Below are 71,600 nucleotides of genomic sequence, written 5' to 3' on the forward strand. Positions count from 1 at the left end.
ATCAATGGAAGAGATGGCAATGGTTGAAAAATTACCAGAGATTGATTTGATGACAAGGGGATGATAATAGAGTCAGTGGCAAAATCAGAATTTGGATTGGGAGGTCATTCTATTTGATGGGAGCCCACTTCTATTTTTTACAGAGTGTTTATAAGAGTATGAAGAGAAATCATGTTAGAGTGGATTTGGCTTTAAAAGTCAAATAGTAACTTATTTTTTTGTCTTTATTCAAAAAAAAATTCGCATTTGTTAGTTTTGCGTCAAATTTTGGTGGCTTATTGATTTGTCTCGGCGAGAGGAATTGGAAAAAGTATAAATTTTTGATCAAAATGCAAAAAAAAATTAATAAAGACAACAATAAGTAAAATAAGTTGTCTTTTGACTTTTTTTTTGTCTTTATTTTAAAAATTATGAGTTTCTATTTTCTATTATATTTTTTTTCCTTTTTCGATTCCTCTCGATGAGACGAATCAATAAGTCACAAAAGTTTAACGCAAAATAATTAAATGCAAAAAAATTTTTGAATAAAGACAAAAAAATAAATCACCGGATATTTTAATCCAAACCTACCCTTATCAACAACAGACTTTGTCCTGAACTTTTTTTTTCTTTTTTGAAAACGTCCTGAACTTTTTTTAGTTCAAGAAAATAAAAGCTTGAGTCAATTGTCTAGCTAGTGGTCTTGAGATAAGAGCCATCGAAGTGTAATGTTTAGGATTTGAATCGTCCAGTTTGAAAATGCTATTTTTTCCCCATTTGTGTTAGTAACCAAATTGCTTGGACACCAATCATTGCCTGATCGACTTTTATTAGTGTAAGATACTTTTTTTTAACAAAAATGCTACTTGCACAACCGTTGTGTTGGTTGTGTACATAATTCTGACCGTCCAGATGTATTTAGACGGTCTAGATTTTAAGAAAACTCTTCCAATGAAAAGTTTAACTTTTATGGGGAAGAGTTTGAGCGAATCTTGACCATTTATTATAGTAATGGACAGCTAGAGATTGGTTGTGTCTTGTATTTTACACAACCGTTATGAGTGTAACACTTTTGTGTTTTTTAAAATTTGGGATTTCACTTGTCACACCGCCTCTCTGTATAGCTCCATCCATTAGAAGACCCATAATATAAAAATGTGAATGTAAGAAGAGTGATACATTAGTAGATAAACTTGAAGCTTGTTCTTCATGAACTTTTTTTGGTATTTATTTTGTCTTTTGCTTTTGTGAGATTCACCTTACACCATTTAAATTGGCTATTTGTCTGACGAAAGGTGTCTAAGAAGTAAAAAATTATGACTAAAAAGAAAAAGAATTATGAGAGCAAAAATTTAGGAAGAACAGGCCCTTGATGCAAATGAAGAATTATAGAAGAATGTCTTGTAATGATTTCTTGGCTCCCCGAATCAAAAACTAGTGGTTTGATTTTCTTTGGACAAAGGGTTTAACTCACCATCCCAATGTACGGAAGAATTTATATGGCAAAGGGAGTTGGAGACATCCCAACTAAGAAACTACTGCAAACTACTCCAAATGGATTATTCCAAAATCCAATGACCCAATTCTAGTGGAGTAGTAAATAATTTTAGGCCCCAAGCCCAAACCCAAGAAAGCTTAGCCCAAGACCCAAAGACTATGGGCCTTATAGACCCACCTAATTTTCTTTCCCCTAGTACTGTAACACTGAAAGTTACACACCTTTTGACAGAAGGCACACCACCACACTTTGAATGTCAATTTCTCATTCAAATGTTAATGGTTTAAACAAGACCATTTTCAACAGTTCACACACAGAAAAAATATTCTTTGTTGTAAGCCATTAGCTTCATCACGTGGTGCTCAACTCCTTTACAATCACAAATTTCGCGTGATTGAATGCAATTTTATTGAATTGCTACTCACATGAAACACCAAAAGTTTGGGATATCCCATGGGCTTTCACTACATACTTACAGTCTTCTAATTTTAGGAAAATTTAAATAATCATCCTATTTAGCCTTGCCATGTAAGAATTCATTCCGCCTATTTTTTATACTTATGTTTTCATCCTTTCATTATGTAAATTACCATTATTACCCTTTACACTATTTTATAATACACACACACACACACACACACACACATATATATATATATATATAGAGAGAGAGAGAGAGAGAGAGAGAGAGAGAGAGAGAGAGAGTTTTACTGATTCCTAAATTTGTGGGATTTGGATGAATATGGAAGCATATGCAATTAGGTGAGATATAAAAGGGAAAGATTTTCAAAATTTCAAATATTCCAACAAATCCTACTGATTTCTCGTTCCATTTAGTGCGGAAGTTATCTTAAGTTCAACCCGGTTTTATTTTCATGGTAAATTATTTGTATCATTTACCATGTGTAGTAGGCCGAACTCGGCAAACCAACTCCATCAAGGCTCGGCCTGAGCCGAGGAAACCAGTCGTCGGTTCTGCGTTTGCATTGCGTCGGCGACCTAGTGGATTCATGTCAAAGTCGGCCACCATTTTGGGGTTACCTCGCAGACAATGTTCGCCCAGCCTAAATTCGCTTCGGGCTCGGCCTACCTTCGAGCTAGGCAGCCAGCAAGTTCTTCTGAGCTCGGCCACCCGCGCGGCCACGTGCTTACCCACGTGCGGAGACGGTTACGCCGTGGGGCAATCATGAGCGCACATGGATCATGCCAGCTCACCCCCAAAAGCGGTTACCAGATCTGTTCGGTGACGTCACAGTGACATCGCCTGGCCCGCGCAAGGCACGTGCCTGTGCTTAGAGAGCAAGTCAGGGAGACTCTATAAATACTGAAGAAGAACGCCTCTGAAAGGTACGCACTCATACACGCGATTACCCACACAAAACCCTAAACTCTTCCTACTCTTCCTGCTCATACTTATCCTCTCGCCGGAGGGCCTTGCCGGGCAACCCCCGGCCAGGTCTTAGTCGTGCGCTCCCTGTGCAGGTTAGGGGAAGAAGGTTCAATAACCATCGAACCACCAGCGAAGGAACGAGGATCAAGGATCACGGGCCACACACCATGAAACAGGTTTTTCTATTACGTCCATTTCATGCTAAATGATTTGCACCGTCACCATGAAATGCCTGTTCGAATCATGAAAAAAAAATTAATGTATCCATGGTGTTTTACGTCTGAGCAGATTTTGCTTTTGCTTTTCTCCCACTGCACTTATGATGGTTTTAATTTTCATGGTAAATTATTTGCATCATTTATCATGAAACGGATTTATCTGTTATCCCCATTTCAATTGACCATCAAGTTGCGCCACTTAACAATGAATTATGGTTCGCAACCTTATTTAATGAAAAATGGACTATTTTCCATCAAAACTGACATTGGGGTATATAACATGATAATTTGACCATATTTTTTGCATGTATTGATCATGCTAAATTGCTTATCCACAAAGGTCATATTTTTTATTTTATGAAACATGGTTAAATTATCATCAAAACAGGTATTAACATGGTTAAATTACCATCATGATTCCAGCGTTTCATGACCATTCCTAATTTAGCTTGAAACCGATTTAACAAACATGACATACTCCCAAAATATTATCATTGAAATCATGAAATATAATCCACACAATTGAGAATCAAATTCATTTAGGAAAACATGACATATCTACATCATGACATGCTTCCAAACAACAAACCCAACACGAACTCTTTCAAACTCGACTGTGGCAACAATGTACGGGTGGGTTAACCCGAAACACGAACTCTTTCAAATTCGAACACGATGAAGCTCGGATCGACTCGTTTGCACCCTTTGAATAAGCAATCAGACATATACACAAAACCAAATAACCCAAAACCATAAAATATCCAAACCAAAAGGAACTGGAAAAAAAGAGAGGTTAAAACCCACCTTAGCTTGGTACTCGTGATGCTTGCCGGAGGCCACAGGGACTTCTTTCTCCGCAACGGCGGCCCCAACGACGGCCTCACAACAAACCACCAACCCCATCTCTCTCCTCTCGACCTTCCACTTCGGTCCGGATTTAGAGAAGCTGTTTCCGGTGAAGGGTGGGATGGAGGATGGCGATATGGATGCAGTGTACAGAGACGGAGTTGTGAGGGATGATGACGGGGATGCGGAGGACATCGACGAGGATGCGCGGTGGGGATGGTGACGGATTTGTGGCAGTTATGGGCGACAAGGTGTCCGAACTCATGTCCATTTATGGATTCCAAAACCCATTTCAGAAATATTCAAATTTCTAATGGGGTTTCCATTTTGTGGGGATCAGATAAGGATGGGAGGAGTAATTCATGGGCTTAATTTATTGATGGGATTTGAAATCTTATGATTTCATCCCAACTTTCGGTTATATATTGGGAGGAGTAATTCATGGGCCTAATTTATTGCTGGGATTTGAAATCATATGATTTCATCCCAACTTTCGGTTTTATATATATATATATAGGCTATGGGTATGTGTTAAGTGGGGTATGTCTTTATCAGGGTAATTTAGGATTAAAACACTAAAAGAAAAGACTTTAGGAGTAAATTACTAAAAGAAGAATCCTTAGGAATAAAACAATGAACAGATTATTCAAGTGTAGTTCTTCAGCCAGTTCTTCAATGGCTAATTTATCAGAGTTGTCGGACATAGTCAACCAAGAAGAACATGAATATCAGGATCTAGATACAGGATTAACTAATTGGAATATTCCCAAAATCCCAGTAAAAGAGATTTACACTGAGTAAACTGTAAGTTGATTTGTTCCCCCTGATCTTTCTTTTAGTTCCTTTATTCCTGCTGTATTTTCAATTGGTAGATTAATTCTAGTTACCTTCGGTCGAGCACCTTGCACTGGCCACCCACTTTGAGCCACCCTGTAGTAATCCGTAAAAGTCCCCGTGAGTAAGTCCCAGGTGGGCAGTTAGGGGTTGGGAAAAAACTTAGGGTATGTGTTCAGTAGGCTATGGGTATGTGTTAAGTGGGGTATGTCTTTATCAGGGTAATTTAGGATTAAAATACTAAAAGAGAAGACTTTAGGAGTAAATTACTAAAAGAAGAATCCTTAGGAATAAAACAATGAACAGATTATTCAAGTGTAGTTCTTCAGCCAGTTCTTCAATGGCTAATTTATCTGAGTTGTCGGACATAGTCAACCAAGAAGAACATGAGTATCAATATCTAGATACAGGATTAACTGATTGGAATATTTCCAAAATCCCAGTAAAAGAAGCTCACAAATTTAGATCACAAGTTAGTAAACCTAATTATTCTACACAGCCAAGTCTACTTGTTTTACACAAAGACTTTGAAATTAATTTTGCTAAATTATACAAAGAATTTAAGTCAAAAGAAAATAAACAAAAAAGAAAAGACTATGCTAATAAATACTCACAATCTAGACAAACAAAGATAATTACTCAATGGGAAGAATTCATGAAAGATACAAGGACTGAAATCTACTTTTTTAATTACTTAGAAAACTTTTATAAAAAAATTAATACCATTACAAAAACAAGATGGAAAAAACCAGATAACACCATTACAAATTCTAGTCATCCTCCCTTAGAACCCATTATTATTGATTACAAAAATGCATCTATTACTGCATCTCCATTCAAATTACCTAGTGAAAGAATAGAATGCAAACAAATTGTTGAACAAATTAATTACACCAATCAATGTCTCAAAACTATAGGTAACCAATTAGATAAAATAGAAACCAAAATTGATGAAAGATCTTCTTGCAGCTTCCCATCCTCTAGTAAACATATAGAAGCACCCATTATACGTCTTCCCGAAAAAAGAGAGAAAATTAACATAAACCAGAATCAAAATATTCAAATGATTGATGAAATATTAACAAAATTAACCATTAAATCTGAACAAGAATCACCCCAAGTTTCTACGATCACAAAAAATTGTGACACTAGTACTTCTAGTCAAAAAGAAGAATCTTCTTCTGATGAAGAAATCACGCAACTCCAAAACCAGTTCTCCAGTCAAGGAATTAACCGTCTTATTAATCCCGCAACCAACCATACCACTCTTACCAAAAATTGGTATTCTAGACCAACTCCTCCTGATTTACAATATGAGAAAACAATCTATCCAACCAATTTTCTGTTTCTTCCAATAAATTATATGAATGGAATATTGATGGCTTGAGTGAACACCAAATATTAGAGAAATTAAACCACATGTCAATGGCTGCTAACAGCTACTTAGGTAATACAGATCTTAATCAACTACAAATAGTTGATCTACTAACTTCTGGCTTCACTGGAATGTTAAAAGCATGGTGGGATAAATATCTCACCCATGAGTCAAGAGAAGAAATTAAACATGCTGTCCAACTGGATGAAAATGGTCTCCCAATTTTTGACAATGAAATTGGAATGGGAGCACCAGATCGAATAAACACATTAATTTATACCATCATTAAACATTTTATTGGACAACCTAGTAACATTACTTCTAGAATACATGATCAGCTAAGCAATTTGCATTGTCCAACATTAAGTGATTTTAGATGGTACAAAGATGTTTTTACATCTAGAGTCATGCTCAGAGATGATTGTACAAAATCATTCTGGAAAGAAAAATTTATTAATGGACTTCCTAATTTATTTGCTCACAAAATTAGAGATGTTCTTAGTCAACCAACAGGAGTCATTGAATATGATAAATTAACGTATGGCGACATTATTAGTACCATTCAAAAAGAAGGTCTAAGAATGTGCATTGATATGAAAATTAGTAAACAAGCCCAAAAGGATAAAAATAAAGCCAAGTATGAGTTAGGCAACTTTTGTGAACAATATGGTCTACCACCAATAGCACCATCACGAAGGAAACCCAAACACCATACTAAACCAACCTACAATAAGAAAAGTCACCGATACTCAAAATATAGTAAACCCAAATCATCCAAAGAAAAATATTACGAAAAACCCAAGAATCAAAAGAATAAAAAAACGATTGATGACAAAAGTAACATTACGTGTTATAACTGTGGTAAAAAGGGACATTACAAAACTGAATGTAAAGTCCAAGCCAAAATCAGTCAACTTAATATACCTGATACTGATAAACAGCATATCTTGGAGATTTTCAGAATTGCAAATCTAACCAATTCTGACCATGAAGAAGATATTAGTACATCCTCTGATTACCATTCCCTTAGTGACAGTTCAAGTGAAGATCAAATTAAAATTGGTTGTACTAATAATTGTTGTAAAAAATTAAATGTACTTACTAGAGAATTACCAGAAGAAGAATTATTAATTGATCTAATCAGTAAAATAGATGATTTAGGATTAAAACAACAATATATTAAAAAACTCAAACAACTCTTGCTACAACAAGGAAAACAACCCCAATATAGTAAACCAACAGTAAGTCTTAATGCTACTATAGAACGTTTTAATAAAATTAATAAAGAAGTCACTATGCATGATTTACAACATGAAATAAATCTTATTAAAATAGAAATTACGAAGATTAAAACCCAACTTCCAACATTAGTTAACAAATTCCTCAGAAAAGAAAAAGACAGTTCCTCTTCTGAAGAAAACTTCGAAGATGATAGTCATGACCAAAATCCCAGCCAAAATCTTGACGACCTAAATAGTGATCAAGATATTGACCACCCAAACATTAACCAAAATAGTCACAGATTAAATATAATCAATCAAATAAACATACAGAAATGGCATGCCCGTATTAAATTAATAATAGGCGATTATAAATTACAAGTCACTGCTCTCATTGATACAGGAGCAGATCTAAATTGTATTCAAGAAAGTTTGATACCTGTTAAATATTATCAAGAAACAACTGAACGATTAAGTTCTGCAAATGGAAGTAAAATGATAATTAAATACAAATTACCCGAAGTCAATATTTGCCAAAATAAAATTGGTTTCAAAACCTCTTTTGTTTTAGTCAAAAATTTAACTGACAAAGTAATTCTAGGAATGCCCTTCATTTATTTACTCTATCCATTCACAGTCACTAGTAACAACATCATGTCTTGTAATCAACAAGTCACTTTTGAATTTTTATCAACACCAGAAAAAAATGAATTAAGTCAATTACAAAATTGCTCTATTTATCCTACTAATGATTTATTTGATTATTTTACAAATGGCTCAAAGTCAATAGAAAACAATTCCCTTTGGGAAAATCCTTCTGCCCGTATTCCCTGAAGGAGCAAGCACAAAATTTAGGAAACTAAATTACTTAAAGAGCATGGATGAAACCCAACAATGTCTTCTGGACAACCTCTGGAACACGAGAGGGGATCACCGTAAATTATTAGACAGCTTAAATTGTTTAAGTATTTATTTTAATCAGCAAACTAGTGGAGTTGTTTTCCCTAGTTCTCTTGATGGAGTTTCGATTAACCCATCTTTAGTCAGCACCAGTTCATCTACTAACCCCCCTTCTTGCAAGTATTGCGAATCAATGGCTTGCAAATATTTTGATTTAAACTGCAGGTATTACCAGCAGTCAACTTAAAATAATCAGCTCAAAGCAGAACTCACTGCATTGAAGAATCAGTCAATTGAAGCCAAGAAGACCTCTTTTATCCCACTGATAAAAGAAGTGAAAAAACTATCATCCCCACTGGATGGTAGTAAAGGTGTACATTTGCAGTCATCCCTACTGGATGATGGTGAAAGCGTAAGTGTATTTGAAACTTTTCAAGAAAAAGCTTTCAAAACCATAGCTTTACCACAATCCCAATCCCTACTCCCCAAGTCACTACCATTAGATGTAGTCAGCCATATTCAACATTTGGCCAGGCAATCTGGTCACCATTTTCAAGAATTCCTATTTGAAACTCTTACTAAACTAGCCAGTCAACCAACCCCAGGATTATCAATCACTTGGGAAACTCACTATAATGAAAACCAAGACCGAGTCACCTGCCCCAAAACTAATCCTCTATGTTTAGAAATACCTTTAGAAAGGTATGATTGTCCTTGCCAGTTAATATTTAGCATTCCCCAAGCCTGCATCCATATGCAACACTTCCAAGACCTTGTCCTTCCATACAAAGGCCAAGACATTCAAATCAGCCCAATGACCCTATTAGACCATGGTTTTCTTAAACAACTCATTTTTACTGACCCAGACCAAACTGACCGAGTCACGAGAAAGTTAGCCATATGTGTCAACAATGTTTTCAATAAACATAGGGTAATGAAATGCCAAGTTCTAATCTCTAGTAAAATGCCCGAATGGACCAACACAGGGAATGTGATACTAGCACAACATATCATGTATCTCTCTACTAATTGGCCTTTCAGCAGATTACATGCACCTATTGATCTTATTGAAGATGAATGCCCGTGGCCGTGTTTTGCTCCTATTAGAGCTCAGATCAGACATCACAGGGCAAAGTCAATTACAAGTAATCTTGGAAATGAGGATTATTTCCAAGAAGGAAAGTATCACTTAATTTGTGAAGATCTTATTCAAAAAATCAAGTCCACTGATCATCTTCAAGATGTGGATTTCGTTTTTTATACAAAATTCCAAAATCTAGTCAAAGACTACAAATTCTATTGGGATCACAATATGAACCCAATGTCTGAAGATGATCTCGAATCCGGCCCAGACATCAATAATGAAGACGATGGGCAAGATTATTGGGATAATCTTCCCAATGAAGAATTACAGAATTTGGACAACATGATGGAGTCCTAGTCAGCAGCCAATTATTCCTTATTGGCCATTCTCCACAGTCAACAACTGCTTTGGCCATTTGCACCGAAAGCAGCAACAACAACCAATTATTTCTACTTTTGGTCCCACCAGCACCGAAAACAGGACTAGTCAGTCACTTTAGTCATCATTTCTCCACCGAAAGGGGAAAAGTCACATGCTAGTACTATTTGTAATACTCGGGACCTTAGTCTATAAAAGGATCCAAGAGTAATGTAGTAAGCAGAGGCAAATTAGAGGCAATTACAGAGTTAGTTGCATTCTTGCTCTCAATAGTTAACTCAGAGATATTTTAGATACTCTTCTACAAAGTTATTAGAGTTCTGAATATACTCTTCTATCCCAGTTAATTGCTGAGTATCAATCTACTCCAGCATCCTTTGTAAAACCGGTAACCCATTCATGTACTGTTTTTAATTCAGCAATTGAATTACAGTTCCAGTAATTACTTCTGTTCTTACTTTTGTTCATACTTTGTTCATATTAAGTTATTCTATACTCAACTGCACTATTTATTACTGCACTATTCATCCGAAGTACTATTCATTACTGTTCATACCACAGTACTATTCACTCACGGATTTACTATTCACAATTGATTGCTTTTCAATTAAAACGATTTATTCAACTTTCCCTTTTTGCTTTTACTATTGCTGATTTACTGATTGATTTCTTTAGTCACTATCTATAAATATCTCAGTCACCTCCTTCCTTTGGATCACCTCCCACTCTGTATCTCTCTACTACTCTGATAATACCCATGTTCCTCTACTGGGCATTTTTGGGATTAAGAAAAAGTGAGGATGAAAACATAAGTGCCAAAATTAAGCAAGATGAAAACCTACGGAGAGTGGGTTCTTAGGATGGTTTTTTAAGTCTCACTTTGTATTTTCTTTTCTTTCTTTCTTTTTTTTTTTACAAATTCTTAAGAATACCCTTGGGGCAGAAGTTAAGCAACGTCAATAACATACTTTTTCTTTCTATTACTAAAATCTCTCAATAACGACCTTCAGAATATGAAATATGACATTGAAAGAAATGAAAAATATTAATATTTCAAATGTAACCAAAAAACTTCCCACATTGTTCACCCATGTGTAAATAAGAAAAACAAAAAATTACTTCCCCTGAGGTTTTCGATGAATATAAGAACTTCCCCTGTGTTTTTGAAAATGTATTGTCCTCCCTTGCTTTTGAAACTAATCTCGAGATTCCCCCCTCTTGTCATCTCACAGCCACAGTGGATGTTGTTAACTTTAGTGATTAAATTACCAAAATGCCCTAAAATTAGAAAGCATAATTAAACCATACATCCACTGTCTTCCTTACCCCTTCTTCTTTTTTAAATCTTAACTTCCTTCCCTCGTCACTCGCCATCTTCCATCACCACCAGTGGCGAATGCATGTAGAGTCCACAAGGGTCACGTGACCCTCCTGCCTTTTTACATCCTTACACTTGTGCCCCTACAAAATAATCCAACATTTCAAGTGTTCCCCTAATTGTACCCATCCGTAATTGTGTAGGATCCCATGATATCCTGAAAAAACTTGAAAGGCCATCCTATTATCAGTTCCTCTCTCTAAAGCTTTGCTTGAGATATATAAAACGTTTAACTTTTATTGTATGGACTAAATTTCTATGCTTTTTTCAATTTGTATGGACTAAATTTCTAAAAATAAAAAATAAAAAATAAAAAATAAAACAAGCTGAAAATAGTAATGATGTATTCTTCTATTAGTTAATGAAACCCATGACATATCGTTACGTTTAAGGAAACATGGTTATGTTTAGAATTTGTGCCCTTCTACCTCAAATTTCTAGATCCGCCACTGATCACCACAGCCATGTGCATGACAATGACCAACCTGATAACTACAGCCATGTCTAGAGAGAGAGAGAGTTAAATACAATATGTAGACATGTAAAAATTATAGCCTATTACAAATTGCCACGTGTTGCTAGGGCATAAAAATTGACCAATCAAATGTTGCCAAGTGCCTATAAGTCAAAGTCAAAGTTTCATGGACGAGCCAATCAAGTGATGCCAAGTGTCCGTGGTCAAAAGTCAAAGACATGTAAATGGACCAATCAAATGGTTCCACGTGTCAAAATGACACAGTTATTATTTTATCAAACCCGGCCAATCAAATTGGGCTAATTGGTGAATAATAATATATCTCTTTATATATAATTACCTTTTTCTAAAAAAGAAAGGAAATTATTATTATTCCTTTTTCAATAAAGGAAATAATTAAAGAGATCAATATGGAAGGTTAGGATTGGAGTCTCCTTCCCACATCCTTATAAATAGAGGTGCTTCCTCTCATATTTTTCCCATCTGACATTGAAGCACACAAACTCCAGAGCTCTGAAGATCAAAGCTCTCAAGCCCTTCAGAAGTCTTCAAGTCTGCATCCAACAAGATGGTTCTTCAGATCAAAGCTTCAAAGCTCCAAAGAACATTCAAGTCAAGTCCACATCAAACTAGGCAACTAGGCGATTCTTTAGATCAAAGCTTCAAAACCCTGAAGAACGCTCAAATCAAATCTCCATCATCAAATTCAAACTCCAAAACTCTGAAGATCAAAGCCTCCAAGCCCTTCAGAATTCGCATTCATCCATCACACGCAAGTTTCTGGAGTTCTGAAGATCAAAGCTGCGAAGGCCCTTCAGAATCTTTCAAGTTCACATCAAGCCAGACGCTCTTCAGTTCAAAGCATCCAAGCCCTGAAGAACGTTTAAGCCAAATCCACCAATCATCAGTCTTTTTCTACCAAATTAAAGAAGATCTCAAATATCGATTTGAGTCAACATCTGCAAATCTGCATCTCCTTCAACCAAATTGAAGAAGATATCAAAGACTGATTTGAGAAGAAGCTTCAAAGTCCTCAAGTCAATATCCACAAATCCGCCATCTTTTTCAACCGAATTGGAGAAGATCAAGCAATTCAACTTAAGAATAAGCTTCAAAGCCATCAAGTCAAAGCCCGACAAAGTCGCCGTCATCTTCACAAAGACCGCAGAAGCCGTTCAAATCGAGATCAAGCTATCAAGCCCTCGTTTCAACATCCAAAGAGAAGAATCAGAGGATTAATTTTCTTTGAAAATTGCATCAGAGATTGTAACCCTAAATTTCTCAAATTAATAAAATTGACTTTGTTCATCATTTTTTCGTCTTTTTCGTAGACTCGAAATTTGTGTTCAACAGATTTTGGCACGCCCGGTGGGACAATCTCTGCCTCTCATCTCTTCTCTTTGCAAATCAAATTTGAAGGTTGCGCATATTATCAAATATGTCTGAAGGAAGTAAGAGTGCATCTTCTATGACGCCACGCAAATCAAGCCTCTTCTCAAGCATGTTGGGGCAAAAGAAGTTGACAACAATAAGAGCGAGCAAGTGTTCCTACACCCGTCCATCCTTCGAAGGTCGAGGAAAAGCAACAAATATGCACCTTCCCTTCCTTATGAAGATATGCACTACACTGATGATGAAGTCATGCCGATCATGATGGTGCAATCGTTCTTCTCTTGAGGAACAACTTGCGGCATTAACCAAGACACTTGAGAAGCTTGTGAAGTACGATCAACAACAAGAAGCTCAACTTAAAGAGCTTTCAGATAAGGTGGATCAAGTGAGAATGTCAAGGTGCAATGAGAAAAAGTCATCTGGATCTATGACCGAAGTAGCTTCACGCATCGTCCTTAAAACTTTGCTTAAACCTATTCAGCAAGACGTTCTCAAAACCTCGCACAAAGCTATGCCAGAAGAATTTTTTTTAGTCTCGCGCGAAGGTATTTCACACAAAGTACTCAAAGTCTCAACAAACCCAGAGACTTCAAGTAAAAAGATGCAAGTCTCCATTGATGGATCAATACCTGCTAATCAATTGAAGGAATTCATCATGGGGGCAATTGCAGAAAAAGATGCAAGGGGATCTCAAACTTTTTGATCATACGCCAAGCCGTACACACGAAGGATCGAACAATTAAAGATGCCAGAAAATTATCGACCTCCGAAATTCCAACAATTTGATGGCAAAGGCAACCCCAAACAGCATCTTGCGCACTTTGTGGAAACATGTGGTAGTGCTGGAACGGATGGAGATCTATTCGTCAAACAATTTGTAAGTTCGTTGAAAGGTTATGCTTTTGACTGGTACATAGACTTGGAGCCGAATTCCATAGACAGTTGGGACCAATTGCAGCGGGATTTCCTCAATAGGTTTTTTAGCACACGATGCATTGTCAGCATGGTTGAACTCAGCAACACTCGTCAACCAGAAGGCAAGTCAGTCATTGACTACATCAATAGATGGAGAAGCTTGAGACTCAATTGCAAAGATCGCATGTCAGAAGCCTCGGCCATTGAGATGTGTACCAAAGGGATGTGTTGGAGCCTTCAATACATTTTGCAAGGCATACAACCAAAGACTTTTGAAGAGTTGGCCACACGAGCTCATGACATGGAGCTTAGCATCTCAATTTCTGAAAAAGAAGACGACTTTTTTCAAGAACAACATCAATGGTGCCAAGAAAACTCTTCTTCAAGTAAATTGAAAGCAAGTGGAGAGCTTTCATCCCAAGAGTCTGATTCTTCTGTTGGGTCACCAAAATCAGAACACAATGACAAAGAGGACAAAGATGAAGCAACATCGTACTTGGTCTCAACGATCTTTGAGCGTTCAAATCTCATAGCTCCACCAAGTCAACAAGCTATTCCTCCAAGAACGTCAAATTCAAATATGCTCCTGGATACGAGCCTAAACTTTCTTCCATCTTCGCAAGTTTGAAGATACTGCAACACTCCAAATCGCATGAGCTTAAACTGCATGATACTCCTGACCCGCATGAGTTTAAACTGTGAATGGCAAATGACAAAAAAAAAAAAACAAACCACAAAAAAAAAATATGAACTACGTTTGACTTGATCCCATTTTGGGTACGTAGGCAGCTTGAAATTTCGAGCTCAGTCATCCAAAATCAAAACAAAAAAAAATCTCCTTTTGAACTACGTTTGACTTGATCCCATTTGGGTACGTAGGCAGCTTGAAATTTCAATTCAAAGCACAGTCATAACAAAAAAATAATAATGTTTACTTTATTCTTCAAAGGTTAAGTAGACTAAATGTTGAATTTTATTCATCAAACAAATCAAAGAAAGCAACATGTGGTGGATCGTGTGGATGTATTGTTCATTTGGCTCTTCAACAGAACTTGTATATCCTTAGTCTCATACTTCAAATTGAGACTCCATGCTTTGAAACATCTTCAATGCTTAAAATCGAGACCTGAGGCGCTCAAAGCATTGCTATGTTGAAGTGTCCCTTCCAATTTGATGGATGATAGAAGGAAGAAGAGCTGCTTTATTGCCTTTGCTTGCTTTTGTGTGAACCCTCTGGCTTCGCGAGTGATGGTAGAAGGTTGCTTCGTAAGTGATAGCAGAAGGTCGCTTTGTGAGTTATGGCAGAAGATCGCTCCCATGCTTTGGCTTGGTCTTACACATGGCTGTCAAACTTCAAAGGTAATGGCAGAATGTAGAGCCGTTCCTTGGCTTGCTTCTGCAATGATCCCTCGTTGGCCATGAATAAGGTAGAAGGCAGAAGGTCGCTCTCTTGCTTTCGTTTGCTTCTACTAAATCCCTCTAACTCCATGGGTGATGACAGAAGATAGAGTTGCTCACTTCCCTTGGTGTGCTCCTATTGTGATCCCTCCAACTTAATGGATGATTGCAGAAGGTAGAGTAGCTCGCTTGCCTTGGCCTGCTTTTGCATGAATCCTTCAAACTCCAAGGATGATGGTAGAAGTAGAGCCGCTCCCTCGCTCTCATTTGCTTTTGTTGTGGTCACTCCAACTTCATGACATAACATAGGCAACAGCTTCAACATCGTGGCATGCTTCAAGAACCATCCTAGCATGGTAGAACCTTCATAGCATGGCATTGACTTGCTTGTTCATTGTGGAAAACTTTGAGAATCCCCCTAGCATGCTCGAAGAAATAACAGCTGTGGAGCCTTAAAGCTCGAGGAAGTAGTCGTGGAGCCTAAAAGCTCGAAGATGCTGCAGAGCCTTAAGCTCGAAGAAATAGTAGCCACAGAGCCTAAGAGCTCGAAGAAATAGTAGCCACAGAGCCTAAGAGCTCGAAGAAGTTGCGGAGCAGAGCTCGAAGAAACAGTGGAGCCAGAGCTTGAAGAAGCTACGGAGCAAAGCTCGAAGAAATGGCGGAGCAGAGCTCGAAGAAGCTGCAGAGCCTTAAAGCTCGAAGAGATTGCGGAGCAAAGCTCGAAGAAGTTGTGGAGAAGAGCTCAAAGAAACGGCGGAGAAGAGCTCAAAGAAATAACAGTAGCGGAGCCTTAAAGCTCAAAGAGGCAATGGCTGCGGAGTTTAAAACTCGAAGAGGCAGTGGCCACGGAGCTTGAAACTCGAAGGAGCAATTGTAAAGCACCAAATCTGCAAAAGAAAATAGTGACACAACATTAGTAGAAAATTCAAAGGTACGGTTATGCAAAATAAAAACTCAAGGTGGTGTTAGAATTTGAAACCCAAACTCTTTGTTGTTCACTGGTCATGAAGGTTTTCTTGCACCTACCAAACGGGAAGAATATGTCAATTCGAGATTCACTAGCCAATAAATAGAAACAGAAGTTGACACCCATGGGAAAATAAAATACTCACACATGAAAACAACTTCAGAGGGTTGTATGTGGCCGGGAAGGTAAAGCCACGCAAAGATAAAGCTAGTGGACAAAACACTTGTAGGCAATTCTATTGTTCTCACAAGTTACTAGCCGGCAGCCAGCAGTCAAGTGACAAAAGGAGCACATGCCTAGTGTTTCTAACTAAAAGGGGTATACTCAGAAGGGAACAAAATATTTTAATAGGTTAAATTCCTTGGCTCCTAATTATGTGCGGTCAAAATTTGTGGTCCTAATATTTTTATCAACAAAGCCTCCAAAATCAGAAAAAGCAAATTGGTTCTGGTGATCATAAGCTATGAGTTCAGAGGAAAGCGAAATTATTTTTCCGTGAAGACTGAGTCGTGTGCTACGGGAAGACAGTGTACTCCATGGATTTTGCACTGGTATTTAGGAAGCTAATAAAGAAAAGGTTAAAAAAGAGGACCACGTTGCTTTGCCTAAGAAGAATACAAGGCATGTTTCCTTTTCTTTCTCTGACAAGAAACAATAAAAGGGAAAGAGAATGGAAATGAGACAAAGACAAAAAAAAAAAAAAAAAAAAGACCAAGCAACAAAGAAGGAGAGGAGCACTTACGGGGTTTCTCCGTTGGGTGTGGTGAGAATCGGCTTCTATTGCTCTCAATTTATAGAACCAGTTCAAGCAAATCAAAGGAAAGTAAATTTCAATTCCTAATTCGTGAGTTCCCAAATTCAAGCACAATAATACCGCAAGCGGTGTTTCAATGGAAAGATTTGAGGCGGTGAAAATAATAACAGGCCAAATGGGTCCACTTTTTCCGAAGGAAAAAATTTTTGAAGCAAGAATTGCCAAAGTTTCCTATGTTGTTAGGATTTGGTGCTCAATCTCAATAGGCAATTTACTGGCAAGCCGGCTATACCGAGTAGACTCGCAAACAATAGTTTTCGCGGGTTACATTAGTGGGCTATCAAATTTTAGTCCATAAATAAATTGGGCTCTCACGTCTTTATTGCCTCTGAAGGAAAAATTCAAGTCATGCAAGACCATGGATTAATTTTAAGTTCAGCTAACTAGTTCAACTTTTGAGATTCAACTTGACACCGAATGTCAAGCCAAAAAAAAAACCTTTATCGCCGCATACACAAATTTTCGGCATCAAATCAAATCAACATTTCGAGACCTACTTACTTTCATACATGAGCAAGTCTCGAGGGGGCATCTGTAGACATGTAAAAATTCTAGCTTATTACAAATTGCCACGTGTTGTTAGGGCATAAATATTGGCCAATCAAATGTTGCCAAGTGCCTATAAGTCAAAGTCAAAGTTTCATGGACGAGCCAATCAAGTGATGCCAAGTGTCCGTGGTCAAAAGTCAAAGACATGTCAATGGACCAATCAAATGGTTCCACGTGTCAAAATGACACAGTTATTATTTTATCAAATCCGGCCAATCAAATTGGGCTAATTGGTGAATAATAATATATCTCTTTATATATAATTACCTTTTTCTAAAAAGGAAAGGAAATTATCAAATTATTATTATTCCTTTTTCAATAAAGGAAATAATTAAAGAGATCAATATGGAAGGTTAGGGTTGGAGTCTCCATCCCACATCCTTATAAATAGAGGTACTTCCTCTCATATTTTTCCCATCTGACATTGAAGCACACAAACTCCAGAGCTCTGAAGATCAATGCTCTCGAGCCCTTCTGAAGTCTTCAAGTCTACATCCAACAAGAAGATTCTTCAGATCAAAGCTTCAAAGCTCCAAAGAACATTCAAGTCAAGTCCACATCAAACTAGGCAACTAGGCGATTCTTTAGATCAAAGCTTCAAAGCCCTGAAGAACGCTCAAATCAAATCTCCATCATCAAATTCAAACTCCAAAACTCTGAAGATCAAAGCCTCCAAGCCCTTCAGAATTCGCATTCATCCATCACACGCAAGTTTCTGGAGTTCTGAAGATCAAAGCTGCGAAGGCCCTTCAGAATCTTTCAAGTCCACATCAAGCCAGACGCTCTTCAGTTCAAAGCATCCAAGCCCTGAAGAACGTTCAAGCCAAATCCACCAATCATCAGTCTTCTTCTACCAAATTAAAGAAGATCTCAAATATTGATTTGAGTCAACATCTGCAAATCTGCATCTCCTTCAACCAAATTGAAGAAGATATCAAAGACTGATTTGAGAAAAAGCTCCAAAGTCCTCAAGTCAATATCCACAAATCCGCTATCTTTTTCAACCGAATTGGGGAAGATCAAGCAATTCAACTTAAGAATAAGCTTTAAAGCCATCAAGTCAAAGCCCGACAAAGTCGCCGTCATCTTCGCAAAAACCGCAGAAGATATCGCTGTTCAAATCGAGATCAAGCTGTCAAGCCCTCGTTTCAACATCCAAAGAAAAGAATCAGATGATTAATTTTCTTTGAAAATTGCATCAGAGATTGTAACCCTAAATTTCTCAAATTAATAAAATTGACTTTGTTCATCATTTTTCCATCTTTTTCGTAGACTCAAAATTTGTGTCCAATCTAGCTATAAGACCACTCATCTTTTACCCAGCTACAGTGGAACTTTTACATGTCTGTCTATTAATGTCCTAACCTTTGCGGTGCTGTGAGGTAAGATTAGGCCCGTACAATATCAAACTCAAGATTTGCAGAGAGAGATTCAAAATTTATCTGATTAGATGAGGGGGTGTAAGTGATAAAATGTGATAGATGAGGAGGTGTATCTGCTTTTTACCCAAAATATATCCAAAACAAAACGAGGGGGAAAGCAAAAGAAAGAATGTGAAGCGTCCTCTGCCAATTGCTTTTCAGCATACATTTTGGCCTCTTCTACGTACATATTTCCGGAGAGGATCACCAGGTGTAAATATATTTCCTATGTTAGGGAAGACCCGGATTACAATATCTAATTTGGAATCTCTATTCCTTTCTCACTTGGTCCTTTGCGTTAGAGTGGTCTCATTTCAAAAATCATGTTGCATAACCTCTTTATATTACAAAAAGTTTCTTTGAAGACAGGGATGGAACCAGGATTTCATAAACGTAGGGGCTGAATTATGAATCACAAGATTTTGAAATTTCAAGGTTCCGGAATCTTTATAGTTTGTTTGGTATGAATTTTGAGGAAAGTTTTTTGGATGATAAGCAAAGAGCAACAGAAAGATAAATGAGATTAATAATTGAAGGGAAAACGAACACATTCTTAAAGTATTTAAATGTCTGAATAACATACAATACAAAACACAATATTTAAATGCTTTACCAAACAAAAAATAACTAATATATAATATTGAAATTTGAAGAAAAAACTCTGAAATTACGCGGGGGCTATGGTCCCCATTAGCCTAAGAGTGGATCCGTCTCTGCTTGAAGAGAAGAAGTTCAAGTAGTTCCCTAAAAACACATGAAAGATAACCGCGACTAATAATTCTAGTCAAACTAAAACTATTCTTAAGCTGATGCACACTAGTATATATTTTTTTTCCTATAAACCAATCAGCAAATTCTAATTTCACTAATTCACTCCAATTCCACTCCTTGTGGTGTAAACCCGAGTGCAAATCAAAAGTTATCATTCATATAGCGTATTAATTACTACTTTTTTTTTTAGAAAAGCTATACGTACCGGCAGTCACCATAGAGAAATCGTACCAACAGCCACGCCGGGCCGTCTTCGGCCACCAGATGGCCGATCCAAGCCATCCAAAAATTTAATAAAAAAAAAAACGAGGGGCCTTACGCGGGAATCAACGGCATCTGATTTGTGTAGGGTGCTTGATCTAAACACCCTATTTTTCATGTATATATGGATTAAACACCCTACACACGTCAGATGCCGTTGACCCTCGCGTTGGGCCCCTCGTTTTTCTTTTAAAAAAATTTTGGACGGCTCGAATCAGCCGTCCGGTGGCCGGAGATGGCTTGGCTCGACCGTCGGTACGATTTTCCTGCGGTGGCCGTCAGTACCTCTAGCAAGACTCCTTTTTTTTGCCGCTAAAATCCCCGGAGGCCCCTGGCTTAAGTACATTTTTCCCTTTTTTCTTGAGGCTCTCTCTTTCGGGAGAGTAGTTCTCCCACTCTCCCCATTATATTTGGACTCAGAGACCTAGATCTGGAGTTTTAGATTTGGGTGCTAACTCTTGAATTGATCCGGGAGACGATGTTCTTGGGCTCTCCAGCGGCGACGATGAAGGCGTCAAGATGCAAGCCCTATGCAGATCCAATGGCGGGACCAGATCTAGTGGCGATCCTCCACCCACCTCCACGAGCGGAGTGTTGGGTTCAACATCAGAACTGATCGGCATTTCCTTTTCGTTTTTTTGTTCTTGTTATTTCTGTGTTTGTTGTTTTTGTTTGTTGTATTTGTTGTTTTTCAGCCTATGGGCAGCGCGATTTGTATCTGATTTGTATCAATATAATTATATAACTTGCGTTTTCTTTCCGGTAAAAAAAAAAGTGCATTTTTTATAAACTCGTATAAATAATTCATTATCAAATGGGACCCATCGACGGGGACCTCATCTCAACTTCACATTTTAAACTAAGTTCGACCTGATTATCCTCCTTCGGAAATACATAAGCAGTTGTTGATCAGGCTCGATCTCTTCTTTTCCTTTCCTTGGTGATTACTTGATTGTTCGAATTGAATTTGGCAAGGGAGATGGAGACATTCCAACTCAAGCTTGATGAAACTTGGTGGAAGAATTTATTTTGGCAAGGGAGTTGGAGACATCTCAACTTATTTTAAACCATTACAAATTAACTTCTCTTTTTTTTTTTTTGAACTGCAATACAAATTAACTTGTATCCTATTTTTGGGTAAGCCAACCAAACTCATCTACGCCGAAAACCAACCAAGTCCAAATGGATTAAACCCAACTTCAATGACCCAATTCCAGTGGAGGAGAAAATAATATAGGCCCAACCCCAATCAAGCTTAGCCCAAGACCCAAACCCACCAAATTTTGTTTCTTCTAACAATGTAGCACTGAAATTTCCACGCCTTTCGACACAACCCCCATTTGAATGTCAGTTTCTCGTTCAAATTTTAATGGTTTAAGCAAAACCATTTTCAACAGATCACATACAAAAAAAATATTCTTTGTTGTTCGTTATTAGCTTCGTCACGTGGTGCTCAACTCCTTTGCAATAATATATTCATGTGATCGTATGCATTCTACCAATTAACTACTCACATCAAACACACAAAAAAAAAAAAAAAAGGAATATTCCTTGGGCTTTCACTGCATCCTTATAATATTTTAAAATTTTTATCACTATATTTTTTACTTCCACTACTAAAGTCTCTTAATAATGACCTTCAGAATATGAAGCATCGCACCAAAAGAAGTGAACAATATTTCAAATGACATAAGTGACAAAACAACATTTCATATTATCCCACATTGATCACCCATCTGTAAATAAGAAAAAAAAAAGGAAAAGGAAAAGGAAAAAGCAAAAGGAAGAATGAAGCGTCTGCTGCCAATTTCTTTTCAGTATATATTTTGGTCTCTTCTACACATCTCCACAGAGGATTACCGGGTACAAAATATGAAGTTTATTTACTGTGAAAGGGAAGGCATGGATTACAATATTTTATTTGGAAACTTCTAATCCTTTCCCTCGTGGTCCTTTGTGATAGTGTTGTCTCTGTTTAAAAATCTTGTTGTGTAAACCTCTTTATAATACCAAGGTTTTCTTGAAGAGAAAAAGTCCTAGTAGTTAATAGTTCCCTCAGAACACGTGGAAGATAACCGCGACTAAGATCCCGTTCTGCTAAGGTTCTAATTTTGTATAGTAACTATTTATTTTTCGTTTTACGAGGCAGATCAATCCAAACAAGTGGAATCTACAGAGAGAAAAATTATGAATAAAATCTTAACAAAAGTTCACTAAAGACAAAAATAATCCAAAATGTACAGACTTTTTGAATTTTATTTGCTATTATTCAAAAAAATTAATTTGGTTCCTACTCTCTTATTTCTCGAATTCTTCTCGTCAAGACGAATCAATAATCTGTAAAAAAAATTAAAAATTAAAAATTGGCGCAAAATTAAGAACCATAAGAAATGAATAAAACATTAAAAAAAAAACGATCCTGAATTTCATCTCTAATTATTTTATTAAGCTTAAATAAACAACCGTGAGTGGGAAGTGTATCTGAGAGAATATTGATCTCTCGTGTTGAACACAGACAAAATCACACTTCATTCATTAATTTGGTTTGCAAAAGCAACGTGTTCATTAGTAATTAATAATAACACTGCCAAGTTCCAACCGTAAATCACATTGACCTGTCTCACTCTCAATCCGCTACCTCGTGCATCAAAAAATTGCCAGGAAAATTTTGACATGGGTCAGTTGCCGTGGCCCTTTATTGAGTTGCTAAAGTTTGGTGGAGGTTAGGCCAAAGACTGGTGTCAGCTCTGAATTAAACGCCACACTGTTGAGCTGTGACACCCACCCATAAGTCTCCCTTTCTTCTTCTTCTTCACCATTTCTCTAAATTCCCCAAACCCTAATAACAATCACATATAAACTCCCTCCTCTCTCTCTTTTCCCTCACCACAGGGATTGCAGCATTTTGGATGAAATAGTGAGGGCCCACTTCGAGTTATCCCCATCTTTCATCAATCCTCTGTTCCAATTTCGTTTTCTTGCTTCTTTTTTCTTTGGTTCTTTACCCTTATTTAGGATGTTAACGTGCCGAGTCGAGCTTTGTTGGGTTTTCAAATAATTGGTCCCTTTTCTTGTGTTCTCGACAAAGAGAATAGTTGTGACAGTGATATTCTTTGCCTGTCTTTGATTTGGACAAAGATATTGGGTTGTGGATTCTCAGATATGGCCTACGGGTCTATGTATTGGCACCCATGCATTTGATGGGTACAGGTTAGTTTCTTTTCTTTTTGTTTTTTTAACCTAGTAATTTTCACTCAATTATTACTTGTTTGGTTTATGTCCTAATTCTCTTTTCCTCTTCTTTACCCAGTACCCACATTGGTTTCTCAGATAGTTTCCCTTTTTCTTGTGCTCTTGACAAGAATCGTGATAGTGATAGTATCTCTTTTTCAGTCTTTGATTTCCACAAAGATATTGATTCGTTATACCAAAAGTTGGCAGGTAAATGTTCCAAAATTAGTCGAACATCCTGTGTTAAAAAAAAGTTTGACAGATTCTGCTGTGTATTTCCACTCATTTTGTTTGAGGAGGGCATATCAGTTTATTTAATCTGGTGAAAATTGTTTGATATTAACCCGTTCCTTTGTAACCCTCCAATCTCTAACTGACACCTGCCCCCACTTTGTGTGGCCTTGTGATTCCCGTTTCTTCATGGTGGGTGGCAAATTCACTGTATTTGGATGCCAAAAGCATTTAACAAGAAGCACCAAATGTGTTTTTGATCTTTGTTCTGTCAGCCTCTTTTTACTACAAACAATCAAAGCTTGTCGGCTGCAGTGTCTACACATGTCCCTCTCATGAAAATCACTAACCATTAAAAGGACCACTTGTAATTTCCGTGAATTTCTGATGTCCATGAAACTCTTGCTTTCACTATAAGAGATCAACAGAAAAGACAGAAAATCATTTCAGTTTCATCTTCGCATCTTTATATATACTCCGTATATAGCTGCAACCAATATTTCCTTATTTGTTTGCGATCACACCTCTTTTCTTTTCAGTCCTAAACCAAGAACCCATTTCTGGATTTATCCTAATCCAATGATTTTCATCATGATATACTGTTTTTCTTTCATCCTACTTTCCAAGTCCTCTCTCAAGACACTCCCAGTCTTGAATAGAGGGGTGAAGAAATTGTCATCAATTCCATGGCTTTGTAGAGAATTGCCTCATTTCCTCAGAAAGAGTATGATTGCAATCACTTCTTTTCAAGTTTCCTCAATTATGCCTTTCCTGGAGCCCATCAGTTCAAAACAAGAAAATGTGCAACAAATTGAGGAGATTTCTCTGTTGGATTTGCCTGAATTGGCCTTGGAATGCATTCTTGAACGGCTTTCGCCGGCCGAGTTATGCAACTTATCAGGTGCTTGTGTTGCTCTGAGAGAAAAGTGTACAAGTGATCATCTATGGGAGAGACACATGAAACAGAAATGGGGTAGGCTAATTGGTGATGCTGCTTATAGAGAATGGCAATGGCACATTGCATCAAGAAAGAGGCCCACCCTTTTGAATGGCACAAAGCAGAAAGAAGTCTTTGGGTATGTTTTAAACCTGTGGCCACTTACGTGGAAAAGATCAGAAAATCTGGGAATCGGTAGTGGGAGAAGGAGTTGTTTACCGATGGATTCGATCATGGGTTGGTATCTTGCTATGGAGACTGGCAAATTCTGGTTCCCAGCTCAGGTCTATAACAGAGAGGTACTTGGTTCTGACTACATATTGTGTTTTGGACCATTAGCATTTTTCAAAATCAATTGTAAAAATTACATAACAAACTTGTTTGGTTGACAATTTTTCAAAAAGAAATTTTTGGAAAAGATAATGAATTTTGTGAAATCTTTAGAACATTTTCTTTAGTTTCTCGAAATTTTAACTGTTAAGAGATGAAACCATATGAAAATGATGAGTCAAAGAACGATTCTTGAAACCAAATTCTAAGCTTATGACAGTTTTGTTGTTCAAATACAACAACAACATTACCCCTGTAATCCCTAAACAATGGGAGTATGGGAGCCACAATTTTACTGATAAAACTTTCTAGGAGGAGCCACTTTGTGCATATATTGCTGTGAAACCATGCCCCGAAATTAAAGCGGAAGGGCATCAGAGAAGGCCTAGTGACCAGATTCAATTTATGTACTAATTATCTTGCTTCTTTCAATTTTTTCTGTTCAAATAAAAAAAATAAGCTAAATTTCTTTTATTCTTTTGAGATGCAGAATGGGAATGTGGGGTTTATGCTTTCTTGTTATGATGCTGAACTTAGCTACGACTCCAGTGCAGACAACTTCAAGGCAAGGTATGGGGACCCATCAAACATTAATAGGGTTGAACTTTCTTCCATCCAGGCTTGTGTGAGACCATATGATTGCTTGCACTTATGGTTGAGAAAATAAATTTCCTCAACTGCCTCCTATTTTAGTAGCTGGCATTCATCTAATTTCTAATCTTTGGAATTTTGCAAGGGTTGTTATGTTAGAATTATTATTTTTTTGATAAGTGTTGTTATGTTAGAATTATAAGTTTATAACCAATTTGCAGTTTTTATTATGAGAACGTTTAGTGTTCCAATGGAATTTTGAAGAGTGGCAATTTTCAATTTTTACCTAGGAGATGTCCACCCAATTTCAGAAGCCTAACATGCTTGTTTGAGGTTAACTACTAGTGGGATAAGCAACAATATATAGGATAATGGGAGAATTATAGTTTCATATACAATATATGATTACTTGTACTATGTTTGGTAATGGCTGGGATAAAGAATGGGCTATGGGGAGAGGATTATTTTTGTCCTTCTATGGTGTGGGACTAACTATTCCCAATTCCCATATGCGGGTTGTCCCCTTTAACAACCTATATGTGGATCCTACATGGTTTTCTTTTTTGGTTAATTCTGATCCCTTCCTTTATCCATTTACCAAACATGGACTTAGAGTTTTGATTTAATTTCAATGAGATACTGTGCAACTTTTTACCTGACATTTTAAATGGTGATAACAGAAGTTAAGTCTTAAAACTTGTTTATTGCCCTTTATTGAACTTCAAGTGGATTGTGGCATTGTAGGTACTCACCGCGCGGAAGACGGACAATTGAGGACAATATAGAGTGGGATAGACTAAGAGGACCCCCTGTTGATACTCCTGCACATGTTCTTCATGTATCCGATTGTTTAGACGATTTGAAACCTGGCGATCATATCGAGATTCAATGGAGAAGAAATGCGGAATTTCCTTACGGTGTGTTTTCTGGACCATTTTGTCATGCACTATGCAGTCTCTACTTTAAATTCCTACTTCTGAAAAGCAAGACTATTTTTCTGTCTGGGTAATCACACCTGTGAATTATTTGCTTGGTCTAAAACTCATTTCCCTGCCACTAAGAAATTCGTTTTTTTGTTTTGTAAGAACAAGTAGAGCTTATATAGAATTTTCACGGGACATAGTAACCATTCGTTTGAACTACTAATCTGTGGTCATTGTGTTGCAGGTTGGTGGTATGGAGTAGTTGGTCATTTGGATTCATGCACGGGGAACAAATCCCATTGCCAATGTTACAATAGCGGTGAGTAGATCATCTGATTTTCAATGTTGTCGCTTTCCCTTTGATGTTTTTGTTTGGTTTGGGACATAGATTCAACTTCTAATTCTTAAGTACAAGAAAAAGGAAAATGTATTGGTAGAGATAGACCAGAGAAAGCAAAGAATGCCCCAAAAATGGTGCTACCATGGTGTGATAAGCAAGTTCACTGAACCAAACTAAGCCTTATGTCCTGATCAAATGAAATCGGTTACTTGAATTCTTTTTCATCATTCTGCTCTATACAAGGTTGTATGCTGATATGCAAACTTGAACCACTTGAAACAGGCCTTTTAATGTCGTTTTCAATCTGTGTAGTGATTTTGTAATGTGCTTTCCTTGAAAATGCTTAACAGGTCGACAAAACACTAGGCACCTCTGATGAATTTTTTTTTTTTTTGAAAACTTATTTGATCACCTTTGCTTGTAGGCCGAGCTAAAGTAAAGTACACCCTTGTTTGTGTGTTGTCATTTTGTTTAGACATTTTAGATTCTTTGTTATTACTTTATTGGCTAATTTTACCTGGACTTAATACTGGTTGGTGCACAATGTGCTTTCACCATAGTGGCTACTGGCTAGTATAACTTTGAGTGCAGAATCTAGGCAAATCTATCTCTCTCTCTCTCTCTCTCTCTCTCTCCTATGCAAGTGTGTACATCTACCAACCGGCACAATTAAGACACAGGGTACATGGTGGTGTTATTTTCTCATGTACATGGCCATGTCTCCAACTCGAGATTTGATCTTGTGAAGTATTGCCTTATGCAACATCTTGTGTCACTCCACACAAGCCACTTAATTAAACATCTTATCTTGGTATCAACCTTTTCTTTCAGTTAATTGTGTTTTAGCCCAGATTTGGGCATTGTCAGCTCAGCCTACATGTAGTTGTGCGTTGCCACACGCTTATGATTCCCAGACTAAGTCAAGTACTCTTATGATTCCCAAATGTTGACTTTTTATGGCTTTGTTTGGATCTTAGATTTTCATGGGATATCTGGAGGGTAAAGAAAATGAAAGAGATTTCTGAAGCTGTTTTTTTCTCTTCTCTTTTCCCTTTGCTTTCCCCGTTTAGACCATCGCTTACACTCGTAGATTATGAATTCAACATTCGGTATTCCTACAGATGTCCCTAGAAGAAAATTAGAAACCCAGAAGAAACATGGTTTTGTGATCCACAGTGCAGTCTATGTTGTCTCCAGATTTGCTTAGTTCTTAAAATACGGAAGCTTTTATTGCAAGTGATGTGAATAATTGGCAGTAAAATGATCTCTTCACTGTGTTCTATGTTTGTATCAGGAGGTTGGGAAACCAAATGGAAATAGGATCGGTTTATCGTGCTTTAAAGTTAACCATGTCTTCATGCTAATACGAATCTTTGCTTCCCTGTGAAACAATTTTGCATTTTTAATGAGCATTAGTTATATTTTTTCTTAGATCTAAAGCTCAAAATATGCTCATGCTTACAGACACCGTAGTACTAGAGTTCAAGCAGTACACCCCAGGATCAAGATGGAGACAGACAACAATAAATAGAAAGGACCATAGAGAAATAGGCAATGCAGCAGATGGATTTTATGGAGGAATCAGGAAGCTTTACCGCGAGGAGGAGATCTCAGTTTGGAAGCGCCTGTGGCCAACCCAAGTTGTGGAATAGCACCATGACAAACTTCATCACTCAAGAATCCTCTATAAATCAGCTCCTTCCTCTTCTCAAGGTTTTTTTGCCCCTTTGGTCTGTACGAATAGAAATCTTGATCATACAAATGTTGTACGATGGTAAGTTTTGTAGGGTATATATCTCATCTGAATCATACAAGCGTCGTCTTGGACATACTTTGACCTCAGTTTGTTAGATGCAGAGGCCTTGAATGGTGCATATAGTGTAACACTTGCCCTTTACACATATCTCGTTTTGTGAGTATTGCAAAGGATTCAGTTACCCTGTGCAGTAAAATCATCTTGTTTATTCCCCATTTATCTGACAAGTTCAATGGACATACATTTTCTTCTTCTTCTTCTTTATCTTCTTTCATGGAGGTATAGATGCAGTTGATCAAATATTTTTCCTCCAAGAATTGGGTACACAAATGATGATTTATTTGATGAGATTTGGGTTTAATAATCAAATATGCATCACTGAAGAATGAAAAGATGTATTTTGAGGTTAAACTTAACTTGAAAAATGCGAACCAGGATGAAGTAGGTGGTTATGTACTCCCATTACCAGCATTGTGGCAGGCACAAGTTTGAGAATGGGAATCAAGTTTAAGAAAATGTGGGATAAGGTTGTGTACTGAATGCCTTACTCGGACGCCACCATAAACGGAAAGTCTTGTGTGCTTTGGGCTTCCTTCCTTGTCTTCAAAACTAATCCATATTAGTATATGTTTTTTTCGATTCATCTCATTGAGACGCATTGCAAAGGTTGAAACTGGAGTCGGAATTGAAAAAGTTGAGAAGGGAAAGAAAATAACCCAAAGTGAGGTTAAAGTTGACTTAGGGTTTAACCCGAATTGGTAAAAAAAAAAAAAAAAGTTCAAAATTGACCTATCCTCTATTTTGTTTTCGTTGTCAAGCAGTAGGATGTTAACTCTCTCTTTTTGATAACTCAAGTGTTCCGGATCAGCTTATACACACCTTGACTAATTTTGAAAGACCAATGTTAACTCCTTAATACAAACAAACAAGTAGAGTTCAACCCTCAAATCTCTCCTCAAAAATGGCATCTTTATAATCTGTAGAGACTCTCCCGTTGATGGGAGAAATCCTCCTTTAGAACTTGGTAGACTGCGGGTGCACACATAAAGAAAATTGTTACTATTTACTTTTACTTTTTAGTGAATTTTACAAAATTACTTTATTGTGTATTTTTAGTTTACCAAATCATCTCATCAAGATGCATTGAAAAAGTTTAAATTCTTACAAAGTTAGTTCAAAAAAAAAGTTTAAAACATGCCAAAATAAGTTTAAAGAGTTAAGTCAAAATATGATAGGTTTGACTTAATCTTATCTATAGTAAATTGTTTCCAAATTAAGTTATATTTTGCTTATTCTCCTGTTTGGTCTCATGCAAATTGTAAAAGTGATTTTTCTTGTTTTAGTATTTCTACCATTTTCAAAGATTTGTTTTTAAAAATATTAACTTTTTTTAAGTTATGTATTCTAATTTTGAATATTCTTTGAAAGTATTTTTTATAAGTTCTATGTAATTCTATATTTATGAGAGAAAATTAGAGAAAAATTATCTTTGGAAAAGTTTTTTTTAATTCATAAGTATAAAGCTTTTACCATTTGGACTATTTTTTTTTTTTTTTTGCTCTCTCTTTTTTTGGTGATTAGGGAAAGTTAGCATTATTAGAATATACTTAGATTAACACATTGGAAGAAGAGTTGAACTCTTAACCTCCTTTTTTCATGCGACTCTGTTTGCCTTTTTTTTACTTTCTGTGAAATCTACGTTCTATTTTTTTGGATTAATCATGGTCTTGGTAGAAGAGGTCTTAAAAAGTAAAAAAAAACTAAGAGCAAAGTAAAAAAAAACACAACACTCCAATAAGACAAAAAGATTTTAAATAGTTGTTTTTATTATCTTTAGTATCGTCTTACCTAAACTTTTTCCATTTTGATCCATATTTTTATATTGCGTAAAAAATTTATAACGAAAAGCCTAAACACAAGATGTAAATAATACCGACTATTTTTTAGCCCTTGTTCCACTAAGATTCTTGTATTTTTTAAGTACTAACTTTTTGCTTTGCGAGACAGGTCATTTTCTCACAATACATCACCTTTAATTTAAAAAATAAGTAATTAGTGGAGCATCCTAAAACAAATTAATTTAGGGAATTGATTTTGCCACTCCCTTTTTTTTTAATGTCACTTCCCTTCCCTCACAAAACAAATAAAGATACAAAAGGGGTAACATTAACAAAAAGGGAGTGGCAAAATCACTCCTCTTAATTTAGAGCAAATGCAAAATAGGGGAAAAAACCGAAATGGTCCTTATAGTTAAATGTTTGTGTCAACTTAGTCCCTGCAGTTATAATTGGCTCGATTTACACTTTGTACTTTCCATTTTGTTCCAACTTGATCCAATTGCTAACTGCCGTTAGCCTTTTTAATGCCAAAATCGAATGGGCCCCTTTTCTAGGGTTAAAATAGTAATTCTCTCATTCTCCTGTTGCCCTAATTTGTTTCCCGCTCGATTTGGTCCTCTCATTTTGAAGCAGACGATTTTGGAGGGAGAAGAACATCCAACACCTTGGTTAACTTCAAGAGATGAAAGAACTAGATATGGCTTGCTGTAGATTCGACCGAAACATGCCTACCTCATGCTTGATCATGAAAATGCTAAATTGGAGGGCAATTTTTTGCAAAAAACTATAACCAAATTTTGCTCATTACCAAAATCCAAAATTAATACTAGTGGTAAACATTAGGTAAAACATACAGTACATGCAACATCATTACAAACTACATTAGCATCCCAACATCTACTAATAAACTAAATTTTCCCACACTGCCATTTTTTTTCCCTTCTGCATTTTCATTTGCTTGGAGGTTGCATCTCCCTTTCCTTCACTTGTGAAAGCCCACCATGCAAAGAACAACCATGAAGCAGCCAATGCCAACACCAACTTCGTCTCCCTCCAGTTCTTGACTCTGAGCTCATTCTCCAGCATTACATTTGTCCTCATCAACTCAGGAATCACAGATGGGGGATCAAGCCAAATAAAAAACTTGCACAACATTTTTTGTGCCTGCAAACATTAGATGGATTCAATAACTACGCATTCACCTATCCAAAGTAACAGGATTATGAGAGAAATTGGGGCTTACACCGTATTTAGGGCATGCAATGTACCTCCTCCCAGGATTCACTTCACTGTTGGATGTTCTTACATGCGCATTCAACCCACAGTGGATTCATGGCTTTGGTCTTCTTCGATTTTCTTCTCAAGTGCCTCATTATGAATGGAGAATGAAAGAATAAGCTGTGTTTTGATTCAAATGTATATTAGGGCAAGAGGGGTATGAGAGAATTAGTGTTTTAATCCAAAAAAAGTGGCCCATTCAATTTTAGTGTTAAAAAGGCTAATGACAATTAGTAATTGGACCAAATTAAAATAAAATAAAAAATACAGAGGGTAAATCAAGCCAATTGCAATTACAAATACCAAGTTAACACAACCACTTAATTAATTGGATGGACCATTTCGGTTTTTTTCCCGGCAAAATAAGTGCAGTACTTGGGATTAAAAAGAACGGTTCAGAAGGAGATGAACCCGAAGGGGTTTTATTTGCCACGGCGGGTAATTGCACCCCTGACGACTTCCCTTCACCCGACGACTCTCGCCGCTCACAGCTCGCCGCTTGTCTGGATCTCTCTCTCTCTCCGAACTGTTTACGATTTCCCTTCACACCACTCTACTTGCAACCTAGAAGCCCATACTACAGAGGTGTTCAGGATACTACCTATTGATTGGTGAGTTTCATAAATTTCTTGATATCAACTTATTTTTTGATTCCAACTTATTTTTACTTAACCAATTGGAGTTAGCTCAGTTAGCCATGACTTTTGCATCTGTTAAAAGTCTGAATCTTTCCACGTGAGTGTTCTTTCCTTAGATGGGCTTTTCCTTTATTTCTTCTCTGTGATGACTTATTTCTTGTATTAGTTGAACTGTTGTGCTTGGTTATCTCGTTGACTTTCACAATGGATATAGTATCCGGGTTTGTACTTCGTGATTTGTACATGACGTAAATGATCTCTCCTGTAGATTAAAAAAAAACTTATTCGTACTTAATCTGGAACCAATTTTGACTGTCTTCCATGGTTTTGGTCTGAATACAATAGCGCTGGTTTTTGGGACCTATTGTAATTATTAATTAAAAACTGAATTCCCGTGTTATTAGTGGCAGGATTTATGCTAATCTACATTATTTTGACTCATTCAATTGCAGAATAAATTTCTTGCAAGGGCCATGGCCAAGGAAGATCTTCTGCGTGATTGCCTGATTGAAGATGTTCGCTGGCTTTGTTCCCTATCTGAATCCGAGATTGTAAGAATAAAACTTTCCTTTATCTGAATTCTTCAATTATTTTCAATGTACTTCCTTTTAGAGAATAGAAGGACTTACTTGGGTAATGAAATGGGAAAACATCTCTGCACTCACTGCCAGTTGGTTTTGGGTATGTAAAGTTTTCACATCATGCATCGTTCCAATTGTCAGGACTTGTTGATTAGCTTAAAAGAGATGGTGGTTCGACGGGCGAAAATAATTGGTCATGATTCTCTAGCAAAGAAATTTGATTTGAAGATGCTTCGAGCACTTGGTATGTATATTCAACTGTGCTCATACACCATTCTTTTGTGGAAGGACAGGAGTGTATAGTCTCCCTTGTTCCTAAAGCTGGTAGATATTTGTATACTTTTCATACTATATTGTGATCAAGTCTATAGTTTCTGATGTTCTTTACCCATTACGCCTTTCTTCACTAATTATATTTTCTGAAATAATCTTCATAGGTAGGACATTATGCCACAGTTATGAAAATTGCCGTTCTAACTTGTTTATTGAAGCTTTTTTTGTTTTATCGTGTTCTATGTTATGATTCATGAGCATGAATTATCTGACCATGCTTGTTTGTCTCTGGAAGTGGTGTGAAGTTTTGTATGGCTCAGTTAGTACTAAAGTTCTTTTTCATTTTGATTTTTAACTTTTTAATCCCACCTCCCCTGCGGTTAGTTGTCGCCTGTTGATATGTATTGACAAAGATACTGTTTCACATTAACTACGTTGATTTCTTGAAGTTATTTCATAAACTGTTAGTATTTCATAAACTGGTATTCTGTGGTTCAGAATATTTGCAACAATTAGGAATTTAGAGCTCTCGCCATCATGGGCGACTGACGCGCCCTGCTCCGGCGTAAAGTATAATTTCTCTTTTATGAACTCTCATGTTATGTCTCTACCCACTTAGATTTCACTTCAAAAATGTCCTGGGAATACTATGAAATGATTTTAGTAATGTGTGATGCTTAGTTGCTAGGTACTCCTATTGGGGTAACGACTTTACCCCGGAACCTTGCTCATGTGCTCCCAAGTCAATATGTCCTTAGGATCTCGCTCCCAAGTCAGGATATCCTAGGAAGAAAGATGCACAACTGGATTAGTTGTCTACACGGCCATGCATTTCCAAGCTGTATACGGAAACTGTATGGAATTTAATGTGCCACTGTATTGTTTGTTCTAGATAACATATGGGCTTAAAAAAGCACCTCTTTAAGTCATTCAACTGTTACCGCATGATGATGAATGGAGATTGCTGTAAGTGAAAAATAGGAACAAATTAGGATCTTAAAGTTGCTCTAGTCGTACTTTAGGCATGAAACCAGATAACATTGAAGTTAGAAGAGCTGATAAGCAAAAGAGGTTAGTGCTAGTTGATCACCCGAAAATATGAATAAGCTGCAGTGCTCTTGGCAAGTTCCCTCTGTCCATGATGTACTTCTGTCGACAAATTCATAAGTAAATGAGCAAGGAATTTCTTAGTGATGGTTTTGTTGACCCTGCGCTTCTTACTTGGACAGCTTTAGGTAGTAATTGGCATTTGCTTCTGCCAAATATGAAGAGATTAGGATTCGAATTCTCCTGTAGCTTTTATGGCCATCTACTTATTATTGTCTGCTACACTTATGACTCATTCAAACTTATTTTGCATTTTATTGTTTAAAATCTTACCTATGACAGGTTTCATTCTGATGGAGCATCTAAAAGGACAACTTAAGGACGTCTCAGTCATTCCAGGCTTGGCTGAATCTTCCAGTTTTTTAGATGGATGCAATTTCCTAAATTCTAAACTCAGTGACACTTTCAGCACTATGGACATTGAAGAGTTGAGGGCTTATGTTGGCACAGATCAAAGAAAGAGACTAGCAGAAATGTAAGTTACTATAAAATTTGACGGGTTAGAACTAAAGTACTGGCAAGGTTTGACATGTGTTTGGTGTAACAGTCTTGCTGAGTTTTCTGAAAAGCTTTTTGGATTTAGTAGATGAGTTAGTTACAAAAGTAGCAACATACGTGAGAGCACCTTCCATAAAGAAAAGGATCGTACATGTGAGGGAGGAAGCACATCTGCTTCTAGCGGGTCTGCGTATGTGTGTGGACATTAGCAAGCCGAATTGTAATTCCCAATATATATCTCTGATGCTTTTGTTTTCATGAGATGAACTAGCTAACATCGTTGCACCACACATTAGACCACTTTTCATCAAAAAAGAGAAAAGTTATGAGTTAGGAAGCATATACGCTCCTTGCGGGTTTGTGTATCCATGTCCGTATCATCATGGACACAAGAGGACACCTATCTGGTGCATCTACTTGTGCGTCCCATATTTTCAAGACTGTTAAAGAATTTCTCACATGGAACAGTAACAACAGTTTACCTGCGGCTCATTAGCATTTGTATTGAAAATATGGGGAATGTTGTGTCATCACTGTTCAATTTCTGATTTCGTTGGGAAACCACGTTTTCCTTGACTGAGTGGTGGAAAAAAGTCGCAATGTGTACGTTGCTGGTAAAACCAGCAAGGCTGTTGCTTTGAACTTAGTTCCTCTATCGCTTTTTTTCTGTCCCACTACCCCGTCTTGGGAACTCTTGATTGTCTATTTTGAGAATACACGGAACTTGGTCTTATGCTTTCGGTATATTACCCTTTTCAAGGTGTTCGGTTACCGAGGTCTGAACACTTTGATGTTTGTGCGTTTTAAAATAATCAGATTTCCTTTTCAAAAAGCATTAGTCATTTCCCATATGGTTAAAAGAAAATGGGGAGTAGGGATTAGGGAGTATAATTGGTTCTTTGTTGAGTTTCTTGTTATTGCTATTTTCTGTCATTTGAGAAATGCCAGGTTGTACGTTTTCCATAGTGTCTATTTTCCTTCGTACTTCTGTCATTTGAGACAAAATTCAGAAATGCATATTTAGAGAGGTTTCTATTTACTTTGCTTAAATTGGATATTGGGATATTATTGATTGGCAAACAGTTGTTTGTGAGTAAGCAAATTTGGACTCTTTTTTTTTTTTTTTTATAAGTACGATTTTTTTTTTGGGACTTTTGTTCTAAAGTTAGCTATAACTAGTTCCATAATTTTCTGTTCTTCATCATGGTAAGAATAAGTACTGATTTGAGGTTTATTTACTTATTTTTGTTAGATTTGGCGAGGATGGAGCTCATGATCAGAAGAAGAAATCTTATGTTTAAAGATCATTATGAGGTCTGCATCTCTTTGGGCTTATATTTGCACTTAGGCGGAGCTGCTACTGTCTTCAATTTTTTTTTGGAGAGATGGTCTGTTGCCGCATTCTGATGATTTTTATTTTCATGCCTTCTCTATTTATTTCCATCTCTGCTATTGCCTCAAAAAATTTTGTACATTTTCATAAAAATGAAATGGACTCTTCATCGTTAACTTCTCCTAGTTTTCGATTACAAAGGAGATCGTGCCTGATTCTGCACTCGGATCACCCATCCATATTTTGTCAAAAAACCTTACTTTGGATCACAATTGTTTGCAAAAAGTTTGAATTATGCACGATGTGTTACAGGGTTTGGAACTGTCGTCAGATGTCGATGAATGCTTTCATTTCTTCTCAGGATTCATTAAACTGTACTCCGTACTATTTAGGAAGTTCTACTGCAGCTACTGCCACTTGGGTTTGCCTTTCGATTTTTTAGTATCCAACGAGATAACCCTGGCCCCGGTGAAACATTTAGCAGCTCTTCCCTTTTCTATGCCACTGCCATAGAAGTATGTTAGGATGTTGTAACAACGGAAATGAAGAGAAGGATTGAGAGGTTGCTGATACAACTAAATGATTCAATCGTTTCTTCTGTGCGATACAGCTTCACAAAATAGGCTTTATATGAAGAGGTTTTTTCTCATATTACGTACTTGTAGTTTTTTCATTCAACCAAAAGAAATGTTTTCATATTACACACTTGAACTTCATAAATGCAAGAGATGGATACGAACTTAGCATATTTTGGAGCAAAATCCTACTGTTTTTTTTCCCTGCGTATCCATTTGCTAGTGTGACTGTGCAATGTGATATCAGATATCACGGGTGGAAGGTGATGTGACATCGCTGTTGCATAGAAGTTTTTTTTGGTAGCGACAAACATATTGACATTATTACTTATCAAAAAAAAAAAAAAACATATTCACATCAAATAGGTTTGTTGCTCCAAGAATTGATTACCATACATGGATTTGCCTCTCTAGAAGTAAAATCTTGCATCCATCCATGGGGCGGAGGTTGGGAATAATTTTTCGTAAGTGTTTTTTTTTTAATGTTTCCTGTAAGCAATTGTATTGTATTAAACAATGAAGTTTTTGGATATACTTTTTGGAAAGTGTTCTCTGATGAGGACTATTCATCAAGAATTTTCGCATGGTCAATTTTTATGGGGATCTAAACAATGTCGCTTCCAAAATAATGGTGTTTATGCTAAACGATGGCTTTACAAGAAAATGAAATTCTATAGAAAGGGCTACGGCAAATCAGCTGTCATTTCTTGATTTCCACTTTGGCATTTCTTGGATTTTGTTTTTAGTTCATTTTCTCATTTTCACTGCTACAATCTATACTATATATTAAACAAAAGTGTCTATTAGTGAGAAGGCTCACGACAAGTGACGACATTTGATTGGGTGCAAAAATAATAAATGTTAAATAAATAATTTCTATTAGGTTAGTGTAAATAAATTCTCCAACAAAAAGAAAAAGAAAAAAGGTAATGCGAGAAAAATCCTAAATTGGCCCATTCCAAATTTGAATTTGATCAAAAATTCCGTGATCAATGTTCATGGAAACGATTTCCAATTTTTCCATATCCTTTTTTGTAGAGCTACTGATTTTAGTAGGAATAATAGTATGTAAAATTCTAAAATCAGCCTAATGGGCTGACAATAGTGAGTGTGTGAATGTGTATTAAATGGTATAAAAAGAACACAGAAATATGTGTTTTCCTTGTCTTCTAGTGTGCTTATCGTCAGCCCAATGGGATGACAATAGCAAGACCGTATTATTTTTCTAATCATTTTATTCTAAATGGTTATAATTAATTTTTTGGCTTTAGGGCTTTCATATGAGAGCCCTAAGAGAGTTTGTATAACTAAATGAAGAATATGAACTAAAATATGAGAGCTCTATAATCAAAAATTAATTGTGACTTTTTAAGATAAAATAATCAAAAAATAAGACCTTTATGCTAGATTTCTGATCATGCAGGTAGCTTTATGCTAGATTTCTGATCAAAAACGATTTTAAATTGATTACATTATTCAAATCATGTGTAGATATTATTTTTAAATTTTCAATACATTTGAACCGGTGTGAAGGTATTATTTTTCTAATCATTTTTATTCTAAATGGTTATAATTAATTTTTTGACTTTAGGGCTTTCATAAGAGAGCCCTAAGAGAGTTTGTATAACTAAATGAAGAGTATGTACTTAAACATAAGAGCTCTATAGTCAAAAATTAATTATGACTTTTTAGGATAAAATAATCAAAAAATAAGACCTTTTCAAACGGATTCAAAAATTTAGCACTTAGTATTTGTAGACTCTTATTTTTATGATCATTTTATTTTATAGGGTCATAATTAATATTTGTCTCTAGACTCTTATATATATTCTACATTTGGTTCTACGACTATCTTAAGGTTCTCACATGAGAGCCCTATAGTCAAAAATTAATTATGATTTTCTAAGATAAAATGATCAAAAAAATAAAATATGCATACCGGTTCAAACTAATTGAGAGTTAGAGTATTTAATTTTTTAACCATATTTTTTTATTTTTGGGGGGCCATTACGGGTCTTGGATCGAGTTAATTTTTTTATGAATCCTCAAAAAAATATTAAGAATAATTAGCATTTATGGGGACTCAAAATGAGCCCCACAAAATCATCAATACACCACTTCATTTATTGGCCATAAAACATCCCTAAGGATCGTCCTTCTCGCTCCCTTACATCAAAGGAGCGGAAGTTTTGTCGGTCAGAGTATCATTTTTTGGCAAAAATAATGAACTTAGCAAAATCAAAAAATATGCAATATATGAATCTATAGATATCGATAATATCTTTTGCATGATTAAAAAAATATTTTCGTAAATACATTATTTTTAAACTTCAAAATTGAAAATAAGTTCTTGTTTTTTAGTATTTTGTTAAGAAAGGAAAGTGGCTTTTCAAAAAAAAAAATGGAAAGTATAACGGGTCCGGATAAACGGCTCTTAAATATCAGCAGTTGGATCAATGGATGGTCAAGGAGCTGAAACTTGAACTATGCGCGGGATCAACATCCAAGGAAGGCCAGAGGCGCTCCGCTCCTCTCTCTCCTCTCTCTCCGGTTTCCATGGCTCCAGTCCAGTACCCTTCATCTTCCCCCAACCCTCCACGCCCTCGAAGCCGACCACGACGACGGCTGCCTCGCCGCCCAAAACCCCACCGACGTGTCCTCCCTCAGCCCAGAACCCCACCGACGTCTCCTCCCTCTGCCCCTCCCAACTCGAAGACTTCATCAAAGGTACACTACTACTCCCTCCACTCCCCCAATTTCCCCTTAATTCACAAAAAAAAAACCCTAATTCCCCCTTTTTGTTTCCCTTCTTTCACTCAAAAAATACAGGCGTCTCGTTCCACCTTTAGGACAAAGAGCTCTTCCGCATCGAAGAGCAAGACGTGTTCAACTGCGCCTACTTGGAGGACGAAATTTGGAATCGCCAGGTTCGGCTCTTCTCTCTCTCTGTTTTTTTGTTTTTTGATCGGCTTCTCTCTCTTTCACTTACTGTTTATAGAGGATAGGTAGTTTTCGGTTCAAATTCGATAAAGGTTTCTACGGAATCGAGAGGTTTGGTGGAGTCTTTGTTAGAATCGAAATTTTGGGGTGAAATTAGGGTTTTGATGGTTGGTTTCCGTCGCTGATTAGATGACTTATACTCAGGAGGACTAAATTCGGAATGCTGAGCCTTGAGCGGCGCAACAAGGCGGCGGGGAAGGGTATTGATTTCTCAGAAGAAGAGGAATGATGGGTATTACAACGTACCCATAAGGAGCTTCGATCAGATACACGGCGGCGTAGGCAACTTCGGCCTCGTGGGTTCTTGTCATGAGGGAGTGTCATATTTCGACTGTAAAGAAAGCCCAGGAAAGTCTTGTTGACAAACCCATATCTCTCTCTCTCTCTCTCTCTCTCTCTCTCTCTATATATATATATATATATATATATATAATGTGTGTGTGTTGATTGAGTTTGTGGATCTGATTTCTAGGACTTTTTAGGTTTGATTTATGCATAATTTTTAAGTGTAGTGTTCTCTGTACAATTTTGAAGACCGTGGGTGTCACAATGCTTGCTGCACCGCATGTGTAACTAGGCCCTGGCGTTCGCAGCGTAAAGTTCTTGGGGAGTCTCTCTTCTCCTTTTTTGATTATGTAGGAGACCCTATGGGCCTCTAGTCTTGGTTAGATATCGGTTGTGCCCCCTCTAGTGCTTTTTGTTCTTCATGTTTAGGTATCAAAGATTGTGGCTGCAATATAGCTAACGTAAGATTGTGTAACAGGCTAACAGCACAAGTTGAACTGTTGAAGATCTTTTTCTTAGGGTGTTCCTTTCTACTTATTTCTTTATATTTTTTCCTTGTGTGCATAGATAATTAATTTACTTGAATATAGGTTCACCATTCATTTGAATAGGAAAGGCAAGAAGTAGATAACTTGAATGAATACCAGTTGGTTACCAACCTAAGATTTGATGTTTTCTTTGATTTGTCATCTTAGCGTATGAGATTGGAAAGTGATTGTAACTTGTAAAGGTCTTGATTCTTGAACTTGTTGCAAATGCGATCACCATAATGCCACATAGGCAAATATGTTGAATATTTTTTTTTTGAAAGGCAAAAATTTCTTAATCTTTGAAATTGTTACAAAGATTAAAGGAACAAGGACTTGAACGTCACAATATTCATAAACTAAGAAGTAAGAACAATCCTGTGCCCAAAAGTCCGAGACCCAAATCCGAGATTGGCAAGAAGCCAGCCGGAAATACCCATTGGGACAAGCCCACTCCTATAGGGTCAAGCCTAGAACCAAAAAGAAAAACCATGACCCTACAGACAGCAACCCATCCGCTAATCCTTCCGATCAACCGCAGCCACTACACCACCACTGCACCGGAAACTCCTCCAACAAGATATTGGATATTGGATATTGGATATTGTTGATTGTATTTTATAGCACATTCCTAGATGGGAGTCGTTTCTGATGAGAGTTTGATTGACTTTTCTGATACTTTCAGGGAGAAGGCATGACCAGCATTGAGCCAACAGTTGGAGCGATAAATGATATTTGTGGTAGTGGGTTGGTACTGTTGGCTCTGGACTGTAGGAAGATACCATCTTATTTCATACCAGCCCTTGGACCTGCGCCGAAGTGGTGCTCTTACCTTGAAAACTTGACATTTTATATGGTATCCTTTAAGTGGTATGTCTTAGGACCATTCCCGTTGTATTATTATTACACTTGTAGTTTTATATTTGTGTTAGTTTTCCCCCCTGCAGGAAGAGATGGAAGAGGGTGCTCAAACAACTATTTATGATGATTTCAAATTCTTAATCAAAGAAGATCTCGAGAGGTTGAATTTGACAAATTTAATTGGCCCCAATCTTCTAAGAGCTTATATGCATGGGTTCTTCATTAATTACCGGTTGTATAAGAAGGCGATGACTCTGATTATTTGTGTAATTTTATTTTGTGATTTAATGTTGCATCTTATGAGAAATATCAAGCATGTTGATGATAAAGCTTTTCCGTTTGAAATTTGTAGTTTATTGTTGGAAAAATAAAAAAGAGGGTCAGATGACTCAGAACAGTTTGGTGATCGGGAAAATGGGGAGAAAAACGGATATATTTGTTAGTCTTACAGATATACAATTATTGGATTTTAATTGGCATTTTCTTGTTACAATTGTTGAACTAACTCTCTAACCTCTCTATCTATGTGAAAAGGGGTTATTGAGCCATCTCCATGTTCTTCCAAATAGAAAGCAGCCATTAACAATCCTCAATGATGTTAGTGGTAACATCAAGCCTGGCAGGTGAGAGAGAATGAAAATTCACTTCTTAAGCGCGAAAGACTTGCCGGACCAAGCGCTCATCCAGTGTTGTTACCCTCCAATCTGGTTCAGTTTGGATTTTTATGGCCCTCTATTAGACTCACAAGATAATGATCGCTATCATTCATTTTGTAGAATTTTGCGGGGCAGTATATATACACGAAAAAACAACTTGATTGAACAATGAACAAATTTTATTCATGTGAGGAATAATGATATGAGAAAATATGATTTGAACCTTATACCCCTCATTTTTTCTTGCAGAAATCTAAGGGAATTGATATTCACACTTTTTTTTTTTAATTTTATATCCACTCTTTTTTTTTTTTTTTGGTCTTTTAGCAAAAAAAAATACACATACTTTTAACACTAAAAAATAAAAAACGAAGTGTGGATATCAAAATAGGAAGTGTGAATATCAATTCTCAAATCTAAATATATTTTGTTTTTTTATAACTATTGATGTTCGATCAAAGCTATTTTTTCATACGTATATTCTACTCGATAAGCTCTGCAAAATAGTCGATGTCAACGATTACTGTGAGCCAAGTAAGAGTCCAACAAACAGATGAGAGTTCGGTCCGAGAGAGGCCCTCTCCATAATTAGGGATGGCAACGGGGCGGATCGGAGTCGGATATTGCAATATCCGAATCCGAACCCTCCACCCGCCCTCCGAATCCGCCCCGAACTCCGAACGGATTATATTTTTGTCCTCCATCCCCGATCCAAACGGGGAACGGATATCCGAATCCGAATTTGGAAAAAAAAAAAAAACAAATTAGAACTCGATAAAAAAAAAACTCAGATTGAAAAAAAATAAAAAAAAATAAAAGAAACATGGAGAGGGAGTCTCGCTGCCGCGTTCCTGAGGGGAGATTGTCGCATCTCTCCGTTGCCGGAGAGTTTTTTTTTTAGAGAGGGGGAGGCGGGTTGGGGAGGAGAGAGAGAAGGGGGAGAAGTCATGGGCGAGGAGGGTTGTGTGAAGTGAAGTCAATTGGGTAGGAGACTGACTATTGACTAACCAAAAAATAAGAGGTATTTATATAGTCGGATATTCGGAGGTGGATCGGATATCGGATTCGGGGCGGATCGGATCGGGGACGGATCGGATCGGAGGCAGACTTACCTCCAAATCCGATCCGATCTCCGAATTTTTTTTGAAAAATAAATCCGAATCCGCCCCGATATCCGAAAAATCTCCGAAAAATCCGATCCGTTCGGGACGGATAACGGATCGGATACGGACGGATCGGCCGAGATGGCCATCCCTATCAATAATCTATTTGGTACTTGTGGAAGTGAAGCGAAAAAAGGGAAAATAATTACTAAGAGAGAAAGTAGAGGAAAATTTGGAGGGAAAATAGGAAAAAAAGTACTGTATTCATTTTCCTTCTCTTTTCATAGGGATCCTTGTATTCATTTTCCTTCTCTTTTCATAGGGATCCGAACAAGGGAGGAGGAAAATAATTTTCCCTTCCAAATAAACAAAGCATATATCTCTCTCACCCTTTCTTCCCTGCCCTTTCTTTAGAACTGCTCTTCATTTATCCAACCAAGCCCCATTTCGCAAAAATCTGGAACCTCTCTCTCTCTCTCTCCGATATTGGAAGCTAGACCTTGAACGGGACGCAAATTGCAAACGATCTCGTTTCACTGGTCAGCCACCACTCCTTCTCCTTCTTTTTATGATGGATTCTTTCGATATATTTTGGGTTTCAAATTTGAGGCTTTCGTGAGGGGTTATGTATTTTCTCACTCAAATATCACTGCAATCCACTTATTTGTGCCAAAAAGCTGAATTTTTTAAGCAATAAGTAAAGAACCCGCTCCAATTTAACCGCAAGACCGTGACATTACATAAACTATAAACTCGTCAAACTACAGATATGTACGTGTATGCGATTATGTGCAAACCCAGTGTTTGATGTTATCGCTGCGTTCTTAAAACTGAGTGTGATTGTGAGAATAAGTAGGTTTGGAGACGTTGTGGAGACCCACTACTGATTTTGTTCAGTCTTGATTGAGGTGAATATGGAGGTGGTTGTGGTGGCTTAGGGTTCTTTGGCCACAGACTAAAATGATAAGCAAGCCGGTAGACAGGGTTAGGGTTTGTTTTTTTGGTATAAAAAGGAAGATGCAAGGATAATAGGTAGAACTCTAGAAGGGTAAAATGTTCAACTCATACTTTGCGTCAAGAGTCGTTACCCGATAGTTTTCATGAGGGAGGGTGGTGTAACTTCTGCGCGCACACATGTATTTTGATTTTGATTATCCTCTCGTATAGTACTTCCATTTTTCACGAAGTAATGCCTATTTGAGGCTGTGGAGAGTTGTTCATTTACTTTATTTTCTTTTCAGTGCAGTTGGTTCAATGCTGGCAGCTAAAACTTCACATAAACTGTCAAGTTTAAGGTCTTTCTTGCCCCATACAGTTGTTCCGATATCATCAAGTTCGGAGGCATTGGTTTCTGCTCCGTTGTTGAGAACCGGTGATGATATACCTTGGAAGCCTACCTTTGGTGCATTTTTAGGCAAAGTGAATGAAATAGAAACTGAAAATGTAGTGCCTGAACGGGAGAGCCATTGCCCATTTCACCGAATGGGGTAAGTAATGAACTTTGGCTCTTTGATAAAGCTTGCCCAACTGTTTTCTGGGCACTTTTGTGGGAATTCAAATGTTTTAGTGTTTTCTTCTTCCAGCTTTAGTACCATCAGATATGTTTCTGAGATAATTGCGGACATGCCAAGCTTTCTTCCTTCCGTAGCTCATAGATATGGATTCTTGTTATTGCATCAGAACATAATCTCTACTTAACACAAAGGATGGGTTGTCCATCCTACCAAATGTGTGACTTATGTTTCGTTTTTCAGTCATTCTTTGGTTATCCGTTTCTTATAATCGTACGCATCAGATGATTCCAGTGTGAATGCTAATGCAGAATTTACAAAATGACTACTGACTTTCTTTTTGCAGTTAGTTCATGATGGCCACTTGTTTTTCTGTTTGATTTCTTAAATAGAGAAGGAACAATTACTTCTTATTTTGCAGTGATAAGAATTCAAGACAGGCATCAGTATGGGAAGGACAAATAAGGAGTCTTCCCAGGGAACATTTCTCAAATCAAGCACTTGGAGTGGTTGGAACTTGCCCTTATCCTTCATTTACTACAATTCCCCATTTCAACTCTCAATATTATGACCATCAAATGACAGGGGTAACAAATAAGGTTTGTATACCTGAGGAATGACTTTTCTTCTACTACAGTTTAACCCTTGCATAGATAAGGCTCTCTAGCAAGTCAATTTCTAGCAGAATATGCTTTTACATGTTTTATTTTTATTTTTTTGATACATAAATAATTATATTAGCAAAAAGGCATAAAGGGAATGCCGCCCGTATACAAAAAGAGGCCACAAACAAAAAGGCCCTATACATTTTAGAGTGAAAAAGCTCACAACAATCTTTAGATTGGTCAAGAGAAAGATTACATTCTCTCTTGTCCCAACCATACAAGCTATTCATCAAAAAACTTTTGATACTAAACAAAGGCTTTTTGATTCCTTCAAAAACTCTCGATTTTCTTTCGTGCCAAATTACCCACATCAAACAAAGAGGAATCATAGCCCAAATTCGCTTTCTTCTCTTTCTCACTCTTGCACCTCTCCTAAGCAATTAAGAATTCCATAACATTCCTAGACATGACCCACTGAATTCCAAACCACGAGGAAACCAAACTCCATAGCTCCCAAGCCACCGGGCAGTGAATAAGGAGGTGATCTACCATCTTCGTGTCTCTTTTGCACATACGACACCAATTCACGATGATTCTCTGCCTTCTAAGGCTTTTACATGTTTTATACGACATGTCTCAAATTAGACTCCTCAGGAAAAGAGGAAAAAAATAATCTTATTGGTACAAATGTGAATGGGACACCAACATTCTATCCTTCCCATTCACAAACCCTTCAATTATATGTACTTCTGTTCCCCTGTCCATCTATCTTTCCCTTCCCTAGACATTAACCACCAGTGTAAATCAAAAGTGATACAATAAGTAACCAAACTAATGGGCCCGTTGTCAAATAACTTGGCGACGCTAAACAAACCATCCTCGACAATTCCCAACACCATTAATGGCGACAATGGTTAAAATTTGTGGCCTCTTGACTTATCTCCATCATTAAAAGATGCCTTCCTAACTTCTATATCCTCAAAAGTCTTTCCAACCATTGAGACCACTTTCTCCGAACCCTTTAACCCAGTTTGGCATCCGATGTGTGTAGGGTGCTTGATCCAAACACCCTATTTTCGTGTATATATGTATATATCCCTAAAGGATGACATTGAAAAAAATTGGAAAGTTGAAGTGTTTTTATGCCGAAATTGAAAGGTGAAGTACCAAAATGAATTTTTGGTCAAAGTTGAGGGGATATAAAAGAAATTTTCTCTAAAAACATATTTCGTTTACCATTTGGTCCTCTCTATCTACTTTCCTCTCACAACCAATCTCAAGTTTTTGTAGGAACTATATTTTCCTAGCAACCTTGTGGAACAACTAAAAATATGACCTCCCATCTTCAATTACCTTAGTAGTTTCGCCTTCTGGCTCTGAGAAGTTCCTTCCCTAAAGACAGCCTTCTCCAATTTCATCTGTACTCCCAACCGCCCCTAACAGAGAGAATAATTGAGCTATTTGAGCTCACCATCACCTCAATATTATGTGGTTCTTCAATTCTTTTTGGCAATTCCTTCTTCACCTCTTCTAAGTACCCAAACGCCTTTGCTACAAATTATTTTCTATTTTGTTTCTTGGTAATGTGACTTCCATTGAAAGAGCAAACCTTTAGAGAATTAAGGGGAGCCATACCTTCCAGATACAAACTTTACAATGAACAGACAGTACAGGAAAAAAGACAATCTAAGAAATACAGTGAACTAGGAAACCAAAGTTATTTGCTTCAACCATTATAAGTTTCTTAATGAATTTGAAAGCCCCCCAACCCTTGGTTCCATTACATTTTACAAAATTGTCAAAATACACAATGATCAAGCCACATATTATCATATCTTCCAAGGGGTAGGAGTCAGGACTTATCAAATATGACAAGTCGCTAAAAACCTCAGGGCGATGACCAAAATCTATTCTAGGCAGTATTTCACACGTAAAGCTGGATATCAAAAGGACCACGTTCTTTGAAGGTGGACGATAAAATGAATTGTTATTTATTTTTGTATGATATATAGTTATATACAACGAGCTGATCTAATCTCAAATATGATTTGCAGTTTCTGAGTTCCATACCAAGATATGTGAAGATAGTGGAAGTTGGTCCAAGGGATGGATTGCAAAATGAGAAGGAGATTGTACCTACTGCAGTAAAGGTTAAGTTGATAGAGATGCTAGTCTCTTCGGGGTTGCCTGTTGTTGAGGCTACTAGTTTCGTCTCTCCAAAATGGGTACCACAGGTAAATTGTGCTCAGTTGCATCAGATGATTGATATGCTAGTGGTAGTATATGTGCTTAACCACGTGTTTCTACCTTGATTTTGTGGTTCCCATTTAGCCTTCTAAAACAGTAAAACGTATCGATTTACAAGCAGATCAAAATAATACCACCAAAACGAGTTTTGATTCTCGCTGACTCCTTAATATTAATTACCATTATAGATGCATATTATTGGGCTCTTTCATTAAATGTTTCTCTTGTTAGCATAGAATAATAGATACAAAGGATATGTTTTTGTTATAAGCTATATTGAAACTGTGAGAGACATATGGTTCCCTCTATTGATCTAAAATTAGACAAGTGCAATGAAACACAAGGCACTGCCTGCAAAGGTTTTTAATTGAAAGAGTGAAAAAGATTAAACTGAGATTCGAAGATTGAAAAATGTGGTCATGTTTAGATTTGAACTGGTGTTGACTTTATCAATTGTGAGTTGTGATTATGAGAATAAAAAATAAGTGGGGATAGTCAACCAGTGAGATAATCTGACGTGTTTCGACCTCTTGGCAAGAACTCATTTTATTTTATTTTATAATTTTTATCATGCTGGGGCATCTGTGTTGATTGTCAAAGAGAAAATTTGACTAGATCAAAATGAGAAATGTTTTCTTCCAAGTTTCACTGAACTTATATGTAGCTGCTTCTTTGTACAGTTTTAAGACTTCTTACTTTGTACTTTGAGATAAAAAAGACAAAACAAAAAAAATTGTACTTTCCTTCCAAGAAGTATGTAGATACTGTTGATATGGCACTCCAGCATGGCAACTTTTATAAAATTAGAATGTGAACATGATGATAATATGGAAAAATACATTCATTTATATGGGAATAAGAAAAATTAGTGTTTTACTATTATGTAGTTGCTGATGTTGTGAATGTTGAAAAGAAGTGAGTTGGAAAATTCCAATTCTCTTTTTTAAAATTCCCAAGTACTGACGGACAGTTTTTTTGTTGCAAAAAGTTTAGAGTTTCAAAAACTATACACCCAATGGATATGCAATTCATTGTTTTTGAGAAATACAATACAAACTTACCCTTCGTTTGAAACCCGGACTATAAAGGTGGGATTAGGGCTCTAGGGAACATCTTTTGCAAGGCCACTTAGCCGTAGGCGCAGAGGTCTCTAGACTGGTTGGGCCAAGCTATTGTTCTGGAGAAGCCATATGAGACAAGTCCATATTGATATGGCCCGTAGCCTTGTTCCATACGAGATGATAAAGAGATAAATGTCAGGAAGGGACTTAGGGTAACATTATTACACGCTCTTAGGTAGAATTCAACTCCAAAAAGCTAGCTGTTGAAATGAGGGTACCCTCTGTGTTATATAGTTCGCATTACTTAGGCTAACAATGATTAAAGAAACCGATTTGTAAAATTTTGCGTTCATGTTGGATATTATACTAATTAGCATTCTCAACGACTTTCATAATTTTAGTCTAGCAAATAACTACACTTTAAAGACATTGAGCTTATAACATAGCTAGAGGATTTATTTTTAATACTGGAGAAAAATGAGAAAATATGGTTTTTAACAAGCTGCAAAAAAGAATAAGTATTCTAATCATCAAAACATGAACAAATTTTGCATTGGTATACAGTTTCTCCTAACTTAACACTATAAAGTTATGTTCTTGTTTTCCCAAGAAAAAGGTGAAGGTAAAACTTAAAAGGATTTTCATATTCGTTGAACGCAACAATTGTTGTACCTATCGAATTGTGAATCGTATTGTTCATCACCAACTCTGTTTAAATCCTGATTCACCTATAGATTCGTATTGTTTTGCATGAATCGTGTATCAAATTTTGAATCGTGCGATACTTAGCTCTGATACCACCTTAACGGGTTCAATCCCAAAAGTTAGCTATTGAGGTCAGAGTGCCCTCGCAATTGTATACTTCACTCAGTGTGCCTGTGGGATGGGAGTGATTCTTTTCATAGCTAATAAACTTGTATAGATTGATTTATTTGATACGCAGCGATGCTTCAATGTTACACTCAAGGAAGTAAAATTGGAAAAGATTTAAGGAACTCATCATATAACAAAATGCCTGATACCGCCTAAATATTTACAGATGATCACCCTAAATTACCAGGATTTGGACATAAAATCAAACGTCTTGGGGACTTCAAAGTAAGATTGGTAATTATTTTTTGATTGACTTCTAAATTCAATTATTTAGCTAGACACTTCAAAAAAAAATTATTTATCTTGAAGAGGGAGAAACGGGTGGATTTTAGGTTATTCTTTTCGAAAGCTAATTTGGAGTTTAGGTGCTTTTGAGTTTTGATATTCACTCAAATCTGCACCCCTTCTCAGGTTAAAATCATACACACTTCTTTCGAGTTTCTAACTTTTTTACAATTCATTATCCGTATGTTATTACTTTGCTCATATAATCATAGGCAAAGGTTTAGAAGTCATGTATTTCATTAAGGGAGATTTTCCAAAGGAAAAATACCCAAATCTTCAACTATCATGCTTTCAGAATATTGCCTCCTTGACTTATTCTAGCTTTTTTCCTTGGATTGTGATTTTGGCACTCCAAAAATTGATGGAGGGGCGCCAAAACTGAATTGTGTTGATATACAAAACGACGTCGTTTTGGAGCCCCTTCATCAATTTTTGGAGTGCTAAAATCATTTTCCTTTTTCCTTTTTTAAATTGCTAAATGGGTCTATATCTTTTTTTTTCTTTTTTTTTTCTACCTTTCCTATTTCTAGAAAACTGAAGGGAGAGGAGAAGAGAAGGAATTGTGAGGGAATTCCAAGTGGAGTTTTAGGATTTTTAAAAGGGAAAAAGAGGGAGAAAAATTGCTCCTATGTAGAGATTACGTTCGTACCTAGGTGATGTAGAACTTCGTTTCACAAACACTTGGCCTGCGAGGTCAACCCAACGCTTGGGTGTGATATCCAACCTAAAACCTATTGAGCATGGATGCATAGAATTTTTCACTTTTCAAAATGTCAAAACCATCAACATCAATCGGATGACCACAGAGTCATTCACTAAGGGTAACCTCATAAGACATGAAGCCTAGATTTTCTCTAAAGCATGTTTGCCTCAGTTATAACGCAATTGCATTTTCTGTTAGTTTGCAGTCTATATCCTTTTTTGCCTAGTTTGTCTGGTAGTGCGCTGTGCTCCTATCGCTTGGTTAGTTCCTTGACGAAAAGGCTTCATTGGATTAGTGTTTTGTCAATGAATGCAACCTCCGATATTCTCTTTGCTATACTTTAGTGCAGTCTGTGGGTGTGTTTCCCTAGGTTATATCGGTGCTTTATTCTTGATAGGAAAATGAAGTTTGATAAAAGTTGAAGGCTCAACACCTATGATGCACCGACACCGGGACACGGGAATTCTAAAAAAATGGGGCACGTCACGTGTATATTTATTTATTTAAATAATTATAGTTTGACACCCAGAAATTTTTAAAAAAATTACAATTTGGCCCCAAAAATTTTTAAAAAAAATTACAGTTTGGCCCCCAAATTTTTAAAAAATTACTGTTTGGCTCCTCAAAAATTACAGTTTGGCCCCTGCTGTGTCTCCATCAGTGTCCCCAGCCGTGCCCCCCTAAAAAATTTATATTAAATTATGGGACACGCCACGTGGCGTGTCCCATACGTGTCCCTATGTCTGACACTGCGATACTTCGACCTCTAGAGGTGTCGGTGCTTCATAGCTCAACACACTTAAGAAATTTCGTCATCAAAATTGCAGCTAGCAGATGCAAAGGATGTTATTGAAGCAATTCAGGGTCTTGAGGGAGCTAGGTTTCCTGTTCTAACTCCTAATCTTAAAGTGAGTTGCTTTTTCATGTGAATCCTCTTGCAAAGAAATATGATATTTTTTGGAAGGCATATTTGTTTTAGTGTTATTTTATTCAGGGTTTTGAGGCAGCTGTTGCAGCTGGAGTTAAGGAAGTGGCCATCTTTGCTGCAGCCTCAGAGTCCTTTTCAAAGTCAAACATAAACTGTAGCATTGAAGATAGTCTTGCTCGATATCATGATGTTACTCTTTCTGCTAAAAACCTCTCAATACCTGTCCGTGGGTATGTCTTGTAACTCGTTGTTAGCTTCTCACCTTTCCTTGGGATTTATAAAACATGATTTAAGTTTGCAATTTTCTGTTCTAGTGATGTTTTGTTCTAAAGTTTTGCAGTAGGACTTGAAAAGACATCATTACTCAAAAGAATTAGGCACTGAAATTCCAATGAGGTCCCCCCAAGTTTGATGCTGCATTTTCCAAATATTTGGCATAAGTAAAAGAAAAGCTTCAAAATCCTTATACCACGAGTCCTAATTGGCGCAATTGTTCTCATTCGAATGTAGAAATCTTATATTTCCTGCATGTCTGCCTTTTGTTTATCTCACTGCCTGCCTTTTGTTTGCTATATAAGTTGCTAAAAGTGTAGATTTGCCTCTGTTGTACGGTGATATCCATTTTGTTAAATGTTAAGTAAAGAGTATTGATCTGTAAGGAATTAATTTCTTATTTGATATTGATTGATATTTGGGACTAGTATTGGGACTAGAAAATAAGGAAATTTCTTATTTGATATTGATCACCATGTTTCTTCATGACACACAAACACATTCATACCTTGTCTTTCAGTTTCGAAGCAAAATGGTGTGTGATATTTCTCTTTTATATACTATGTCCAAATAGTGTTAGCCTGATTTTATCTCCAAAACATGTATATGAAATTGATATCTGATTTTTTAGGTATATATCATGTGTTGTTGGGTGCCCAGTTGAAGGAGCAGTAGCCCCATCAAAAGTAGCATATGTAGCTAAAGAGCTCTTTGAAATGGGATGCTATGAAATTTCTCTCGGTGATACGATAGGGGTTGGTACTCCAGGTAATACTAAAGGAGCTTTAAATTTCAAGGTTTTTCATTAATTTTCTACTTTTCGGAGATGCTGAAAATCTCTGAGGACATGCATCTGAATTAGAGATTGTTGCCAACAACATTGGATTCCAGCTCTGGTTCAACCAGTTGACCTGTGAATCAATCACTGAAATTGGTAAATGTCTGGTCCATGCGTGCAATTGCTTCCTGATCACTCAACTTTGTCTTGCATGATGTGACGACTTGATTAAAGTAGATTTGAAACAAATTGCATTTATGTGTATTTTCTTTTTCACCCTCGGGTTGAGTGAGACCATTGGGTTAACTTTATCGTGCATATAAACAGATGTCCTTTTCATGTGATATTTCGTACTCTTTCGTCAATTACTTTGTCTTTCCATCTCTCATTATACAGCTCAAAGCTCAATGTACTAGAGTAGTAGTAGATTAAAAACCATGGGTGTAGGAATGAGAAAGTTCTTGATCTTTCACGGATCTGAAATCGTATGCACATGGGGGAAATGGAGGAGTGTAATTCAACTTTTTTTTTTCCCTGGAAGAAGCAATCTGAAAAAACACTAGTTGCTAGGGTCTGAAAGATGAGGGAAAGAGCAGTAAAGACTTATTTTGTTCATAAAGGAAAATTATTCACATTGCTCACTCCAATGGATTGGCAACCGGTACTCTTGTAGTCTTGTTTAGCACGGTAGAGAGTTATTGGATTATGAACAGGCACATTCAATGCAGAAGATCTATAATTGATTCCATTACCAAAAAAATAATCTATAATTGATTCAAGGGAAATTCAAAACAGCATGGACACAAATACAGATACGCATATTCTCAATTGATGGTGAGTCGGTGACACAGATATGGCGGGGAATATGGCCAAAAAAAAACTACCTCCGTCCCAAATTTCTTGTCCATTTTTCGGTATGCTTGTCATTTGTAAATTGCTTCTATTTTCAATCTATAATGATTTTTAAGATTTTGAAAACGTTGTTTAATAGAAATAAGTAAGATTTATCAAATAAGATCCACATTGCATGTAATAATATATTACATGTTTAAAAATATAAATAACTTTTTGAGATGCCCAGAATTGTGAAAAAGTGGACAAGAAATTTGGGAAAGACGGAGTATATATTTTTGTATATTTTAAAATAGTGATCAGAATTCTATTCTGGATTTGCAAACCACCGAACTATTGGAAACCAACACTCACTGAGCACAAAAATGAATGTTTGCACTACTTCCACATAATTAGAGGTGATCCTTTAAAAGCACAAACCACGAGCTTAACTGACAAGTTTGTGATAAATTTTAACCCTTGATGTCCCAGGCATGTCCTATATTATATATTACTGTAATTTGTAAATAATTGGAACTTGGCATGTCCAATATGTATCCCCATGTGTCCCCAACGTGTCCACTGTGGATATGGCATCCACTTAAGTGTGCCGCTGCTTCATAAGAGGGAATTGATAAAAAATTCAAGATCGGTTTTAATGAGGACGGACACAACATTTTCTTGAACTGGGTAGTGAATTGGATACAACTCTTCATGTTTGTTCTTGCATTTCAATAATCTTAATCCCCAAATCGCATATACCCTGTCATGAATTGCATGCAAATAGACACCAAAACAAGAATTAGGAAATTAGATCCCTAGGCACCAATGAGATACAGTCTAGCTCAATCTAACCAACTTTTGAAATCTGACCCTCCAAAATCACAACTCATGGAACAATCCAAGAAATGTGGTTTTTTTTTTTAAGTACGAAACTACGAATTTACCTTGGAGGTGATGCTAGGAGCAGGGCTGGCCCAAGGTATTTGGATGCCCAAGGCTTGTTCTAAGAATGGTGCCCTACACACTTATTTTAATAAGGACCACCTCATTTTAATAAAATGCGGACCTCCCTTTTCCTATCGAATTTTGATGATCCGAGCTGCTTAATGTGTTCAGAACGTGATTTTAAGGGTACCCGCTAGAAATCAGCAAAAAAAAGATCGGGAAGGGCTTCATCCGAACAGTTTTTGTTTGTTTTTTATCGAACGGTTCAAATAAAAACTGCTCAAATCAAGCCCTTCCTGGATGTTTTTTTTTGCCAATTTCTCACGGGTACCCTTAAAATCACGTTCTGAACACATTAAGCGGCTCGGATCATTGAAATTCGATCGGAAAATAGAAAAAATGAGGAGGTCCGCATTTTAACTAAAATGACCCCATCATGGGAGACTGACTGTATGTATGTGTGTGTGTGTGTGTGTGTGTGTGTGTGTATTTCAAAATTTGGAATTTCTCTTCAAAACAATTTTAATTTTAATTCCGATACTTGCTGCCCACGTGTTGCTTTCACGTGCAACCACTCTGTGAGCAAGTGGAACATGTGGAGTAGAGGGCTTTATAGATGAGCACTTTGCCAATTGAGCCTTTGCTCTGTCGATGTGGGACAAACAAATTGCAAATAAAGCCTCCCACCTATAGTCCCGCATCACTAGTTGAAGGAAACAATGAAGGCAAAGAATATTTTATAAGTAGAAAATCCTACTGCCTCTGTGCCTATGCTCAAGAGACTAGACCTTGCTTCTGAAAATTGTACTAGGTCTTTCCTAAAAAGAGTCCTACCCAACCCAAATACTAAAAACAATTGGGGTGCCCCAAAAATTGGGCATCTTGGGGATGCCCAAGGCCCAGGCCTTGAGGGCCTTGTGCCTGGGCCAGCAGTGTGTGTATGTGTGTGTGTATATATATATTTCAAAATTTGAAATTTCCCTTCAAAACAATTTTAATTTTAATTCCGATACTTGTTGCCCACGTGTTGCTTTAACGTGCAACCACTCTGTGAGTGAGTGGAACAAGTAGAGTAGAGGGCTTTATAGATGAGCACTTTGCCAATTGAGCCTTTGCTCTGTCGATGTGGAACAAAGAAGTTGCAAAATAAAACCTACTACCTATAGTCCCACATCGCTAGTTGAAGGAAACAATGAAGGCAAAGAATCTTTTATAAGTAGAAAATCCTACTGCCTCTGTGCCAATGCTCAAGAGACTGGACCTTGCTTCTGAAAATTGGATTGGGCCTTTCCTAAAAAGAGTCCCACCCAACCCAAATACTAAAAAACATTGGGGTGCCCCAAAAATTGGGCATCTTGGGGATGCCCAAGGCCCAGGCCTTGTGCCTGGGCTGGTAGTGGCTAGGAGCAATGTTTTCAAAGGCGATTCTGGGACTTGCCTCAAGGCAAGGTACAACAAAAGTGCCTTTGGGTGTTGATTTTTGGGCGAAGAACCACAAAAGTGTCCGCCCAACGCCCCAACTGTTGGAGGCATACAGAGGCGTATATTTTTCATGCCTTTTTCTCCCAGATGACAGGCGAACGCCCGAGAAGAGTCGGTTCTTTTCTTTTTGTAAGTAAAGTGTCTATTCATTTAAAGTTGTCGGACAAAGACGCCGGGTTTTCACGTAAAAAATTTCTCTTTGCTGAATAGTTTAGTTTGACTTCAAAGAATAGTAAATATTGGTTTCTCTTTTTCAATGTAACTTATTTCTAGTTTTATTTCCTGCCCCTAACCCTTCTTTTCGCTCAGGTACTGTCATTCCGATGATTAAATCTGTTATCGACGTTGTACCTGTAGAGAAGCTCGCTGTTCATTTCCATGACACGTATGGGCAAGCTCTTTCTAATATTCTTGCATCACTCCAAGTAAGCCATCTCTTCATGTTAATTAATACATATCATTTGAAATCGGCTGTCAGATTAGTAACTCTACTGTCCTAGTGGTTCAGCACCAAAGTTACTGTTTATAACGCTTGTCCATCCACACATGTTGTGAAAACAATTGAATCTCATCTTTCAACAAATTTGCTATTGGTTCTCTGGTCAGGATAATTTTAATCTACTCTAGTGACAACCAATAGAAATTGAAACCCAATATTGATATAGTAATTTCCTTCAGCATTCATCAATTAGTCTGGCTTCCCGTGGAGGTTTTCTCACCCAATCTAGACATCTTTAGCAAAATTATTAAAGAGGGTGGTAAGTGTTTCTATGTTTTTCATTTGCCATGTTTAGATCAGTGGGAAGTCAAATACATGATATCAGAAAATAAGGTAAGTGGTTATAAATATGACTATATGAGAGAAAAAAAACGTCCAAGAGGCAAAAGCAGTGATAATGTTATATCTTATCTGATATAGCTGCTAGACTAACTTTGGCCCTTGAACAATGGACTGTTATGAAGAAACTCCTAATTGGCCATCAAACATATATTTGTTACAAGTAAAGACAGAATGCATCAATAAAATAGTAGCAAACAAAATGTTAGAGGCAGCCAATCTCTGGAGTAGTTGCATCTTTTTGGGAGAGACCCAAGTTTTGCCATGTAACCTTTTCTTATCTCAAAGTATGGGGAGGTGTCTTTGTCAGTGAATCGCTGGAACTAGTCTTCTTTGTTCAAAGGGATCTTCAATCATCATTTAACTACCACCATTAGCTCTTACAAACTGGCTGGGCTTGACACGAGTAGAAAGTGGTTTTATTATTGGGCCACCAGATAAGAAAAATAACCTATCAACAGTTTCTCCTACTGTGGTGCTAATCCAGTCCTATTCGTGAAGTCATTTTAGCATTTTGTTGATCCTCTTTTAGAACTTGGCAGAGCTCACTGTCTAGTGGAAGATAGTGCCCCTAAATTGCACTAAATTTGTTTCTTTTGTGTGTTATTGAGGAACATTAACTGATACGTAAAACCTATGTTACATGGACTTTTGTAAGTGGTTGAAGTACCAGTTATCAGACATTTGACACTCAAGTAATGTTATGAGATTAATGTCTACCATGTTTAGTTGGACTAACCTGGACTAAGCTAGCAAGCACCATGAGCTATGCATAGAGCTCCAGTATTATGCATAAAATGCCTTGAGACACTTCGTAAAAACTGTTCACACTATCAAGTAAAAGAAACATGTTAAGGTATAGGAATATTTTGGCATGTTCTGATATCTTTATTAAGGAAATTAAATGAATCCAGACACTTGGACATATACCTGCATCCAACACCTGTACCAGGGTCCAGGACGATGTCACTTTAGATAAAAGAATATGATTGCACTTGTTCTTTTCAAATGAAATAGCAGTTCATCATCTGGGTTTCTGATTTCGTTTATACTGAGCTAGCTAAAAGATGATGCAAGTTAGACACTTTATTGATTGACATGTTTTGCTTTACTATATTCATTTGTTTGGAGGCAATATCCCACTTTCTATCATGTTTATCTCATATCAGGTGGAGGGACATTGTAGTTTATAAAACACTATTCGTTATTCTTCTAGAGCAAAATAGCTCTCCTTTACTTATTGCAAATGCTAAAAGTTTCTTGGTACATTCAGAATAGGGAAAATGATGCCCAAGACGTGTTTTGATGATTAATACCTGTCAAAGACATGCTGAAAACATTTGTTAATGCTGAAAATGTCCTTGGCGGGTATTAATTATCAAAACACGTCATTGGCCATCATTTTCCCTTCAGAATATTACAGTTTGGTTTGTATTTCGCTACATTACTTCTGCTCAAACTTTCAAACACATTTCTTTTTCTCAATCCTCGAGCCTTATGTGCATCTTTTTTTTTTCTGAACACTTTTAACGGATTTTTCCCCAGATGGGGATCAGCACTGTGGATTCATCTGTCTCTGGTCTTGGAGGTTGCCCGTATGCAAAAGGTGCTTCTGGGAATGTTGCCACAGAGGATGTTGTATACATGCTAAACGGACTCGGAGTTGAGACCAATGTGGATCTCCAAAAGGTAATTTTGGCAGGGGATTTCATCTGCAAACATTTAGGCCGGTCCTCCGGTTCGAAGACTGCTGTTGCCTTTTGCAGAACCACAGCTCATGTTTCCAAGTTATAATGAGCTACACAGGAGACAAATTCAGTCACGGCTGGATTGTTGCATTGCTTATTGCCTTAGAAATAAGCTTGTTTGGTAGTTGCTTAATTGCTTATTGAAGAACTCCAACCACCAGAATAAACAGACTGGTGGCCAAACAAGAAAGTTGAGAGTTGAGCTAGTAGTATATCATTATCTGGAACTAAACAATAAAGTTTATAGAGAGGGACAAAACAATGTACTGCATGCTCAGAGGTGCTTAGTGGATGAGAACTAGTGAAGTTTTATTTTTATCAATGACAATGGAGTGTAAAATCCTATCTCTCATCTTTAAAAATCAAATACTGTCTTAATTTACTTGGTAAACTGCAATTAAACAAATCAACTTTAGAGAAAGAGTGATTATTCAGTGCCCCTGGGGCATGGTAGGTGGGTGCCCCGACTCTCTCCTCACTCTTTGTGGTGGACTTCTGTCAAATGTATGGTAAGAATGGAGTTTGGGACATTCACCTCTTATGTTGCAGGTGCATCGAATAATGTTTCGTTAAAGTGGGATGAGAACCGAACATTTAGTGGGACCTGTCATAATCAGTCATTATGCCTAAGATAGAATATTTGGGAGGGGAGGTTTTCTCCAAACAATCAATCGGACGGAAAATTATTCAATGCCTTGAAAGGATGTCGTTACCTGGTGTTTCGATTTCTCACTTCATATATTTACTTGATTATCTTTTAAGTACCCAATGGCATACATGTAAATAAGAGAGACGAGATCATATCCGTGCACCTTCGAAGCTCCAGAACTCTGGCGAAGCTCAACATATCGAATTACCAGCGAAACTCAACATATTGAATTACCAGATCGAACAAAGCTCCGGCCATTCAACGTCCACCGTCGTCTGTTTTTTTGGCCGGGTATCTTTCTCCACGGGTTGTTCAATGGCACATTTGTAATTAATAAAAAAGTAAAAAGAAGGAATTAAAAATGAGTTTGGGTCTTTCTAAATTTTAGGTATGATTTTTATCGGACATGAAGGGGAAAACAATAAACCCAAAAAGTTTTTTGCCTTTATTGATTTTTGGCCGAAAGACAGAGCTCTCTATCTGCGAGACATTTACTTGCTGGGCCCCAATATTTGAATGTCGCAGAAGGTCACACTGACCACAAGAAAAAGAAAAAAAAGGAACTGGTTCTAGGTACCCCTGTTCAGATTTAAAAAAAAAGGTAAATTTAAAAATGATCCCTCTAATTTGCTTGAATTCTCATTTTTATCTCTATAGAACTAATTGTGTCAATCTTAACTCTATAGTTTATATTTTGTCTCAATGTTGTACGTCTTGTTGACGGTGTAAATCAAACAAGCGGAATTAAAGGGCAAAATTATCATTTTTTCTCAAAGAGATGAAATTGAGATTTTATGTAAACTAAAGGGAATGTTCCTAAAATTTTACATTTTGTTTTTGTTTTTGCAAGTAAAACTAAAAAAACCATATGTATTATATTTGGCGCCTGAAATATTTTTTATTGGGTAATCAAAATAAATTGAGAAAAATTAAACTTATAATATTTTATTACATATTACAAATATAATACTCCCTCCGTCCCTTTTAAGTGTTTTGCTTCGTAACTTCAACTTATTAAGAAAATATCATTATTACTCATTTCACATCAACTTTTACCTCCATTTTCTCTACTTACCCTCTATGGAGACATCATTATTACATTTTTCCTCACTAACTTTTTAAAATGGAATATATTTTTAGGGGCAAAATGGAAAAAATGTACCAACTTTTACCCACTAACTTTACAAAATGGACACTTATTAAGGGACAATCCAAAATAGAATACTAGACTATAAAAAAGGGACGGAAGAAGTATAAATTTTGAAAAGCAACCCTTTTGTTAAATGTCATGTTATCGTATTTTGAAAAATGAACTAGAAAATACAGACTTCAAAAATCACCCTTGTAAACACTTGTTGGATTGTGACTATATTTTCACTCACAAAATACTTTTTGCAAAATCTATTCTGCACATATAATCAAAACATCCCATTATAATCCAAAATTCCAAAATCTATAATCCACTATTTGCAATTTAAAACATACTTGGCCCCCAATCACCCCTACAAAAATAGTGTAGGAGTACAAGTATATGTGGAGGGATTCATTTGAACATTGCACAAATGCTAAATGGGGGCGCCCTTTTGGTGAGCAAGCATGACATTGACACCAACTATTCTTAGAGAGTATAATAAACTTGTCACATGCGAACCCTGTGTGTCTTTTCTTTCTTTTCTTTTCTGAAAAGTTCGAACACCATTTTAAAGGGCATGTTTGCTAAGCAAGACCCGTTCGAACAGGAGTAGTACACCGTGCTAATCTGTCTCGGATGATCCAAGTCTTAGGGTCAGGCGTTGAACACATTGAATATTCGAAAATAGAAAAGTAGTGTGTTATATAATGATCAGTGACTTTTCTCTCTAAAGTTTCAACTGTATCAATTTCGTCTTAATAGTGCAGGAGCTTTGTTTAGATGGCCCAAGTATAGAAAAATGGCAAAATGTAAATGTAGATCGACTTTCTACCATTGGAAATAGGAAGCTTCCTTGTCAAAACTGGAGTTATTTTCACAAACTCGAGCATCAATATTTCTACTGGGAAAGTCTTTTTTTGTTTCAATGTAATTGGTAAAATGAATAATACATTCCTACTAAGAGTTTCACTACCACTTTGGTCCTCGATCGATGGCTCAAAAGGTTTGGGTGATTCAAGAAAATTGCATGAAATGAAATGTAAGGATCATTTAAGTAGCGGCCAATCCGGTGCCTATCAATTTTCAGCCTTCTGATACTGAAAAATTCACACGTGTATAGACTAACTCCCGATATATAATGCTACGTATCCAATTTTTCACTCACTTCATGGCCACTACGAGTCTATGACCATTTTTAATAGTTTGGCACCAAAGATGATTTTAAAACAAGGTGACGATGGCTATATCCTATTCCTCCCAGTAACAAAGCACTTTGTCTATGGGCGTTCTAGTAAAGACCTAATCATTCTTTCGAACCGCTTCAGTAAAATGAAGCAAGTGGGAGCATATATATCGTTTGATACTTGTTACACTTTTGCTACCGCTATTTAAAACCAATTAATAAGATAATGGAGTATATATATATGTAGCATAGATAATGGATCTCAATACAGGAATAATACATATATATGGTACTACTCATACAAGTTGTCATCTTATGTGTGGTCAATGAATCATAACTCGATCGAGAGTAATTATTCAGTACACCAACCAACAAAGAACATAAAGCAGCCAGAAAAACATTCATTACACCACCAGTCACATTAACTCCAGTAATTGATGTTCATTGCAATATATTCAAAAATAATGTACTCTTTCTTCCCATTTATAATTAAATAGAAATTTTAGAAAAATAAAACTATTTTCTCATCAAAATCTCAAAAAAAAAAAAAAAAAAAAATAGAAGAAACTTTTTCCATATACAATTTAATCTGATATCATCATAGCACTTGAAAAAATTCTATGAACGGTCCAGCGAAGTCTCAAGCACATTAATAAGTACAAAAAAAAATTGGGAAAGAAAAAAAGCAAGAAAAGATTTCATTGCTTGAAAGAGAAATTCAAGTTGCCAAAAACATTAAAAAAAAAAAAAATGAAATTCAAAGCGTATATAGTTTGTAAATTTCTCCCTAGCTAGCTACTACTTATCTGTTGTGAAGAGGATTTGGACCAGTGGAGACTTTCCTCTTCTCAGCACCAAAAACATCACCACCATTCGTACCTCCATTCAATTCTTTGAAATCTTGATGGGTTTTCAGAGAATTCATATGATGAGATCTTCCTTTGAATCTGCTGAATTTGTTAAACCCATTACTACTATCTGCAAAACATGGAGCAGTAATCTCCAACTCTATTAGCATCATCATCACAAGAAGAAGAGATAAGCAAGCCAACTCTGATCTCTTCATACCCACGTCGTCGTCTTCTTCTTCTTTCTGTATATTCTCTCTCTTTCTAGGTGTGAAAATTGAAATGAGAGGTGGCTCTGTGAGGTGGGGTTTTAGTGGAAAAGGCTGAGGAGGTTTTAATGTCTGAAGAGACTTTTTTTGTTTGGTACTTGTTTTAGATGCCTTCGAATTAAAAAATGGGAGAAGTCAATAAGAAAGAGGGTGGAACTCGTAAGGTTTGCTGCAACTTCAAAACTTATTAAGGAATTAATGTTTGAGCCACGAGCGGATCGGTGGGTTCTTATACCAGAGTTGTTTTTTCTCTACGGCTTTTCTTTGTATTTTGTTTTTCGTTTCTTTTCTTGTCAGAATAAATTTGACAAGAGAATACTGTTTGGAGCATAAATCGGAAAAAAAGACAATGATGTATTTTTTTACCGTGTTGTCCTTTCCTAGAAATTATGAACAAGCTAGCTTGTATGGATTAAAGGTTAACTTTTAATCTTTGATTTGAAGTTGGTTAAAAAATGCTAAATGAGAATCCAAAAAGCTAATCTTAGGCTATCTTTTGGATTGTGGATGTACTATGAAGCAAAATGCAAATAGTCAAAAAGAAAAGAAAAGTGAAACAGTAAAATTCCAAATTCAACAGTCTCCCAAACACACCATAAATTTTGGGTGGTGGGTTTTATCTTAAGTTCTTTTATTATGTCTGAGACAACGTAAGCGGTTGTTGTTGTTTTTATAATGAGTAGCGATTCTCACACTTTATTTTTTTTCCTAAATTCACTCTCTTTTTGTATTTGATTAATTTGAATTCGCAACACTACCCTCTTATTGGTCCAATTTTTTATCTATACCAACCATGATTATTAGCTCATTTGACCTCCCTTCCCTTATACACTTTCTTTGAAAAACAAATATTGATTATATGTGTGTTCTTTGTTTAATTATTTGTTCCCTTACTGAGACTATCAATTGGCCTTAATGTGTGGACTTACGTTAATTTCAGTTTGATGTAATTGAGATATTTGTATTATCTTACTGCTTGTAATAAATAAAAATTCACGGATCAAAGCGTATCAAGAACTATAAAAGAGGAATGCAAAAGTTAATGCCCTTTTGAATTTCTGGTACTGATTTCAGAGCCTAAAGTTCTTCTTTTTAATTTTGTGGGGTAAATCACAGCCTAAGTTTTGCTGTTGTTAATTGGAGAGAGAGAGAGAGAGAGAGAGAGAGAGAGAGAGAGAGAGAGAGAGAGAGAGAGAGAGTTAACTTATGTGCAAACTCAAGAGCAATGTGTGACCATATAACCATCAATCATTTTTCTTTTCTTTTTTCTTTCTATCTTAGATTACTTGATGGAGGGTTTCTTGCTTTAGTAGGGGCGGGTGTACCCTACTTTTAGAGTGACAAGGTCTCACTTTATTTTGCACAGAATTTATATACATTCTACGGAAAATTAACCAAAAGGAGGTACCCTTTTTATGATCTTAAAGTAGTTGTCTAGATGTAGGTGTAGAGAAACATATATACGAGGGACTGGTTTAGTAGTGCAAACTCGAGACTTGGATAGATAAGGCATAGGTTAAAGTAGCCATAGCTTAATATTGGGGCTAAATATACTCTAACTAACACATCGGGGGATTTTAGTTTTGGTCTCGATATAGGTGTGATGCGATGTGATCCCACACAGAAAGTTAGGGCCGGCTTATAAAGTAAGCCAGTGAAGCTTGAGCTTTGGACCCCCAAAAAAGACTTAAAAATGAGGAGCCCCAAAATTGCATGACTTATATGTATATATGTATATAGTCCCAATTGAAATTTAGGGACCACAAAATAGGCTCATTTAGATAGAAACAGTGGAATTAGAATTACATCCCATTATAGCATTCTGTTCAAGGTTGACAACAGATAACTTAAGGAAAAAGCTTTTCAAAGTTAAAATTGATAAAAAAATTATCTTCGGTCAACTATGTCTCAAGAAAGATTAAATGATTGGCTATATTGTCTATTGAAAATGAATTGGTGAAGAAGCTTGACTATAGAGACTTAATTAGTACGTTTGCAGTAAAGTGTGAGAAATCTAATATTCAAATGATGGATTTTGAGATATTGTAATGGTTGCATTTTTTTGAGATAATTATATGCTTATGATTTGTAATGGTATTGTGAAATTCTTTGTAGACCAACTTTTATATAAAAAATATAGAGAGACCTCATTCAAATGGTTCGTTTCCAGCCCCCAAAACTTATGAGCCTACACTGCAGATAGTGGTGAGTTGTGACGGGGCAAAATTTCCTAGCGACGGTACAGTACTTCCATGTATGTATTGGGCCACAAAGAGAGACATTGCCAGCAAAGGAGGTGGTTGGGTTTATAACACTAAATTAAATGCCTGACAGAGTTTTGTGTAAGGTTTTAGTACTACCGTATTTTTTAAGACGAGGAACGATTTCAAGGTCAAGTTACCTGTACTTGTAGGTTAAACCTTGGATGCGTGCAACACTGCTGCAAGTCCTGCTAGTAGGTCATAGATATCGATTAATATCTTAGTAATTCAAACGCTGGCAGCGGGAGTCGAACACAAGGAGGTAAATCTTAAAACGATATTTTAAGGTCATTTTCAGAATAGTAGTCGATCGGAATCATTTCTATTTGACTCGGACATGAAACTGATTAAAACAATTAGACCAATTAATTAAATTGAAGATGATCGAAGATCATTAGCATAGAATTGTATCCAAGTAAAAGAGTTTTTTATAATGTTTTCCTCATGATTTCTTTCCTAGCTCCCTCACCCCACCCTAATATTTAGTATGATATATAAAAGTAAAGAGATTAATGATGTCTTTGCTTTTTATTTTGTGTTTGCGCTTTCCCTTGCGAAATCAATCCATGAACTATATGATACTCCCTCCGTCCCTAAATAAGTGTTCGGCGTGCAAAACTAAGCTATACAAAATATGCATATTTTTTATTAAAAAATTTAATTTTTTTTCACAATTTAATAAAACTCATTGTTATCTATTGATTTGTAAAAAAAATTAATTTTTTAAACAAAACAAATGCATATTTTTGAAGGCCTAATTTTGCGCGCCGAACACTTAATTAGGGACAGAGGGACTACTATCTAGAGTACAATAATTGAACTGGTAAAACTTCAAATGGCAAAGAAAGAAGTAAATGCTCATGTCTCCATTAGAGTACGTACAACTATTTGCAAAGCTAGCTACATGCACAAAACCATGATGTATAAAAGAGCACATTAGCTACATACATATATATATATATATATATATATATATATATATATGCGAAAATGGGGTGCTTGGATCGAGCACCCAACACGCATCGGATGCCGTTGATTCTTGCAAGGGCCCCCTCATTTTTTTTATTGAATTTTTGGACGGCTCGGATTGGCCGTCCGGTGGCCGGAGTGGGCCCGCCAAGGCCGTCGATACGATTTCGGTCCGGTTTCCGTCGGTACCAATATCTTTACCGTAAAAGAAATGGTACCCATGAGAACTATAATGGAGAGCTCACTTCATTATATTTAAATACTAGTAATTGCCCGTGCCTAAAGGCACGGTGCAACACCTTCTAAGCACAACTAAATGAAATTACTCTCTTTTTTGACCAACCCAAAAAAAAATTCCAGATTTCGATCACGATCTTATTGTTATTTTAAATAAGCTTCAAACAATATCCATCTAATTAGATTCAATTAAGCAGATATATGAAGAAAAAAATCAATCTACAACAACGAATAAAAAGAAACCTGTCTAAATTTCAGGACAAAGTATAGTCACAACTTAGGCGAATTAAACCACTGCATAATGACATGCTCTTTCCAACCGCCCTAACTTCCGCCAAAACATATATGCAAAGGGTCAGGACAATGACTACCTACTGTTTTTTTTTTTTTTTTGCTTCAACATACAATGCCACAAAATCAGTTCATCACCGATTTGAAAACCAAGAAAAATTAAAAGAAAGATGAATATGGGAAATAGAGTCGAAACTAATATGATTACAATAGCTCGTATGTTTGGGCGCGGATATAAATTCTCGTCCTTGAGGGTCTTCTTAATGGGTGATCATAGACATAGAGGCACGATTTCCAATTTGAAGGAGGCACCTCCCTCGAAGCCCCAAGCTATCTAAAGATGACATGACATAACACAACCGAGCAACAAAAGCAAAATACGTTGAGCACATTATGAGAGTTCAAAAGGCTGAACACTTACAACTCCACCTCAATTTTCCTCTATCTATAAAACTTTCTAGACCAATTAAAATTTTCAGCATACATTCAAAGTACCTACCTGTGTTCGATCCAAATACTTCCGACTTCAAACTTTCTACTTACACTTTTTCAATGCACATACTTTCGACATCAAACTTCGTACTTAACGTATTTACTTAACAAATGATCACTAAGGAATATTTCAACAACCTTGAAATGCTACCTTTGAACATTGCCTTCTATGCATTCAATTTCAATCCTGGCTCATTTGCATTCCTTTTAATATTGCATATCTGACCATGAATAAAGAATTACCTTGAGTATTCTGTTTAAACTTTAAAATTTTGAGAGAGAAATATTTCTCTTCACCAAGGTTATAAACAAATCTAATTTGATTGAACTATACATAAGCAAGAGAAGGAGATACATTCATTATGCTTGAAAAATGAGATGTAAAATTGGTTGTTTTTTTCCTACCAAAATTTGTGTTTTAAAATAAGCTTCAGATATCCAAATGGTCAATTCAATGCAAAGAATATGAGTAGCAATATATCGGAGACGAATCCAATGCTACCCATTTTGCTCTCTTTTTAATCACATGCAAAAGTCAATCAATGATTTAAATTTTCTTTCCATTAGTCGGATTTCTTCAACATTGATATCAAAACTTTAATAGAAACATACAACAATTTTTTTTAATCCTAAAATAGACATCAATTGAATTGATCAGAACTCAAGAACAAAAACTAATGAAGAACTCGTAAAATAGAGATTCTTAACGTTAATGATGGATTAGTGAAGCTGATTGCTATTGTGTGAAGTTCTTGATTCAAGCTTCATTTTGCCAGTTAAATCCCAGGGCTACAATAAAAATGAAAGTCTGGGCCTTATCAAAGACATTAAATGCAATGAAAAAGTTAGATTGATTTTTTAAATATAACTTAAAGTGTCATTCCCATCAGATTAAACGTCATCATAGGAACTTGCAAAGTAGGAAATAACATTCATTCAGTATTAAAGCAATTATCACATATTGTGTAAACGCACAAAGATTCTCATTACTAAATGGTGTTTCAATGTAGTATACTACGACTAAAGGAAAAATAATAATTGGACACGGAAAAAATGGCCATAATCGATTTGCAAAGAAAAAGAGAAATTATAAAGTCAACTTTGATAATGGACTTTAACGTTAATATACGAATATGTTAATTCTAATCGTGGTAAGATTTGGCCTGATTGGTGGTTTTTTTTTTTTGAAATGTATTTTTGTGGTGATATATTTTTCATTGAAAATGCATAAATAATGGTTGCGATACATTAATTTTCCAAAACATTTCTAAATTATAAGCATGATTTAAGAAAGGGGAGACGTATACCAAATATGTGCCCTAACACCTTTGACCTGAAAATCCATTCAATGCATGCATAGGTATAATACACACAGATATTTTCTAATAAATTCCAGAACTGATTGTTCTACTTCCATAATAAATAAAATCACTCAAAAAATCATTCCTTTTGCAAAAAATGGAAGGGGAAACGTGTAAGACTTAAAAGGAATGTTGAATTAATGGTCTAGATTTATGCAGAAGGAAGGGATAAATCTTGAGCGTTGGTTATCTATTGGATTCAAAAGCAATTCTGTTTTATTATATAGATTAGACCATGTAACAACTTCTTCTTCTTTGTATGTTTATAACATGTGATCATGAGAAGGTTGTTGAATTTTTACATTTTTACACCACTAAATTAACATAACTTATTCTAATTTTTTGTTACAAGAAAACATAGCTAGAGCCCAACTTATTGCACGAGGCTTCCGTCATTGTAGGCCTTGAAAAGGTTAGAACTCTCGAACTTGTATCAGACATGAAAAAGGATCGGAACAAGTGTTAAGATAGTGCATGTGGACCTCACGATATAGTTTGGGCTCGTAGGTTCACTATGAGCCTATTTCATATATGGTCGATTCACGGGCCTTCTTGTGTAGACGACTCCCAAAAATTGTCGTTCTGATGCAATACTTCCAGCCACATGATTTCATCACATTCGTCCGGCAAATGAGATAAGTATCTATTTATTTTTTCAATTTAAATTCTTCATCCGATTTTTCTTTTTATTTGTTGACAATAATAGATTAATTAAGCAAAACCATTTGGCCGTGGTGCCAGATCAAGCTTATAGTACTATATGGAGTTTCATACTACATCAGAACGTACAAAATGAACATTTAAACGGGATTATCAAGCAAAAACTGTAAAGCAACGTGAAATGGATTGACTGGGAATTCATTTCCCAAAGAGAGAGAGAGAGAGAGAGAGAGAGAGAGAGAGAGCCTGAAATGGAACCAGCTAGCCAAGAGCTCACCTCCTAAACTAGTTGGAATTGAAGTGGGTCATGATATTAATAGTCTAATATTAGTGGGACTTGTGTATGGGTCAGAAATATAAATATGGAGTGGTTACTTTCTGATAGGAAATGATGGTGTCGATCTCTTGTTAACTTTTTAATCCCAAAACAAATAACAGGACATTAAAGTCATGGAGAGTTCATGATTTCTGCACCCAAATGGGGACCTCAGTATTCCCAAGACTTTGCTACCTATCTCGATCTCGCCAAATAATTTTCACACTTTCTTCTTACCATTGGCGCTCTCTTTGTTGTCTTTTGATGTGAATTTACTGAATAGTAGTCCATGCAATTGGTAAAAAGTTTATTGCATTGAGGGGTAGTTAAGAAAATTTACACACTAAAAAGCAAAAAAGGAGAGTGTCAGTGGTAAAAAAAAAAAAAAGTGTGAAAATCGTTCCTATAGAGAAAATCATGTTTTAGTTAATACACTCCACATATGTTCTCCCATTGAAAAATACCCACATCGATCAGTTGTAAATGGCATGCACCTATGATCCCAAAACAATACGCTCTTTATCGCTTTGGTCCTTGAAGTTTCACTTTTGTCAATTGTGGCACTAAGTTTCTAAACTTTAGTCCACAGTTTTCAAATTCCTTATTCCGTAAAGTCAAGCATTAGGATAGGAAAACCAAAACATAGGAGAGATACTACAATTTCTAATGGGCTATGCTACCATTAAAATAAAATCCTTTATTTTTTCACTGTTTTGCTCAATTAGAAAGGGAGGGGGCGATTTGCAATAGTAACCTACTAAGCGTTGCTATAGGAACTCGAAATCTGTTGCCGGTCCTGTTTGGGCCCAATCACTCATAAGTTTCTACTATCTCGGTAGGACTAATGGTTCAGAGTCGGACCAGAATATATGGTTGCATGCATGCACACTTCTAAACCCACAACTTTGCGAATACAAATTTTAATGTTCTTTTATGAGTAGTAATTTTGCCCCCTTTTTTTACTTATTTATTTTATGTTTGTCAAGTTTTTCTTATGTCTAAATCGTTTTAAAGTGGTGGCAACAGCATATATATAAGATCAAATCCTTTAGATTGACAATGCCGGTATGAGTGCATGCTTCATCATTAGGGCAAAGAAAATGTGATGAATACGTTACTCTGCAAGCAATAAGGGTTGTTTTCTCTTTATTCTCATGTCTTCCCCTATAGCTTTCTTTTTTCCTTTTTCCAATTCCTTTTATCATTTGGTCAAAGGGACAGTATTAGCATCATTAGGACATGAAACAACTCCAAATAGAGAAAATTTCTCATGATTATGGGTTTCGTATGGCTATCTCATTAATGTTTGATCATTATCGAAGAGCCCCATTTTGACTGCCTTTTCTCTTGGAATGTATTTATTTTTCAATAAAACTTCCTTACCTACTTTGACAGTCCACTAATGCTTAATATCTCTCGTTCATGTGTAAACGGAACACAGAAATGCTAGGGACAAAGAAAATTTATTCCGAAAGTACCCCGAAAAGATCAACTAGTGGTTGAGATTCACTTTGATGTGTGTGACATAATTATCAAAGTGATTTTCAACCATTGATTGTTGTTTTCGGGGTACTTTCGGGATAAGTTTTCTTTGTACCTAGCATTCCCCGACTACAGACTATCATCAAGGTTTTAAATAGAAGTATGATCGTGAATTTTTTTTAGTTATTTTTTGGGCCAAAGCACCTGAAGCAGCTATGAAGCGGGAAAAAATCAAATACAAAGCGATGCGTATTGAAAATCGGGCTACACATGTGAATTTTTGGTAGGAGTGGTATACTGGAGTGTAGCGGTATATGAGGGCCGGAAAATCACTACGTTGTGGCCGACATTTAACTCTATGTCTATTATTCAAGAAAAGCTATACTCCTGAAAACTGTATGTAGGCAGATTTGATGGTGAAGGCTTTTGGGAAAATGAAAAATATATGACATGCATTTTACCCACATGATCATGTAAAGAAATCCTCACTTTTTCGCTTGTACAAACTTAAAAATTCGTAAATCTTGTCTATGGCTGGAGTTATTTTCTAACATTGTAGTAGAAATCAGAAAAAAAAGACCGGAAATGGTTTGATCTGAGCAGTTTTTAGCTTAGATTTGATGAACGGTTCTATTAACAACTGCGCAAAACAAACACTTTCCGGTCATATTTTTTGCTAATTTCTCGCGGGCACCTATAAAATCACATTCTGCACACATTGAACGGTTCAGATCATAAAAATTTGATCGGGAATTATGAGATTGAGATTTGGGGTATTTTTTAAGGTGTTTAACTGGTTGTCCGCGGAACCGCTCCTTAAGGTGTTTAATTGGTTGTCCGCGGAACTGCCGGCGGTTCCACGGACAACCAATTAAAACGCCTAAAAAAATACCCCAAATCTCAATCTCATAGTTTCCGAACAAATTTTTATGATCCAAATCGTTCAATGTGTGCAGAATGTGATTTTATCGGTGCCCATGAGAAATTAGCAAAAAATATGACCGGAAAGTGCTTGTTTTGAGCAGTTTTTAATTGAATCATTCATCAAATCTAAGCTAAAAACTGCTCTGATCAAGCCATTCCCGGTCCTTTTTTTTTTTTTTGTTGATTTTTCGCGAGTACCTTTAAAATCACGTTTTAATCATATTGAGCGGCTCGGATCATTAAAATTTGATCGAAAACTATAAGGTATTTTTTTAGGTGTCTAATTAGTTGTCTCCGAAACCGCCTTATATATATATATATATATATATATATGAATTAGAATTGACCTGACTTCCGTTACGGTCATCATTATTCAAGTCAAAGAATTTCTGTTTAAAAAACGAACGCGAGAGTTTCTTCTCATCCGGCTACTCGCGAATAAAAGAGGCTGGCTTCTATG

General features: G+C 36.5%; 4 protein-coding genes across 16 annotated transcripts; all 4 read left to right on the forward strand.

The window, feature by feature from the left end:
• The first annotated feature begins 22,771 nt into the window (after positions 1-22,771).
• LOC131322212 (F-box protein At2g26850-like) lies at positions 22,772-28,658 on the forward strand. Of its 3 annotated transcripts, none has more exons than XM_058353453.1 (6): positions 22,772-23,273; positions 23,394-24,761; positions 25,283-25,362; positions 26,128-26,300; positions 26,551-26,625; positions 28,111-28,658. In XM_058353453.1, the coding sequence occupies exons 2-6, from the start codon at positions 24,105-24,107 to the stop codon at positions 28,296-28,298; spliced, it is 1,173 nt and encodes a 390-aa protein (XP_058209436.1). In that variant the 5' UTR covers positions 22,772-23,273; positions 23,394-24,104; the 3' UTR covers positions 28,299-28,658. The 3 variants fall into 3 exon arrangements, with proteins under 3 accessions (XP_058209436.1, XP_058209435.1, XP_058209437.1); XM_058353452.1 differs by having other exon boundaries at positions 23,505-24,761; XM_058353454.1 differs by having other exon boundaries at positions 22,777-23,273; positions 23,498-24,761.
• A 3,250-nt stretch (positions 28,659-31,908) lies between these two features.
• LOC131322213 (uncharacterized) lies at positions 31,909-36,124 on the forward strand. Of its 2 annotated transcripts, none has more exons than XM_058353456.1 (5): positions 31,909-32,129; positions 32,609-32,707; positions 32,879-32,981; positions 34,400-34,592; positions 35,868-36,124. In XM_058353456.1, the coding sequence occupies exons 2-5, from the start codon at positions 32,630-32,632 to the stop codon at positions 35,914-35,916; spliced, it is 423 nt and encodes a 140-aa protein (XP_058209439.1). In that variant the 5' UTR covers positions 31,909-32,129; positions 32,609-32,629; the 3' UTR covers positions 35,917-36,124. The 2 variants fall into 2 exon arrangements, with proteins under 2 accessions (XP_058209439.1, XP_058209438.1); XM_058353455.1 differs by lacking the exon at positions 31,909-32,129 and adding an exon at positions 32,462-32,486.
• Positions 36,125-38,878: 2,754 nt separating this feature from the next.
• Positions 38,879-41,611, forward strand: LOC131322215 (early nodulin-20-like). 7 transcript variants are annotated; one of them, XR_009198750.1, is made up of 4 exons: positions 38,969-39,250; positions 39,353-39,450; positions 39,668-41,205; positions 41,283-41,611. XR_009198750.1 is itself a non-coding variant. In XM_058353458.1 (3 exons), exons 1-3 carry the CDS (start codon positions 38,984-38,986, stop codon positions 39,612-39,614), a joined length of 438 nt encoding a protein of 145 aa, XP_058209441.1. In that variant the 5' UTR covers positions 38,879-38,983; the 3' UTR covers positions 39,615-39,624. The 7 variants fall into 7 exon arrangements, 6 of the variants coding, with proteins under 6 accessions (XP_058209441.1, XP_058209445.1, XP_058209440.1 ...); XM_058353458.1 differs by lacking the exons at positions 39,668-41,205; positions 41,283-41,611 and adding an exon at positions 39,522-39,624 and having other exon boundaries at positions 38,879-39,250; positions 39,373-39,450; XM_058353462.1 differs by lacking the exon at positions 41,283-41,611 and having other exon boundaries at positions 38,965-39,250; positions 39,373-39,450; positions 39,653-39,902.
• A 1,617-nt stretch (positions 41,612-43,228) lies between these two features.
• On the forward strand, positions 43,229-58,433 carry LOC131322216 (uncharacterized). 4 transcript variants are annotated; one of them, XM_058353466.1, is made up of 9 exons: positions 43,229-43,494; positions 44,202-44,442; positions 44,888-45,065; positions 47,126-47,305; positions 51,068-51,148; positions 51,235-51,398; positions 52,073-52,209; positions 55,790-55,905; positions 57,864-58,433. In XM_058353466.1, exons 2-9 carry the CDS (start codon positions 44,210-44,212, stop codon positions 58,110-58,112), a joined length of 1,338 nt encoding a protein of 445 aa, XP_058209449.1. In that variant the 5' UTR covers positions 43,229-43,494; positions 44,202-44,209; the 3' UTR covers positions 58,113-58,433. The 4 variants fall into 4 exon arrangements, with proteins under 4 accessions (XP_058209449.1, XP_058209450.1, XP_058209448.1 ...); XM_058353467.1 differs by having other exon boundaries at positions 43,259-43,494; positions 44,197-44,442; XM_058353465.1 differs by having other exon boundaries at positions 43,264-43,494; positions 44,197-44,442; positions 51,220-51,398.
• Positions 58,434-71,600: the final 13,167 nt, after the last annotated feature.

This window comes from Rhododendron vialii, chromosome 4a (genome assembly GCF_030253575.1).
Source record: "Rhododendron vialii isolate Sample 1 chromosome 4a, ASM3025357v1".
NCBI lineage: Eukaryota > Viridiplantae > Streptophyta > Magnoliopsida > Ericales > Ericaceae > Rhododendron > Rhododendron vialii.

Excerpts from the sequence above, each read along its gene's own strand:
- LOC131322212 (XM_058353453.1), top strand. The coding sequence starts at position 24,105 with ATGATTTTCATCATGATATACTGTTTTTCTTTCATCCTACTTTCCAAG. Across the intron at positions 24,762-25,282 it reads CTCAGGTCTATAACAGAGAG|AATGGGAATGTGGGGTTTAT; the intron begins GTACTTGGTTCT and ends TTTGAGATGCAG. Across the intron at positions 25,363-26,127 it reads GCAGACAACTTCAAGGCAAG|GTACTCACCGCGCGGAAGAC; the intron begins GTATGGGGACCC and ends GTGGCATTGTAG.
- LOC131322213 (XM_058353455.1), top strand. Across the intron at positions 32,982-34,399 it reads GAAGATGCTTCGAGCACTTG|GTTTCATTCTGATGGAGCAT; the intron begins GTATGTATATTC and ends TACCTATGACAG. Across the intron at positions 34,593-35,867 it reads AGAAAGAGACTAGCAGAAAT|ATTTGGCGAGGATGGAGCTC; the intron begins GTAAGTTACTAT and ends TATTTTTGTTAG.
- LOC131322215 (XM_058353457.1), top strand. The coding sequence starts at position 38,984 with ATGGTCAAGGAGCTGAAACTTGAACTATGCGCGGGATCAACATCCAAG. Across the intron at positions 39,251-39,352 it reads ACTCGAAGACTTCATCAAAG|GCGTCTCGTTCCACCTTTAG; the intron begins GTACACTACTAC and ends CAAAAAATACAG. Across the intron at positions 39,451-39,667 it reads ACGAAATTTGGAATCGCCAG|GAGGACTAAATTCGGAATGC; the intron begins GTTCGGCTCTTC and ends ACTTATACTCAG.
- LOC131322216 (XM_058353465.1), top strand. The coding sequence starts at position 44,210 with ATGCTGGCAGCTAAAACTTCACATAAACTGTCAAGTTTAAGGTCTTTC. Across the intron at positions 47,306-51,067 it reads CTCCAAAATGGGTACCACAG|CTAGCAGATGCAAAGGATGT; the intron begins GTAAATTGTGCT and ends TCAAAATTGCAG. Across the intron at positions 51,149-51,219 it reads TTCTAACTCCTAATCTTAAA|TGTTATTTTATTCAGGGTTT; the intron begins GTGAGTTGCTTT and ends TATTTGTTTTAG.